General features: G+C 43.5%; 3 protein-coding genes across 7 annotated transcripts in view; 1 reads left to right on the forward strand and 2 right to left on the reverse strand.

Annotated features, from left to right (window-relative positions):
• Window positions 1-8,134, reverse strand: part of TAF1A (TATA-box binding protein associated factor, RNA polymerase I subunit A) — an 11,821-nt gene extending 3,687 nt beyond the window's left edge. Inside the window, exons 1-7 of the mRNA XM_080408704.1 lie at window positions 7,704-8,134; window positions 6,257-6,426; window positions 4,828-4,941; window positions 3,803-4,001; window positions 2,982-3,112; window positions 1,955-2,113; window positions 806-872 (exon numbers count right to left, since the gene is read on the reverse strand). Of these exons, the coding sequence (XP_080264830.1) occupies window positions 806-872; window positions 1,955-2,113; window positions 2,982-3,112; window positions 3,803-4,001; window positions 4,828-4,941; window positions 6,257-6,426; window positions 7,704-7,842 (979 nt within the window). The 5' untranslated portion in view covers window positions 7,843-8,134. The remainder of the gene's footprint in view (window positions 1-805; window positions 873-1,954; window positions 2,114-2,981; window positions 3,113-3,802; window positions 4,002-4,827; window positions 4,942-6,256; window positions 6,427-7,703) is intronic.
• Window positions 8,135-11,660: 3,526 nt separating this feature from the next.
• On the forward strand, window positions 11,661-39,583 carry MIA3 (MIA SH3 domain ER export factor 3). 3 transcript variants are annotated; one of them, XM_080408697.1, is made up of 30 exons: window positions 11,661-12,014; window positions 12,677-12,810; window positions 18,129-18,215; window positions 19,212-22,152; window positions 23,082-23,366; window positions 24,322-24,426; window positions 24,903-25,009; window positions 26,331-26,462; window positions 27,675-27,696; window positions 29,802-29,890; window positions 30,048-30,125; window positions 30,212-30,322; window positions 31,141-31,212; window positions 31,420-31,524; window positions 32,314-32,436; window positions 32,552-32,675; window positions 33,516-33,571; window positions 33,650-33,740; window positions 33,871-34,009; window positions 35,613-35,714; window positions 35,807-35,867; window positions 35,991-36,026; window positions 36,118-36,185; window positions 36,480-36,577; window positions 36,690-36,821; window positions 37,014-37,082; window positions 37,200-37,276; window positions 37,421-37,492; window positions 38,130-38,289; window positions 38,675-39,583. In XM_080408697.1, exons 1-30 carry the CDS (start codon window positions 11,852-11,854, stop codon window positions 38,995-38,997), a joined length of 6,162 nt encoding a protein of 2,053 aa, XP_080264823.1. In that variant the 5' UTR covers window positions 11,661-11,851; the 3' UTR covers window positions 38,998-39,583. The 3 variants fall into 3 exon arrangements, with proteins under 3 accessions (XP_080264823.1, XP_080264824.1, XP_080264825.1); XM_080408698.1 differs by lacking the exon at window positions 37,421-37,492 and having other exon boundaries at window positions 11,662-12,014; XM_080408699.1 differs by lacking the exon at window positions 24,322-24,426 and having other exon boundaries at window positions 11,662-12,014.
• Window positions 39,584-41,775: 2,192 nt separating this feature from the next.
• AIDA (axin interactor, dorsalization associated) overlaps window positions 41,776-70,035 on the reverse strand; it is a 29,214-nt gene continuing 954 nt past the window's right edge. The window contains exons 2-11 of one of the 3 annotated variants that reach the window (XM_080408711.1): window positions 67,036-67,105; window positions 60,096-60,149; window positions 57,834-57,888; window positions 52,526-52,589; window positions 51,973-52,079; window positions 50,270-50,281; window positions 47,429-47,551; window positions 44,537-44,659; window positions 43,928-44,045; window positions 41,776-42,977 (exon numbers count right to left, since the gene is read on the reverse strand). In XM_080408711.1, coding sequence (XP_080264837.1) covers window positions 42,881-42,977; window positions 43,928-44,045; window positions 44,537-44,659; window positions 47,429-47,551; window positions 50,270-50,281; window positions 51,973-52,079; window positions 52,526-52,589; window positions 57,834-57,888; window positions 60,096-60,149; window positions 67,036-67,105 — 823 coding nt within the window. In that variant the 3' untranslated portion in view covers window positions 41,776-42,880. The remainder of the gene's footprint in view (window positions 42,978-43,927; window positions 44,046-44,536; window positions 44,660-47,428; window positions 47,552-50,269; window positions 50,282-51,972; window positions 52,080-52,525; window positions 52,590-57,833; window positions 57,889-60,095; window positions 60,150-67,035; window positions 67,106-70,035) is intronic. The other 2 variants (XM_080408712.1, XM_080408713.1) reach the window with 2 other exon arrangements.

The raw sequence follows: 70,035 nt of genomic DNA on the forward strand, positions 1-70,035 counted from the left end.
AAATGTGGAGAAGTTATGTTTATCAGTATAAGTTTCTTCAAAAAAAATCAGACTGTCCTGATCAGCTACAAAAAGTTAGCAAATGGGTCACACAAGACCAGAAAAAGGCAGGTTTTACCCAGGAGGTTGGTTTTTTCCCCTCCCAAAGAAGAAAAGCAGCAGAAGAGAGAACAATCTTATTCAAGGCCATTTCACCAATCTGCTGACATGCTAGAACATTCCAGGTCACTAGAAGGCAGACAGCTTAGAATACAATTGATCAGCATGGAAAAAACCAGTCTCCAAAGAAAAAGATGTTTCTACCAGCTTGAAGATAAAACTCCCTTGAAGACAAGGAAGATTTTGTCTTTGATCAATAACAACAAACTAAAGCACAGACCCATCTCAATTCCTCCAGAAGAGAAAGAATAATTTTAAAAAAATAAATCAAAAGACCCTAAAAAGGGAATGGAGACCCTGGCATTCACAGAATTGTTTAGGTTGGAAAAAAACCTTTAAGATCATCAAGTCCAACTGTTAACCTAGTGAGTAGGGCATCTCAAAAAAAATTATTTTTGAGATCCTGGCCGTGCCTTACAACAGTTTGCTTTGATCAGCCTTTAAAATGAGAAACGCGTTTGTTTACAGGAGTTTGTAAATGCCTGCTCACACATCCAGTTTAAAGGTTCCTGTGATTAGAAAGTTGGGGTTTGAGGGCTTTTTTTTATTATAAAAAAAACTACTTCAAAAAGCAGAAAGAAGGCTGGAGAATAATATTACTCTAGATTAACATAAAGAAAAAGAGCAAAGATATTTAAAGACTTACTTGATTTTTGAAGCATGATATTAAAATCTATCATTAGCTCGTGAGAAGGAACAATATCATACAAGATCTGAAAAATAAAAAAGGAAACAACAAAACCCAGGTACATTATTTTAAAGTGAAAACTTTTGAAGCCTTCTACCTGATCAAGAAAAGCACAGGCTTTTGGTTATGAAAATTAAGCACCTGGTACCTTAGTCCCTTGATACAAAGAACAACCATCTAGGTCCATTTTGCACATCTGTGACACAATGGATGAAATACTTTGATGGCTGCTGAAAAACACCGCATGTGACAAACATAACATTCTCAAGGAACAGCCCAAAACCCATCTACTGTGTCATTTTTAGAAGGCAACATCATTTCCTTCCTAGGCCAGTTCTAGCTCCCCTGTCTGCTGCTCTGTGCATTGGATCACAGTTTCTAGACCTATGAGACCAGTTCTTTGATTTGTGCTAAAAAGCACTGAGAAGGCAGCATTTTATACATACATGCTACAGTTTAAAAGTCTAAACTTTATGAAGCTGTTTTAAAACACCTGCCCTAACGAAAGCACATTAGTGCCATCAAGTGGCAAAACAAATTGCAAAACTTTGTTTCCAAGAAGCTACCAAGACCAATGAGCACAGGCAAGGAAAGCAAGAACGTAAAAGCAACTATACAAAAGCCTAACTCAGCAAGGCCTTGTCTGCCAACAGCCAGCAAACATTAACTTCTATTTTAGCTTAAACGCACAGATTGAAAACAGAGAAACTAATGGCTAGGCAGGATCAATATGTGAAAGAGCAAGCACCTAATCATTTCTTCAACATATAAAGGTCAAACTGTAACAGAAATCAATGCATGTTTTCTACAGGACTGCTGATACAAACTTCTGGAACCATGTAAGCATGCTCTCTGAACTTGTTTACAGACTACAAGAAGTTATATGATGTATCAGTTAAAGGCAAAACAAAGACTTGAACTCAAAGACAGTAAAGGATACTGTTTGCTCCACCATTAGCACCCCTGCCACTAACACTCCTGTAACCCTCCACTTCCCTCAAAGAATACAATGGGGTAAGTAATGTTACAGGAGTTCAACTGAACCAAACTCTTTGACCACCATGCAACATGAATTACCACAGACTGTATCTACTATGTAATATTTACCTTCAGTGCAGATATGAGTGATTTCTTTGATTCACCATGTCTCTTCAGGAACTGATAGAGGTAAACATGAGCATTGGGATTAGCAGGAAACTTTGAGTTGTAGGCATACTCATTTAATACTTGGCGGGCTTCGTTATGATCTCCATAGAACTCCAGCAACTAAGAGAAGTTAAGGCTGTCATTAGTCTGCCACAGAGTACAAATCAAACTCTTACAACTAGTTTCAGGCTGCCACAAAACTACCCATTAGCACAGTCTGTATACAGGAGCCCAGCATACTAGATAAGATTAAGACCAGTGTATTTTCATTTTACTGACTACTCTTATCAGATAGACACAAAAAAAATAAGTCACACACTACAGGAGAAAATGCCTTTAACACCTACTTAATTGTCAGAGAATTACCAGCACTTGCTCACTGCAAAGAAACACTGAAAGCAGCCTGCCATGTCTTTAAAGAGAGAACTTGGCAGCTGTCAGTGCCAAGATGTGCTTTAAGTCAGAGCTTACCAGCACTGACAAAAAGTAAATCTTACAATCTTTTTGAAATTAACAACTTTATTTCTAAATTACAAATTCTAAGCAGATACTTAAAAAAAAACCAACAAACAAACTCCCAAAAAAAATCCACAGAGTGGGACTGCATGTTTGGTGTCTTTAACAATTACTGTATCCAGAAAAACACTCTTACCAGAAAGAGAACTTGTTTTCAGGAATTTAAACAAAGCAGCTGTGCTCCCATTTCTGTACTAGTACCATGAAAACAAAATATGCAAGCCGTTTGTCTATTTCTATCTGTGCATTGCCAGGAAAAAAAGTCCTTTTTGTACTCTGTGCAGGCTCTGCAGTTCTACCAGGAGTAAACTGTGCTCTAAATCAAATCCAGTGAGATACATGTACAGATGTGTTGCTTTTAAAATACTTTGTTGTCACCCACACACATATACGTATGTCTGCAGACAGACATCTTAATGAAAACTAGACAAGAGAAATGCAAAAGGAAGATATCTATAAAACATGCCCTTACATCCACATAGCATTTCACAAATTGATCCCAGACTCCAGGTATTTCAATAATCTCCTTTAAGTTCACTGCCGCCTTCCGAAAGCAACCGTGCATTTCCTGTTCAACAGACAAGTCTTCAAATCCATCCTGACCTACCAAAACATGAAAGAATGCCAGAAAGTTAGCTCTGGTCATCAAAAAGAATCTCGAAGAAGCTGTGCACCTATGAGATGATCACATTTTGCAAAGCAAGGACTCCAGTCAGAGAGCTTCTAAGAGGTCTTAGTTTCCTCAGTATTGAAACACATTTTCACTGGTCTTCATTCAAATTTATTATCACCCAGTTTCAACTTACAGCGCATGATGGGTAGTATTCCAAGACAAGATGCTACCAGCACGAGATTCATAAACCAAATTAAATACTAGTTTTCACAGAAACAAGTAGTGATCCAATGTAAATGATAATGCACATCCAGTAGATATATGCAGAATTAGATGCCACACACAAGTAGTACGTTTAAAGAAACTGAAGTTCAAACACAAGTTTTGGGGGTTTTTGCTCAAAATTCTAGCAGCAGTCAAGCACTTATTAAGCCACTGCTATAAGTTAATACGTTCATTTGATCACTATTTCAGGTCATGCTGGCTGGATATAAGAAATGTGAATCAGAGAGAAAGTTTCAGAACACCATTTTTGCATCACTATCATTGCCGATATAGAATCACATACCACGCTTACCATCAAATTTTGAAGCCTAGTAAAGCGAAGGTGTCATTGCAAACCATGATGTCTACACAAGCAAGTAAGCTGAAGTTTACAGCTCAGCATAAAACACACTCACCATGTTCCAACACGATGCTCTTCTGCTTCGACCAGCTATAGTAGTCCAACAGTCCCCTGTAAGCCTGAATCAGCTTTATTTCTTTATCCTGAATGACTCTTTGTTCTCCAAATCTCCAGCTTTCTGCCAGGCACAGGTTTTGGTAAGCTTCATCTGTTAGTCCATTACAAAGGAGATGAAAGGCATGCTCCAAGCAAACCTGCAATTCAAGTAGTCCATACCACAGCATTTCACATCACAAATGGCGAGATTTTCAGCAATACAGCAAAGGTCTACACAGATGTGCAGGGAAAGAAGGGACTCATTACGGACAGGCATATAAAATATTGCAAACATGGTTAGTAAAGTATTTTACTTAGAAGAGCATTTTACACATATCCTTTTATCGAAACAGTATCTTTACAAAGAATTTTGGAGGAAAACAGGAATGAGAGAATGAGTGTCACAGGGGGCAGGAAGATGAGCCAAGGACCTAAGTAATTTTTTCTGTGTGAAGATGGACAAGAAACATCAGTAATTAAAAGCATATCTGATACACAAAGACGTATCCCTGGGAAGGGAAAGGGCTGAAGCTCTTGAAATCTGTGGGGCAGAAAATCGCTCATCAGGTGGGCAGACACTCAGTGGTACTTATCAAGGCTGTCTCAAAAACCTGCTTCCATTAACAGGTGCTGTACCTACTCAAAAAGATCCAGAAATGTCCTGAGGAAATCCAGCTGGATTACATTTGCTGCTTTTTCATTTGGCTACCCAACTGCAGAACACCTGAAAAAGGGATATCCTACCACCCTATCATGGTGATCAGGCACTGGATAAAAGTCTAAACCTTCAGTTAGCTCTAGTAACCTCTTGTATAGAGCTTCCGTTGAAGGCCTTAAACAAATGTAACAGAATGAAAGATAGAAGCACCACCACAAGTGAGAAACAGTCAAGGAAACCAAAACACTGTAAGTCTGAATGAGCCACCACAGGGAAAACAACTACATATGGGTGATACAAGAGTCCACAGTATAGTGAAGACTCACCTTCAAATACCTTTTTACTCCTAAAGTTTTCATCTGTTCTATGAAAGAGTTGAACTCTTTCATGTTGCTATGTGAATGATGGCACAAAATTTCGGTTCCTATTCTCCAAATGATCTATTAATACGGAGAGATTAAAAAATAATCTTAGTACAGAAGTGGCAACAGTCACTGTATATAGTCTTCTCAAACTTACAGTTAGTGTAACATGAAAAAATGTACATTTGAATTGCAAATAAAATAACAATACTAAATATTACCTACTACTATGGCAACCTAAGTACTCATCTAGAACGACTTTTACAATCATTCAGTGGGTGCTTCATAATTGCTCCTTACAAACGCAGTGCTCTAGCAAAGCTTATGAAAACTGCATTTGTTAGAAAGTTCCCCTCCAGTTACCAAAAATTTGTTTTCCTTCTATATGAACCCACTGAGACACAAGGTATGCACAATTCTTTGAACTTAGTAATAAAGATTATTTCCAATTAGATATAGCTTTCCACCTAGGTACATTTGTTTTCAAGGTCTGCCTACACAATGTAACAAAAAGTATTCCAGCAGGCTAGCCATATTCAAGTACTCCATTTATTTTAACAGCTCTGATCCCCTTTCCTCCTGCTCCTCAGTACCTGCTACAAGTATTGCAAGTATTGGGGGAGCTGGTAAAGACCTAAACAAGCCACTCACTTTCAAACAGATTCTGACTGATGGCAGGCCAGTGGCAGGCACGTATTTACTGCTTTTCCATTTTAGAAGACTACTTTAAGATGACTTTTCATAGACATGGTTCTGATGGAATTAACTTACACCAAGCAAAGTTTCCATCTATTGTGTCATGGGCCTACATACGAAAAACACACACCCCCCAAAAACCCCGAAAACAACACACCCACAAAACCAGCCTGCAAGCCCATAGAACTTTTTGGCAGCACTGAGCACTCTGCCAGGAAAAACATGGAACAGCACGCAGCTTCTAAGCACCCCTGAAAGTGAGATCTCTGTGAAATTCAAGCTCCAGCAATGCTAGTTAAACCCACAGCAGAGCCATGCCTGTGCAGAGGCTGACTCCTGGTAAGTAACTGACAGCATGCTGCCTTGGGCACTATAAATCATGGCATCTGGTGTACTTTCTGTATCCAAGAGTTTCTACATCAACATCTGAACAGCGGCTTATTTGTATTTGGAAGCATTTGGGTTTTGGGGGTATTTTGTTTGCTTTTTGAGTTTTAAGAAACTAGTTTAGTTTATGAATGTTGCTTAACTTTTCAGGTCTTACCTCTGTTGTTTTTTTTTTTAATTAAAAAGAAAAAATCAAGCCTGTGATTAGTTAATTAAAACAAATGTTGGCCCTGAAGTATTATAGATGCTTCTTACAAGTATTTTTTCAACTGCAAAAGAAAAAGAACTCTGATAAGGGACATTGGCTTACCTCTGATGGACCCACATATTCCCTAGAGTAGTCTTTCTCCAGTGACTCAACATATGAGGTCATAAATTCTGCAGCCCTTTTCCACTGCTTTTGTAGTATGGCATCCTGAATGTAATTTAAACACGCTTCCTTGCTCTTCTTGAAGTTTAATTTGTGTTCATGGGAAGATGCTAAACAAAACAAACAAAAATCAACTAAGCCCACAAACATCACAGTGTCTACTCAGATTAACAGTGTGCCTATTATTTCAGGATCTGTCTTATATGATCTTTCTCAGACACCACAAAAAGTGATCTTAAGCTATGTGGTTTTGAAGGTAAATACACCTGTTAGTCTGCAGGGAAGCAAGACTATGGTAAAAGCTGGAAAAAATATTAAATGGTGTTTTCTACAAGCAGCACACAGCTGTAGACACCTGAAGCAGTGGAAAGCCAATTATTACATACTACTAACCTACCAGAATTACAAGACCACAGCGTTTTGATAACTTCACGGTACGTTTTGTTATATTTTGAGGACCACTCTCTTGCCTTACTAATTATCATCTACATTTGTGACCTTGCTGTGTTGAAGATTTGCATACACACATACAAAGAGGCCACTCCAGTACCAAAGGCTTAGAAATTCCCACTATAAACAAAGATAAATGTAGAGAATTACTTTCCTTTGAGTGCAAAACTGCAAAGAGGCCACTTATTCTTTTTACATGGATACTGGTTCAACTCCTGTTGTAGCACAAAACTGAAACCTTATTTCCACAGCTGTTTAAAGCTCATGACTGTACAGCACGATCTAACATATCCCTACAATATGCTCAAGCCGTAAGGGCCTTCCATAAAGCCCTCATCAAACTACCTCTAACCTGGAAGCTGTAGGTAAAGGAACAGCTCCAACACTGGCTCGAAGCAGTTTTATTACAGCACATTCTACAAAATCACCTCTAACTGACCTACCTATAGGTCTGGTCTTCATGCCTATGTCTAACCTCAGAGGATCCAAGTACTCAGAAAATAAAATGCACAGCGAACACCGCAAGGTAACGCAACAGGGACTGCGGCTACTGTAGGTAAGTCCTACAGAGCAAGTTGCTGAGAAGTTGATGTGGACAGAACTGGTGTGAAGTATTTCACTACAGAGCTATTTCATATACTTACATGGGTACATACGTATGTAACAACTCCGGATATTTTAGAGTCACCTGCACCCACAAGGCTTTTACCAGTCCCCTCCCGGCCCTTACTGGCGGTCGGGCCGCCCCCCCGCCGCACCGACCCCGAGAGCACCGGGAGCCCCAGCGCCTCCCCGGCGGGACACCGACGGCGAACGGCGGGGGACGGATGGGGTGGGGGGAGCGGCAGGCCGGGCGCGGGGCGGCGTTCCTCCGTCAGGCTCGGAGGGGAGCGGGGCGGCGGCGCACGGGCCCACCCCGGGCCCAGTCCCCCCTTACCGGGTCGGTAGAACTGCGGCGGCAGGAAGGGCAGGTGCAGGCCCGGCAGCAGGGCCCTCCTCGCCTGCGCGGCGGGGCTCCTCGCCGCCACCTCCTCTTCCTCCTCCTCCTCCTCCTCTTCCTCCAGCGAGCTGTCCATGGCGCCCGGGGCAGGCCGCCACACCCGCGGCGCGGCACCGCCTCACCGCCTTCCCCCCCGGCTACCGCGGCCAGCCGCCATCGCCGCCCCCTGGGAGGCCTTCCGGCCCTGAGCTAACGGCGCCGAGCCCCGCACCGACAGCGGGCCGCTCCGTGAGAGAGGAGACCGGGCGGGCCCAGCCGCAGCCCAGCGCCTCGGCCGGCGGCCCCTCAGGCTGCCCGGCAGCGCGCCCGCCCGCAGGGAGGTGTCGCCGCGCCGTGCCCGGGGGGCGGGAGTGCTGCGGCGCACGCGCGCGGCGCCATGGCGGAAGAGGCGCGTTTCTCCGCGCGCCTGCGCGCTGGGGGGGACGCGGCCACGTGAGCGGCAGGGCGCGCGCGGCGGCCGTGGCGGTCTGGGCCGGGCCCGGTGGCGCCCCCGCCCCGCCCGGCTGCGGCCCTGAGGGGGCGTCGCTCGGCACCGCTGGGGCTGGGGCTGGGTAGGGAGCGGCGCAGGCGGCGGGGCCCGGGCACCCGGGCTGAGTGGCCGGCAGGGTGCCGTGGGGGCTGGCGCCCGTCCGCAATCGGTCCGGAACGAGCGGAGAACGCGGGCCTGTCTGCAGCGGCGGGGAGGGGCGGCGGGGCCGGGAGCGCATGAGGCCCTGCCGAGGAACCATGCTGCCGCCTCCCGGGCCCGCGCAGCCGCCGCAGGCCGGCTTTGCCTGTGGAAGCGGGAAAACGAGGAACGCCGGCCGGGGGTGAAGCAGGAGGGGTCAGGGGGAGCGTGGGACACCAGCTGGGCGGGTTCTGTGGCGGGGCAGAGAGATGTTTAATTTTACACGCAGTATAATCCCAGCGTTACTAAGAACCGTGACTAATGCAATGGTTGCTCTAAAAGTGAGAGTTAACCAGATCCTGTTGTCACAATTTCCATTACCAATACATTCACGTATTGGTACTTTTCTTTTAGTTTGTAATTTAGAACATCACGTTCGACAGAAGAAGGGGGTTCTGAATATAGTTCTTGTGCCTTGTAGATCAGTAATGCTGCCTGTGCTCTTGCAGAGCACCTGGATTCTAGAAACCTGCCTGCCTCAACCACAGAGTCTGGTTGGTACAAGTTTGTGCTGGAACTTGTTTCTTTAAATCACTTTTGGCAACTGGCTTTGCCATGGGGTATTGGTATGTGTAAAGTCCAGCTTTCCAAGTAAGAATTTCCAGGGTTTTTTTCAAAAGAGCTCTGCCATTTCAGGGTGAGTAAATCATAAACTGGCTCAGATTAAAGGTTCATGTAATCCAGTATCCTGGTTCAATTGTGATCCATAACGAGCGTCAAGGGAATACTACAAGGCAGAACAGTTGTTTGTAGCATCTAAACATTTGATCTTGGTATCATACCTTAATATGACATTTAATAAATGTGTAGGGTTAGTAGAAGCCTACCTTTTTTTTTTTTTTAATTCCAGTATATGACCAGCATTTCAGTTCATAAATATTCTATATTAATAATTAACGGACTTGATGATAAACTGTTATATAGCACCACTTCTTTAGCAGTGCCATCATTTTTGTCAGCCCTTTATAATTTGTACCTCATATGAGTGTCTCATTGATCGTGGGTGTTCCCCAAGTGTGGTGTCACTTCCTTCAACATTTCTGATCTTTTGTTAGGTTGGTACCCTAATTTTACTGTCCAGTTTACCCAAATTTATTTCTTGAAGTTCTCCCATTTGCTTAGAAGCACGTTTATGTTTGGCTTGTTATTTTTATCTTCTTGTGTCATACATGAGTGCGAGTCTTTGCTGATTCTTACATAAACTTAGCCAACTGATCTTGGTAATGGGTATCGGTTACTTTAGTAGATACTCGAGTGCAGGAGAGATGGGGGAACTGCTTTGGAACTGTAGATACATACAAAACGTTAGCTTCCTCATGTACAGCAGGGCTACTGTCACAGTTGAATATATCTGTTTCCAAGACGGGTTGAAGACTGGAGGAAATTTTGTCTGAAATACATAAATTGATCTAAGTGAAATATTTATCTTTGTACGTCACACGTTGGAGAAAGGTGGTTATGTTAATAAGCAGGTACATCATCACTATAAAATACTTGAAATTGTTGAGAATGCTGGATGGTTGCAGTGGTAAACTCATGTCTGCGTATCAACTGTGAGCTACTCGTTATTGCCCAATAAAGGCAATGACTTGTGCAAGAAGTATGTGATCTTGTTTTTCTTCACATCTTCCTTTCTTGCCCTTGTCTTTATGACCACAGACACTGTTAGCTTTTATCTTGGTCTTTTAATAAAGATAAGCTTGATAACCTCATATTGATGGGAAATTACGGAACAGCTCTGTCTTCGCAAGCAATTGGACCTAAAGATCAGGCTCGGCATTAAGCCACAAGAAATGTTAATGTCAAGGGAAAAAGGACTTTCATTTTACTCATCATAAAACATGACTTGCATATATTTACTTCTATATTGCAAATTGTGATAAAATTCACTTCTAAATGTTATGAGTTAGGCTTTCTTAGAGCCTTTTATCAGCCACTATCAGCAATGGCAAATAGGTATCACCTTATTTTACAGGATGTGAAATACAAAAACATCAACCAAATTCCAGGGGGGGTGTCAGAAATACTGTGTACTACAGCTGCGATACTGTGCTAGCCCTGGGGAGCGTGTGTGAGCACTGGGTGAAAGAATCGTTGTGTGCCTGTAGCATGTGGATGTTTGCTTAACCTCAGGATTGACTGGGCTGCAAGAGATGGCAAGATGTCCAAGGTACGTCGGGCAAAGGGGTACCAAAACTATTCATGGCAGCACTAAGGAAGGTACTTGTTTCTACCTTGATGCTTTTGCATAATATGACTAGGATATTAAACTGCTTGAGATAGGGTCTGAAAATGAAATGCTTACATATTTTTTAGAGATTCTGTAGCAGTAACAAAGCTTGGGTCTTAGGCCCTGTACAATGGGGCTGTGGATGTGAGAGTATATAGAGCAAAAGAACACAGGCAGTGCACTAATGCAATTATCAGTGGTGATGGCTAACTCCTGTAATAGATTGTGCAAAAGGGCTCTTTAAAAAGCCCCTCAGCTGTCCAGTTGTCCTTTGATGTGCACAAAAAAGCAGAATCTTTCACCTGGACTATCAGTTCTGCCAAGCGCCTATTCATTTTGGGAGCAGCTTCAGAATTTGCCCTTTGGAAAGATAAAAAAATAATATATTTTTTGCCATTTGATAAAGCAGCAAGAAGACTCTCTTATGTTACCTATCTCTCCTTGGCTGCATCTTTTATTGTCTTTGTCATAATCACTGTCAGGGGCTCTGCTGAACAAGTAATGTGGGTCTGAGAAAGAGAAGCGAGAAGTTTTTTCTCCTTTATGTGACCATTGTGACTTCTGCTGTTATTCTGCTATGTTAGATCTCTAAAGCAACGTAGAGGTGATGGAAGTGAAGAAGAGGTAATGGTGGAAGTGCGGGCACACTTGTAGGTAGCGCATCTTTTGGTTTCCAAACATTCCCAGTTAAAACGCAGCAGCGGGTGGAAGCTGAAGCTGGGAAGAGCCAGAGCAGCCCGGTGGGCTCCAGCCCTTCGCCCGGGTTAACCCCAGGCTCTCGGGAGGTCACCCGCTGTGATGTGCCCGCTGGGTGACGGTCGCTCCCCTCCAGCGCGGACGAGAGGGAGCGGCCGGTGGGTGTTTGGACCTGTCGGGGCCCGGGGGCAACAGCACCTTCTCTGCACGGGGCCCGAGCGCCGCTCCCGTCACTTAAACCCGCCACTAACACGCACAAATGCGGGGCAGACGCTTCGCCCGCAGCCCTGCGGGGCGGGGGGGAGCCCCACACCGGGCCCGGGTCCCGTCTCGGCGCAGGCGGGCAAGGGACGCGGCCGGGGGGGAGGGTCCGGCCGCTGCCCTCCTCCCGCCGCGGCGGGGCCGGGCCGGGCCCGTCCCTCCCCCGCCACATCGCCCTCCCGCCGGCGCTGCTGACGTGTCTGCTCCCTCCCCGCCGCCGGGCCCGTCAACATGGCCGCAGCCCCGCTGCCGGACCACCGGCTGCTCCTCGCCCTGCTGCTGCTCCTGCCCCTGCTCCTGTCCCCGTCGCCCCCCGCCCTCTGCGCCGCCGCCGAGCCCGACCTGGGCCGCCGCTTCGCCGAGCGCAAGCGCTGCGCCGACCCCGAGTGCAGCAGTGAGTGGGGACGGCGGGGAGGGGAGGGGGGAGGGAGCCCCCGGCCCCGCTCCCGGCGCTGGGCACAGCCGGCGGGCCGCCTCCCGCGCCCGGGAACTTCCTACGGGAAAAGATGCACACGTCGCATGCTTCCCGGAGGCGTTTCCCTGAGCGCCCCCCCACCTTGGCACGGAAATCGGGGAGGATCGGGAAAATGGGACGCGGCCCGGCGGGCGCCGTTCCCCTGCCCCCACCGAGTTCTGGGATCCCCACGGTTTTGGGGTTCCCCCCTGCAAAACCTCCGGGAATGAACCCGCTCCCCGGGTGTTGTTTATACGCTGAGTAACTGGGGGGGCCTGGTTTGCTCGAGCGCAGATGCCGGCTTTCAGCCCATCTTAATGTGAATAATTAGCATCATAGAGCACTTCTGATGCGCGTTTCTCAAGTGCTTTGTCAAACGCATGCCTTGATCAGTGAGCTTGCTTTAGTTTTTAAATGATCTCTTATTTTAGTTACGCTTTGAGTTAAGTTCTTATCTTATGACCCAGTCCAGAAAACAGGAGAGCAGTGCATGTGGGGAGGGGAGGTCTTATTTTCTGCCAGTTAGCAAAGACCCTTTTCCTGAAACTGTTTTATTATTGTTAAAGTAATACTCTTCTTTTTTTTTTTTTTTCTTTGGACAGTGTTAATGTGCCGAGGGAAGGCGATGCAGGATTTTAAAGGTCCGGATTGTCGCTTTGTAAATTTTAAGAAGGGAGAAGCAGTGTATGTATATTACAAACTAATAGGAAAATCAACTGAGCTGTGGGCTGGAAGCGTAAGTACCGTGAAGCATTTGTTCTGCTTGGTGCTTTCAGTGGATCTTTTTTCTTTCCTTTTGCCTTGCAGGAGGATGCGCAGGGTTTTGAACACAGCCTTCATTATGTTATTTAGCTATTTTGTCTTGAGGCCTGTGTGAAATGGGATGTGGCTTGATCAGATCTAAGGCATTAAGTACTGTGAAAAATGGGCAGCTCTAATGCGTGCTAAAAAGTGTTCGAAAACTGCCTTTGTGTTGAAAACCTCCCGGTGCAGCGCTGTAAGTGGTGGCCCCTGAGCCTGCCTGGGAGCTGAGCCTCCCTTCCCAGCTAGGAAGGCTTTAAGCCTGCACTTTGTGTTTTACCTGCGATGTGGTCTCATCCTGCGCTCTAATTCTGCTAAAGACCATTCCACGTAGGTGTTTTAACAGTGTTTCTCTTCCTGATATTCAGTTGCACTCTTCTGCTTTTTATCTAATCTGCATGCAGAGTTGGAGGTGGAAAAAAAAGTAGTAAAACTAAAAAGAATTAAGGTAAATTTGATTTTTAAAAGGTCTGTCTCTCTTTCAGCTTTAGTAACACATTGTGGCAGCTTGCAGAGTAGTGGCCTTGTCAGAGTCCTTGTCTTCTCCGGGCATTCTGAGAGGGTGCTGTTGATGGGAAAGGGGGGTCCCCATACTTGCAGTTATTTCGTAGAAAACTCCTCTTTCATGGTAAGCGCTTCATTTGCCTGACAGAAGCAGAACTGAGATACCCTGGAGGAAGAGCAGGTTTTTTGTGGGCTTCCCTTGAAAGCACTGGCAGTCTGGAGGTTGCTTAGACCTGGTCCCTGTTGCCCCCTCCCCATGCTTCCCTTACACACCTTTTTGTGTCTGAATCGTTTACTTCAACATCCTTGCTTACCCTGGCTGCCTACAAGGGATAGATGATTGCCTGCAACAGTGGTCTAGGCTGCTCAAAGCCACACCTGGGTGCTGGCTGTGGAACTAGTGGTTTTAGTGAAAAGCAGGGTGTATCGCTTTCTCTAACCTGTTCAGGCTGGGTGTGGACAGCCAAGCTCTCAGCAGGAGCTGAATCCAATTAGAACAATACAGAACAGAGCAGAAAACTGTAGCACGTGGTTAAAGAAGAGTTTATAATTGTATCATGCTGGTAATTCCCTTGTGACATGTACTGTACCATAAATAATCTGGTTAATTAGCCGGTACGGGTTTCCAGGGCTGCTGCTTCTTGAGACGCAGAGTAGCAGTGTGGGGCCAATTCTGCATTTTCTAACAAGGCGTAATGCAGGCTGTGAGATCAGACAGCAGGTTTGAGGTAATTGCTGAGTTAATATTCAGTTAATATTCTGATAGGAAGCTCGTGCAACAGTTAGGCATGTCTCCCAAGTTAAAAGGATGTTTGCTTTAATAAGTAAAAGCTGAAGTTGGCAGGTCTGAAAAATTGCAGTGCCTCATTTTATTTGTTGTAATTTTTTAATCGTGTTAACGCTGTTCTCTATATTCTTTTTAGGGTAGTGATGACAGACTAATTCCTTTCAGTTGGTGGCTGTAATCTTAGGTTTTTTCCCTGCTTTGATTGACTGCTGCTGCATTAATTGTAAGACTGCAACAAGCAGTGTCCAACGCTGCAGTGGGGCCAGGGGTGCCTGAGTAGGCATTGCATGCTGAGTAGGGCACTGGCGTGTCTGACCCTGTCCCTGATCTGCAGATAGTGCCGGGGTCTCTCCTGTGCAACGTGACTTCCCATGCTAGATTCGGCTGGGCAACTTGATTTATGCAGGCCAGCCGTGCCTGCTGTCTGTAGTTGTGGAGCTAGGGGGAGGTTGTTGCTTGCTAATTAAAAACAGGCTACCTAGTGAGGTCTGCGATTAAACGGATCCCAATGGAAGGCATGTTGCCTTCTGCTGCAGCCCTTTTGGGATCTCATTGCGTGACTTTGTGTGCTTGTGTGTATCGTTTGGTCCCATGCATCTACCCTACTGTGCTTTTCCATTCCCCAAAGTTTTGGGGGAAAAATATTTGTTAGAGCATAATGGAAACTACGAAATCAAGGGATAACTGGTATTCTGGTCTTCAGATGAGGGCAGAGGTTAGGGGAATGTATGTATGAGAAGATTTAACGATTGCAACCAGGGGCTTATTTCAAACAAGTTGTAAATACAGGCTCTAATCCTGAAATCAGTTTTTGAGGAGCCCTGAGAAACACAATAGTATTTCTGACCTGAGGGGAGATGATCTATTAAGAAAGGAGCCTTTCACCAAGGCTGAAAAATCTACAGCGGTTAGGTCTGGGCTTTATTTGCCCTCGCTTTTCTAATTCACTCCGCCCTTTTCAAGCCATTGTTGATTTTTTTTTTTCTCCTGTGCCAGCAACCATGCTGTATTTTAACAAAATAGATCCTTTATTTTATGATCCCAGTCTTCTATACTTCACTGCTTGCAGAACTCCCTTTGAACTCAGTGAGTATTTTGCGTATGAAAAAATGTTGGAACCCAGCTATATACATATTCTATACATTATATGGCATGCAGTTTTTAGCAGAGCTGTCTAAACCTCATTAATAAACAAAGTTAGATACTTGGGCAATGTTTTATGACATTATTTCGTAGTGCTTTTATGTTATGAATTTCACAAATATGTCAGTTCCAGTAAAATACTTAGTTTTTTCCCCAAAGGCGAAAGGTGGAGCACAGCGGGTACTCCCATTGTCCAGCGCACCGTGTGCTCTAAAACTGGTCTCCTCTTCAGCATCTACCTCACGTTGTTTACGCCATCAAGCTGTGTTATGTAGACTTTGCTCCTATGCATTTCATTGGCACGCCGCTCTCATCTTTAGCAGGATCCAGAACTCTGAAATTACTTCAGATAATTCTAAGTAAAAACTGCTGTTTTTTAACAAAACGTTTCAGCAAAGACACTTTTGACTTATTGCTGCAGAAGACTGTTATTTTATCTTACGGCAAAAGACTGAACTTTATTCCTTTGATTCAAGGTTGAGAAAACTCTTTCTGGCCTCACATTATAAGAAAGATTTGGCTGCAGATCGTGACTTTTTTTGGGTTGTGGGTTCTTGCTTTTGTTTTCAAATCTTGCATGTAGGGTAATAAAAAAGAAAACAGGATGTGTGAATTTAAGGTAAGAGAGGAAGACAGAATATGTCTGGAGAACCCAGAGGATCAGGGAATTCTCTCCTGTTGTTTCTGTGTCTTAACAATGCCAGTGCTCAGCGAGGGCAGACCAAACCAGCTCTTCTTTGCCTGATGTTTTGCAGTTTTAGGTACCTGTGGTGCCTTTGCTTTGGGGATGTGGGCTTTAAGATTAAAAACATTTGAATATATTTATTCCCAGCTGTCTCTTCTGTCCCTGAAGTAGGCAGTGTGAGGATCTGGCTTCTTGGTCAGTGAATCTGCTGCAGCTGGCTGTTGGATGTGGGCACTGGTGGGGACAGATGCTGTACACAGAACTATGTTTTGTCCATTGATGGCATTTTAACTGGAAAGGGAGTGGAAATGAAGGATGCACTTTTTTCTCCATTATTTATTTGGCATTCATAACATCTTTCCTCTGTCGTGTCTGTAAAGAATGAAGAATATTTCCTTTATTTGCACAATAAGGCATTTTTTCCCTGACAAGAAAGGACTTGTAGGGATAGGAGCAGATGAAATTTTGGGCGTGCAGATCCCATATGGCTCATAAACCACGTAAGTGGCAAACTGGGTCACTGCAGAGGACTTGTATGGCCAGCAGCTTGGATTATGCTAAATGAGTTTCAAATCGTGATGCCTAATTATAAGGGTAGTCACGGAGATTAGTCTGCAAAGAGACTACTTTGAAGATTTAGCTTTTGTTTTCAGAAAGATAATTTAAAACTAGAATAGAAGTTTGTAGAGAGAAACAGGCCAATTTAGAATAAAACTGTAGTATACCACACAAGGACAAGCTTTTGATTTGTCAAGTTTAATTTCCCATTCCCAGTAATTCCCAATAATAAACCTGTATACATTATCTCTTTTCCATAAGAGAGTACCTCTGTGTGTTTACAAAAAGCAGAGAGGTAATAATTGTACTGTTTTTTTAAATATATGTGTAATTGACTTCAGAGATACCAACTATAGAAGGTAAGATTTGAATGAGAAATAGGTAAAAAAGGAAGCCCTATAATGTATCAGTGCTTACTTCTCTTGCATAACAAAAAAACCCAACCCCAAAATGATTAGTACGTAGTATTTACTGGATACAATTCTCCCTCCCCCCCCCCCCCCCTTTTTTTTTTTTAATGCCACTGTAAATCCAGAAAACTTCATCCCAGGTTAACCTATTTCAGTGATGTTAGTGTAACAATACGTATATCTATATATCCCTAATTGTTATAATGCTTTCCTTTTTAATTTCATCTTTTAACTGAGTGCTCTTCCCAAACAAACTCTTCAAGAAAATGAGTAATTGTCATCTTTGTCCTTTAACAAAACATTGAGGAAGTGACCAAAATTATTTTTTTTTGCCTCTGGATATTTTGGTCATCTAGGTACTCTGTACCTTTCTAGGTGTGTTGTCCAGGCTCTAATTGCCTGGATTATCTAATCTGCATAGTGATAGCGTGCTATTAATATTGGCTTCTTGACAGCCCTTGTCAGAACTCACAAGTGAGAGCATTACTGTATAGATCTTATCTGGTGAGTGATAAGAGAGATTCTTGTCTTCCACTGTTTGCCTTGGCTTAGCACATTGACTTGCTTGAAAATTGCCATCTGCAACTGATTTTTGCTTGTATTGGTCACTGAAGAGTAATAATGCATTTGGAGAGAGGGGCTGTTTTTCACACAGGTTTTAAGATAGGTTATTACCTCAGGTACTATTTTGCATTTTCCTAAAATCTGCTTTAAGAATTTTTTTCTTCCTTAAGCTACAAAGTGAGCACTTTTCAGGCTATAACATTGCGCATGGATGTAAATCTTATTTGTCAAAGATCCTCTTCTGCTTACTACTCAGGAAAATACTTGAGGCATATGTGGTGCCCGTGAGAGCACACAATAGGAATTAAAGCACCTGAGCCAGAATGCCTGGACGTCATTCCCAACTCTCCTAATAATTTGTTATAAGTCAGGCTTTAAAATATGAATAGAAAAACTTTCCAGCTTCACAAGAGTGTTGTGAAATATAAGTATTGGATAAAAAAGGTATCGCTAATCTTTTTATTCACTGTGTTAAACTTCACTTAGAAATACTTGACGGAAAGTTTGATGTGTTTGTTACTAGTGCCTGTAATTAGGAATAGTCGCATGATTTTGAAAGTTGCTTTACTGGTTTTTATTTGCTTGTGTTTGTTTTCTGGCAGGTTGGAAGCGATTTTGGATATTTTCCAAAGGATTTACTTGAAATAAACCATAATTATTCCAATGAGGAGCTAGAATTACCAACAGATGTAAGTCTTGTTATTTTTTTATTTGGGCTTCTTACTGTTTCTTACCTCAGCATTCAATAAAATCCCTGAGGAGGAGAATGGGAATATCAGTGATCCTTAGGGACCTTTTGTTAGTAAGCGGCTACATACATGCAGGGATGCACATGTGTATCAGGGGGTTGAATGTTTGTGCAGCTATACGTGGGGATGAGCGTTGGTCCTTCTTTAATATTCTGGTTTTCTTCTAAAAAAATCCATTTGGATTGATTTAGCTCTAGAAAAGCTGCTAGCTGGCTCGCACGTAGTCTGGTACGTATTCAGAATTGTTTCTTTTCCCAAACTTTCAAATATTAAAGTACTATCAGAAACAAGCAAAACCTGGTGTGCTTAGCCCTTTGATTCTAGAATTGGCCTTTCAACCCCTACACACATAGGTGGCTTTCATGCACTAATAGCTGGTAACCCCGGAGTTGTGTGAGTGAGGCCAGAGCTGTGCATGTTTCTGGATGCAGTTTCAGACCCTTATGAAATTGTGTTCAGTGACTTGCACTGCCCTTTATTTTTCAGAAATTGTGTGAGAGGCAGCTCCTGCTTGGAGGACTTGGCCATTTCAGGAGAGACCAGCTAAAAGAAATTGTGACAAACAAGCTTAGCGATGCTTGTTTTCTTCTCCTCACTGGCTTTCAGCAATAGACTTGTTAATTCAGGATGTGTGTGATGAGTAAAGTATAATAATGTCAACTCCATTGCTGACTTCCAGTTTGCTCTTCACTTAGGAGGTCTTTGGCAGGGCTAAGCCACAGCCTTTTTATTTGGGTTTTTAAGAGTCCTTGGGCAAAACTTCCACCAATTTCAAAGAAAGTTTTGGTTAAGGACTCAGGGTGTTAATCCTACACAATTAATATGATTTACTTTGCTGCTGTATCTCTCTCTCTCTCTAACCAACCAAATTAATTTGGTCTCATCACTGTAATAAAGAACATATTATTTATGATTACGTGTTGTTTTTCATTTCAGGAAACAGATTTTGTTTGCTTTGATGGCGGAAGGGATGATTTTGATAATTACAATGTGGATGAGCTTTTGAAGTCATTGCAAGAGACGACAGCAAATGAAGGGGACATTGAATCAAATGATCCACAGACAAAACCAGCTGAAGGAATTGAAAGGGATGAGGAGATTGAACAGGTTGATGAAGTGAAGTCCCTTAATGCTTTGGAGACAGACAATCTTGAGCTAAGCACAGAGGAAAAGGAGGCCCCCGCTATGACAGAGGAAGTGGACAGTTCTCTTACAGAAGGAACTGAAAATACTGGGGGAGACTCCAGCGTCAATAGTCACAAAGAAAACTCTCAGGGAGATCAAATTGCACATGAGCACTTGAAAGGAATGCTACATGGGAAACTAAAAGGGCTAGAAAGTGAAAATACCAAAAACACTAGTATTCCTCAGGGTGAAACCAGTCAACTTGATGACGAGGATGAAGAAGTCAATGCCTATACACTTTTAAACAGAGAGCTCTCTGTGAACTTGAAAACAAAATTTGGCTCAACTGCTGATGCTGTTGTATCAGATGATGAAGTGACTCGACTTGTTACATCGCTGGAAGATGATTTTAATGAAGACTTGAGCATTAATGCTCATGATGCAGAGGAGGAACCAGAGTTTACAGATCAGTCTGAAGAAATCCCTCTGCTGTCTTTTATGGCAGAGGAAGAAATTACATCCCCAGTGGATTCAGAAGATGATGAAAACGATGACATTGAGTCACAAAGTCATGAACCTGATGAACATGCAAAGGGTGCTACAGAGCTAAATAACCAAAGAGATAATGAGGAAGAACTTGATTCAGATGCATTAATTCTTAAGGATGCCTTCAGTAAGAGCAAGAAGTCAGGTGACAGTATAAGTGTGGACAGGTCCGAATCTAAACAAACGAAAGAGAAACAAGATGAGGTAATGCTCATTAATAAAAGAGAAGCACCAGCAACAACTCAACCTGAGGATCTCTTCAAAGAACACCTTAGGAAGGAACCTGTAGGTACAGGTGATCTGGGTTCAAAAGAACAAACAAACAAAACTGAACAGTTTGAAGAGCAGCTCATGGCTGATGGAACTGAGACAAGTACTGAAGAGCTGAAAAGTAAAGCTGTGCCTGATCCTCATGTTTTGCCTAGTCCAGGAGATGATCTGGAGTCCAAATCATTTGTTAAAAGCAAGCAAGATGCTTTAAACCCATCCACTGGCAATAGCAACAAAAGTCCAGAAGGAGTGCCGTTTGCTCGAATAGAGAAAGATGAGAAAAAGTTTGAGGATGATACCTTGGAAGAGGTCTTGGAAAATGATTTCAAGCACAGAAAACGATGGGAGAAAGCAAAGAAGGGAAGAGCTGAGAACAAGCCTGTTGATGTTCCAGCCAAACCAGTGGAAGATGTAAAAAATGCATCTCAAAGTGACTTAGGAGATACCGACCTATTGAAAGAAAAACTGGAGCATGGAATGACCACTGTGGAGAAAGAGCCTCTAAGACATGAAGAAGATTTGAAACAAACAGGGGAGACTGATGATGAAAATAAAAAAACTGCCTCTCTTAACAAAGAACCTGAAATAAAATGGAGAAACATGAAAGAAACCCCTGCAGGGGAGGGAGACACAAGCCGTAGAGGAGCTGTCGAGCAACCTAGGCCATGGGAAAATGAGACTGAGTATTCGGAGGTAGATGTGAAAGAAGAGCTTTCAAGAAATCTTGGCAAGATGACAGCATTTGAAGAAAGCATCGAGAAAAGTTCCCCTGAAGAAAAATCAAGAAGCACTACACAGAATACTAAGACAGAGTATCTTACTCAGCAAAGAACTACTCATACTGAGGATAGAGATTCAGACAGAAATCTTGGCACAAATTTAGCTAAAGAAAGAACACCAAGACCAGAATGGCAATCTGAAGAGCCAGATGCTAAAGACGATCCTGACCTGAAACCAGTAGAAGAAGAGCTACTGGAAGATGAGAATGCTGCAAGTGCAAAGCTGTTGCAAGCAAGGGCTGAAAATGTACAAGGTGGCACACTAAATGTTAAAAGTACAAATCCTGATTTAGAAGTACCAAGTGAAGCTGTTTCGGGAACTGCAAACCCTATTTATGAAACAGGAGAGGAAACAAACACAATTTCTAAGGAGGCTAAAAAAACAGTCAGCATGCAAGACGCAAGCCAGACTGGGAGCAAAGAGGCTGACGTACCAGAGAGTGAAGGTGCTGAATTGGATGAGATGGAACATGTCATGAAAGATGATAATGAGTCTTCTGAAGCTGAGGAGCCATTAGCTGCGGAACAGCATAAATTCCAATTTCCTGATATAGAAGACAACAATGACTTTAACCAAAGGAAAGGTCATCTTCCAGGGGGCATTTCACAGAAAGACTCAAAAGAGGTACAAAATTTAGAGCATACAAGAAATGACCACCAGCAGTCTGTACATTTCTCCAGCCCTACTGACAGCTCAGCAGCCACAGATGACACTGTAACAGACTTCAGCGAGTCTGTGAAGCAGCTCACAATAATGAGAGACTTTCTTGATGAAAAGCGTGTAATACGTCTGCAAAAGTACCTTGGACGTCAACATGTGGTTAGGGTAGAAGCCATGTTCCACGACATGAAGGTAGAGATGGAGCTTGCTCGGAAGGCAAGCCATAATAATGAAGATATAGAAAAAGCTTTGGACCAGATACTTGAGTTTTCAGAATCAAGCATTATGGATGTTGTAGGAAAAGTTCTGGATTCCAGAGTGGCAGAAAATAAAGAGGAGGTGGTGAAAGAGATGGATTTGTATGACGAGGAGAGTGCGCTGATGGATGATATTCAAGAACTAATATATTCTTTAAGGAGTAAATATTCATCTGCTAGTGACAGTGTCCCACTTGCATCCATTCCAGAACAGGAGGATGATCTGCTGCGCTTTCAAGGTAGGATGTTAAAACAGTTAATAAATAGCTGAAATGGAAGTAAAACCCTGCCCTGGACAACACTATGCAACCCAGAGAAGCTTTAAGAGTGTAGGGTGAGGGAGCAGAACTGAAAAAGGCCCTATGGTATCTGCTGGGATTTTTCTTATTTTTGGCATTGTGATGGGTGGCCTAGGGACAAATCCTGAGAGAAAATTTTGAACTCAGTATATCTGTTCTTACGGGCCAGGTTCTGTGTAAGATCAGTGGGATCCGATCCGTGCATGGCTAGAAGGAGCCGTTCAGGTCATGTCTATACTTCCTACTCTCAAGAAATAAGGAGTCATATACATTAATGTGCTGAATTTTTTGGAGGGTTTAGGTTAGTCATTTTCTGAACTAGCTAGCACCTAGTTATGAGAGATCCAGTGATTAATGCAAAGTTCAGGCACTAAATCTATGCACCTAATATCTCAGGTGTCCCTGCCATCATATATTTTACCAACATTCATAAAAGAGTGCATAAGTAGAAATACTGAACAACCAGATCTTTTCACAGGGGAAGAACCAGCAGTAGAATCTGCTGCAATCTTGATGTTTTTTCTAATTAATGTGCAAGAAGTTGGCAAGATATGCTCTTAGCAAGGCTCCTTTTACTGTAGTATGTGTTAAGGATGTGATTTCTGATAGTCATGAACAATGAAAATACTTCATCTAATAGTATTTTATTGCAAGGTCAGTGGCTGATAACCTTGCATAAATTCCATATGAACATTTCATTAAGTGTTACTGAAAGTTAATTGAGAATATACTGGAAGCAGCACACAAGCTGGGGTGTTTAAAAAGTGTCGAGAAAGTGTTTGTCAAATGCAGTATTTCACTGGAGGCAGCTGTGGGTAAGATGTGCACGTTAGCTCAGTGCTTAATTCATGTCTCCCTGTCTGCCACAGATGGTGCAAAAGAAGCTGAATATTACAGAGTTTCCATCAGAAACCCCAATGCCATGGATGAGAGCAATCGAGAATTTCAGCAGCCTGAAGACAAGAGGCCTGAACAGCCTGTTGAGGAGAAGGAGGAGAGGGCTGTTAATGTTCCACCTGTGCATGAGGAGGCAAACTTCTCAGACAGTAGAGAAGCTGAAGAAGACTATGATAATGAAAGAGGATCACTGCTGGAAGATACTTCCTTTGGGTCAGTTGATTCAAGACAGAGTGCCAGGGAAGATACAGCTGCAGGTAACCTCTTGGAATTGGGCTATTTTGTTCTTTTGCTCTTAGAGAGGAGCATGATTGAAGGCGAATACGTTTTTTTAAGCAAATACAAATTTTTTTCACTAATACTTCCATTGTAAATTGCTGTAATCCTAATGGCTTTCACTAACCCATGAGAGTCCCTCCAGTGGCAGTGTTGTGTTGCTATCACTCGTCTCAGCAGAGCAGTTTTCCTACTATAGTTTTGCACTATAGAAATAAAGAAAACTCCTGTCATAGAGTTCTGTGATCAGGCTAGTGGACTGTGTCTCAGCGTAGTAGTGGATGAAGAGCTGGATGCATACCATCAGCTCAGGTTTCCTCCTCCTTGCAGGGGGGCTGACAGTCTAACCATGAGGCTATAGGATCCTGCACTTGCTCTTTTTAACCTGTAACTCTGGGCTCTATTACTTTCTGGGAAGGATGGAGTGTAGCTTCCCTCAAGCAGTTCAGTAATTTCTGGCTAAGGTGTTTGTTGGAGTAGGAAGAATGTTTGACTCTTTTGCTGAGGCCTTCCTCTGGAGCAAGTGTGCTTATCTGTGCTGATTCATCCTTATGCCAGGGAAGGGTCCTATTAACATCACCTTTCCCAGCTGTTTTGGCATGAAACTACCTTTGACTCCATTCTTGGTGCTAAGCTCATCTTTGCTGTTCTGCTTTCACCTCTGATTATGCTTAATAAATCCATCTTCACTGAGCACTTAGAAAAAAAACAGGCACACTTTGCATAGGTTTTGTACGCTACCAAGGTACTGCACGATCCCCATAGCCAAGCACTTTTGAACAGTTTGTAAGTTCTGAAGGAAACTAGGTTGAATGCAAAGATACCTAATGAGTTTTACATGGCTGGTGGATTACTTACATGGTTAAGCAGCCAGATGTTCCCTTGTATTTTAGACAATCTTCCGTTCCTTAATGGTGGTTAAATGCTGTTTGCCAGGTGTTCCTGTGAGGAGTGCTGGAAGCCCTGAGAAGAATCAGGGCAGATGCTGGTCGAACCTCTGCTCACAGGAGCTGTTCCACAGTATACCAGCAGGCTGGGCAGGTGGTTATTTGCATCTGTTAATTTGGATTTGTGACAGCGGTAGCAGCGAGAGGAGGCGGCAGGCTTCAGGTCAGGGTAGAGGATGGTTTAAAGCTTATGCCATACTAACAGCCTTGGAAGGTTACTAGAAGACATAGGTTTATTGATGAGGGACTGAAGAGCGTGTGCTTTTTTACTGTTGCCCTGTGGCTGTAGCTGTGTGTGCTCTGTCTGAGGCAGGCTTGGCAGCCACTTGGCGGATCTGGGCCGCTCTCTCCGGTACTCTTTCTAAAGCAGCCTGTGGGATATCACCGTCCCTTCCAAGGCCTTCTGCCTCCTCCTCCAGTGCCCTGGAGAACCGGGGACCGTACCCCGAGATCTCCCCTAGGCCGCGGCGGAAGGCGCGGGGGCAGCCCAGCCCAGCCGTGCGCCGTCAGCAGGCCCCGCTGCCCAGGGCGGCCGCTCCGTGAGGTGACGCCTCTCTCCTCTCCCTCCAGGCCCCGAGGCGGCGGCGGGGGGCGCCGGGCGAACGGCGGGACGCGGGGCGGAGGCCGGCGCCCCCTCACGGGGAGCCCTGGGCCCGGCGCGGGAGCTGCTGCGGCGGGTGAGTGGCGGCCGTAGCGGGCTGCGCATGCGGGCGGCGGCGCGCGGCGATGACGCGGGGGGGCGGGGGCGTCGCTGTCACTCCGGGCTGACGTGTGCCTGCCGGCTGGCTCGCGCCGCCATGGACCCCGCGGGCGGCGGCGCGCGCCTCCCGGAGCCCCCGGCGCGGCGGCTGCTGCAGGTGCGCGAGGGGGGGGGGGGGCGGGGCGCTGTTATTGCGCGCGCCGGGCGGGGCCGCCCCCCGCGCTGCCGGCCCTTGGGCGGGCGGCTGTGGCAGGCGGCGGAGGGGCTGCGCCGGTCTGAACCCGGGGGGACTCGGCGGGCCAAGTGACAACCCACGACTCCCGGGCCGAGGCGGATGTTGCTCCTCGGTCCCCTGAGGGGAGGCCACCCCCCTCCCCCCCTTCCCCTCCCCGGTCCCCTGAGGGGAGGCCACCCCCCTCCCCCCCCTTCCCCTCCCCGGTCCCCTGAGGGGAGGCCACCCCCCTCCCCCCCCTTCCCCTCCCCGGTCCCCTGAGGGGGGCCACCTTCCAGCCCTTGAGGGGAGCCACCCCGCCATACGCCTGCCCCGGCTGCACCCCCCCAGCCATTTGGGGGTGTCCCGCGGGACCGGAGGCACCTGCTGGTGTCAGCAGGGGCCGGGATCACTGCCTGGGCTGCCGCCGCTGGAGCGGGGGTCCTGCCGAAACAGCAGCTCGCCCCTGCGCTGGGCTCCTCGGGGGACAGTGTGCCCCTTCTTTTTAATCTCGGCTTCCCTCGGCTGTGGCGGGGGGAAGGCAGAGGTTTCTGTGTGCCAGCCCTGTGAACTGTACCAGGTGTTGGCACCTTTTCCAGGCATTCGGTGCTCTCTGGCCTTGGTATGACGGGACACATGACATACGACATCCCTGTGGCCAGGGTGACAGCTGGGAAGAGAGCGGGAGTTGTTTTTACTGGCTTGTTACAAACGTCCAGATGTAAAGATGTGGGTTTTTCAGTGTTTTTTCCATCCTCATAGATCTATTTAGAAATGGATCAAATAACTCCTAGCGCTGTGTAATGCCAAATGTGTATATCAGCTTATTTTGGTGTAGCAGTTCTTTGCCAGCAGATTGGTCCTGTCGGGTGTCTTCCAGATACTCAGACTTTTGAGCTGAAATGCCAGTGCTGTGCTGCCTTGTGGTTTTCTTCACTTATGGTTTTCACATTACAGAAGAACTGCAAGAAAGCTCTAGATGGTTCTCTGGTTTTATCAGAGGAATGAAAGCATTTGGCAGACTGCTTATTTTGCTGCAGTATTTAATGAAAATATCCTCATAGTTATCAATGCTGTCGGTTTTCAGTTGGTTGCTACCCTGCCTGAGGAAATTCGTCCTGGGCCTGATTTCCATGGACTTCCATGGGAGCCTATTATTATCACTGCCTTAGTGGGAATTGCCACACTTGCTATAATTTTCTGGAGAACCTGCCTTTCAGTAAGTATACTTCATGCTTGCAAGCCTGCTGATGTTTCACTTACTGAGTGGTCTTTTGTATGGTTAAACTGTTTCAGCGTTACTGGGGTCAAAGTGGTGGGTAGTCCCCTGTGTTTTTACTTTTTCTGTTTAGAGCATTAATGCTGGGCTTAATAGCTGTAGTAGGCTGCAGTTTGCTTCAAGCCAAGAAGCGTTTCCTTTTAAGCTGTTAATTGAAGATTTCTTGGTAAGAGGCAGTTTCAAGAGCAAAATAGGGGAGTATGTTGTAACTAAAGAAGACTGAGGAAAGGCTCAGCAAATCTCTGAAATGAAAAGCCTTCCATGTGCTTGAGCCTGTTGCCAAGTATCTCCAAAACAAGCAGTTAATCCTCCCCCATTCATATTGTCCAGCTGCTTGCAGGCTCTGCATTTAGAAACCTAAAAACCTGATCTTAATTCCCACTGGAGAGCCCCTTCCCCACTCTTCTCACTCCACATTTGTCCTCTTTCCTACACGGATAATTTTCTGTGCAAGAAAAGTACCATTACCAGCTCTGAAGTATGGTAGTGCCATCTCCTTGGGAAGGGATAGATGAAAATCAGATGGGACAGTTTATTTTACAGCTGTCCAGTTCAGCGATGATATGGTCTGGAAGTTTGTAGAATACTTTTATCTTTGCTTGACAAAAATAAATTAAAAATAAATTTTATCTGTAATAATATTGTTAGTTTTTTACTTGTTTAGTTTTGATATCAAATACATTAGGTCAGTTTCAAGTGCAAAACTGTGTTAATATAACAGCATGAAAAGAAAACTTCTGAAACTCTGTTAATTTTGAAATTAACACCGTCATGTAAACATACCTTGCTTCAAAGGGATGAGAAGTGGGATGCAAGTGGTTTTGTGTTTGCAAGTTCATGGCTGTTGTTTGATGCGAAATGGCTTCACTTTCTGTTGCAAATCTGATGTGGGCAGTTACTGCTGTCCTTTTAGTGACCAAGTAAACAGACGTTTACTAAGACTCCAAGGCATTAACCTAGAAGCTTTTATTAGAAAACTGCTTAAGCTTGTTTGTAGTGTTATTCAACACCCTTGTTGGCAGCAATACATGAGTTTTCTGTATGCTGCTTTAATCTGTGTATGTAGTAACTTTTCTGAAAAGGGAAAACGAATAAAATTTTTCACCTACCATGGCTAATTTATTTTTATTCTTCCCCCCTCCTCTTCTGTAGGTAAAGAGTAGAATATATCAAGGTAAGTTTCTCTGTGCTTTTCAATGTACTTGGTGCTTAGGCATGTTAAGGTTCTGAAGATTGTTTTAGAAGACCAAGAGTTCATCTTGACTGCCTTTCAAGGAGAGCGCTGAGACTAAGGTTAAAAGGTTATGGTGTAAGCTAGGTCAGTAGAGGATACTTGAATCTGAGGATTTCAGTTTTGCTTTTGATAATGCTTTGATTAGGAGAAACAATGCAGCTCACACCTGCAAATTAAAGGGCAAGGAAAAGCTCCACCTTGTTCAATATAAATGTGATCCATCGATTCATTGGCACAACGGTAGTGGGGGTAGAGTTTGCTTTGTTTTTCTGACTAGCAGTGGATCTGCTTTTGCTTGTTGCTTCTCACAAAGAACAGTAGCTAGTTCCTCTTACCTTTTTGGATTGAGGGAACCCTGAAACTGACTGCTGTGCAGTTGCAAAGACAGTTAAATGTGGACTTCAAATAATGCAGATATTACTATGGCTAGCACATTGATTTTTACCACAGCATTTCTCAAGCTTCAGGTATATAAAATTAATGTGTACTGAATAGAAAAGAAAGAGAATTCAAAGTAGGGTGATGGCTGAAATTCATAATTGAATAAAACCTGAAAATATGAAAGAATTGCCTTCACATGAACTATTTGCCTCTTTCTTCCTCATAAACCATACTACTTCTGAATCATTCCTCTAGTTTCATTGTAGATATATTGCAGTATAATGCAGAATTAATGAACTGAAAAAAATCCATTCTACTTCTGGAAGGTGATTTCTGTACTGGAAAAGAATTATTGTTGTTGGAGGGGGAAAAACATTGGTACTGGTGCTGTAGAAATTATTTAGGTGCCTACCCTAACAAAATATGGAACTTGGGTCTAATGCTTTTTTTTTGGCCCCCAAAATATTCTTTGGTATGATACTGTATAGAAACTACTAAAGCTGAGAAAAAATAGATATTCTTCAAGCATGACAAAGTTGTTCTTAAAATCTTTATTGAAAATAGAGAAATAGTAACAGTGACAAAAATGCTTTAAAAGATAGATTTGAAGTCCCAAAGGTAAAATCTATTATCTACTCTTCATGATACTAGTAAAATCAGGAGACCAAGCTAATGCAGGGATTCCTGCCTCCCTTAAACTGCTGAGAACTGTCTTCTCCCTCAGCAGTTGCTTGTTGGCTCTCCTCTCCCCAGAGCAGGAAGGGATGGGGATCCCACTGGCCCAGAATCCCTCACGTGGGAGGGGAAGGTGGAGTAGCAGTTCCCATTGCACCCTGCGGGATGCAGTTGGAACAACCAGTGCTTCCTGTTTGTGCTGCAGGATTTGCTGTGAGGCATTTGGGGCTTGGGGTGTGCAGCTACAGCGTGGTTTAGGACTTGAAAAAGAACGACAATTAGATGTTCTTTAAATTAATCCGCAATAAAATAATTTAAGTATGTTAATGATTTTTATTGGGTCCTAAGGGCTGGTTGACAGCTTGTCGGGGCTCAGAAACAAATGCATGCCTAAAGAACTGTTGCTCTGTCATAGCTCTTTTGAGGTCTGTTTGAAAGTGGTGCAGTTCCCTGAGGCTTACTGATGCCACCTGCTAGCTGACTGTCTTTCCTCTTCCCAGTAGGTCTTTGACAGTTTTCATCCTATTATCGTTGCTGACCAAACATTCAGGTTTGATATAGCAGAAAGAGATGGTTGTTGGGGAAGGTATTGCATCTCCCGGAGTGTCACAGCAGCGGTCTAAGACTGCTCTGACATCTTCGTTGCCAATTCTTCCCTTGAACATGCCTCATCTGTGGCTACCCAGCGTCCTGTGCCTAGCCAGGCTCTGATGTGCGTTCTGTGACCAGATTTTTGTGAAGTGGATGCAAAAGCTATATGCTTTTTGTCAGTGTTCAATGCTTTACTGTCTTGTTTTCAGTCCTGACTTTAAATGAAAGCTGGAGATGCTCAGATTCCTGCAGGAAGGGCTGACTGCCAGGGAATTGACACTGTTCTGATTTATGGTTTAGTCCTTGCTTGAAAATGTTCCCTCAAGTGGTAGCAATGATAGCTCTGATCCCCACCCCAGGATATGGACAGTTACTGTAAGCTTTCTTTTTCTTCCTAGTGACTGAAAAGCAACTTGCTGAAAAAATTAAAAACCTTCTGCAAGAAAAAACAGAAATCTTAGAAAAGATGTCAGAATATGATCAAAAGGTATTGTTGTAGGTTCTCATCCTTTGCTTCCTAATTTTCTGTTACTGGTTTAATGACACAGTCAGTGCAACAGCTACTGTGTTTTTATTTTCTGTTCTTACTGAATATTATGTTGACGGTTTCCTTGGTTCTTTTTTTTGGTTGTTCCTGTGCCTAGATAAAGGAAGCAAAGGAATCTGTGAAAGTGGCCCGAGAACAACAAGATGTTCTCTCTGATGAAACTACAGGGCTTAAGGTAAGAGACGGTTAACTGTCTCTGTACTAAAAGCAAAACCGTCAGTAAAATAACTTGCCTTATTGGGTCGTTTTCTTTCTTTTTAGGACACTGTCAAAGGGTTGGAAGAAGCAAATCGTCAGCTAGATGACAAAGTAAAAAATCTGCACACAATGCTTGAAGCGGAGAGGAAAAAGAATGAGAAGAAACAGAACAAGGTAAGAGCGATCACACTCATGTCTTACATTGTCCTTAATTTAATGCACCCTAAATGCTGGTCACAACCTGATGGGTAAACAGGTAGAGGTAGAGCGAAGATGAACCACCTCAAAAAGAACTGAAAGGAAATTTTAGGTTCATCCCAAGCTCCAGGGAAAGAATCTGTTGATTTTTTTTTTTTGTGTTTTTTTTTTTTTTTCTCTGGTAAGATCTTGATGGACCTGTGTGGTTATGTGCTGTCACACACAGATGTACTCAATCATGGGCTAGTCTAATATTTCCTACCCAGAGCAGGAAGTTCCTTAACAATATGAGCTGAAGGTTTCAGGTTGGTAAGAGATGTTTTCTTGTACTTAGGGGGAGCATCTCGTTCTGTAGTACGTGTGGAGATCTTTAAGCTGCCCTTCATTCTTGTTGTCCAGTGGTATTCACGTGGTTTTTTTCTTTTTAAAGCCTGATTTTCTGTGGTAGTGGTAAGCTCCAACAAGTTCTTTGATCTTGTTTTGATCAAAGGTTGTCGCTAATGACAGCAACACGTGTTACTTTTGTTTTAGACTGCGCAGGTGTACGGGGAACTTGCCCAGCCATGAGCAAGCAGAGTCACAGGGGGAAGTTGATTCTAATGTACTGCGTGTTTCTGTTCCTTACCTTGCTGATAAGGCAGTGCTATGTTGCTGCTAGTCCAATGGCTGCTTTAAATGGAAATGTGTTGGTGTTTTGACTTTTATGCTTCCATATTACACAGATAAAATAATTACTCTGGCTAAGGCATGTACCGGGCTAATGCAGAGTCACTGCTCATCTCTTTCTTACATAGATCTCTGAAACTCAGAAGTCCCTGGCGAAACTTCAAGAGGCTATCAGTGTGCATTCTGTAGAGCTTTCAGAGGTAAAAAAATATCTACACCCTCTCAACAGTCACAGGTTCTTTGTACCAGGAAAATTCATGTCTAGGATGTAATAGAAAATGCTAGCTTGGCAGATTCCAGGTTGTTTGTGCATATATACCTTTTTTTTTTTTTTTCATTTTACAGCTAATACATAGCTCTTCCTCCATTACAATTTGTCTTTTTGTTCCTTTTTGTTTCATTTTTAGGTGCAGATTGCTCTTAATGAAGCTAAACTAAGTGAAGAAAAGGTGAAATCTGAGCTTCATCATGTGCAGGAAGAGAATGCCAGACTGAAAAAGAGTAAGGAGCAAGTAAGTTATGGCCAAGGCCAAGCAATTCTGTTTGTTTTGAACAAAGTATTGGGGCTTTATTCCTAGCTTTCTTGGGTATAACTTCAGCATGTTTCCGTTTTCTTAACGTGTCAGAATTCAACATTTCATGTTATCAAGAGAAAATTTAAATGCCTTTTGCCTGTCTGTACAGGCTTTTTGTGCAGGTGAGCCACATGTCTTCAGTGTGAAGGCTTTGCCTGTTTCAGTTTTTGTCAGCAACTTCACAAGAAGTCTGTGCTGATGTGGTGTAGCCACTGCATGATTGGGAGATTGCTGCTTGGGATCAGGACTCAAGGAAGTAATTCTAAAGAATTATCAAAAAGCAACTCTGAAGCTAAGCTAAGTGGGGAGGACCTTTAGCCCTGAAATGTCATGCAAGTTCTTTTAAAAATAATTGCAAGTATCTGTTTGATTTTTTTCTCTGTATATGAAGTAGATGGCCTTCTCAGGAATGTGGTTTGATACCTCTGGACTGTGATTAATTCCTCCTATTTTGAAGTGTGTGAGTGGTTTGGTTCTGTTGTTGGGATATTAGCTGAGAAAATGTCAAATTTGTAAAATCACCGAATAATATAAACTGCAGAAAGATACCCAGCATCCAGTTCTACCAATGGACTAGTAATGTGTGATAACCATGAGATTTACCCTGTGTCTGTGACCTGTGGTGATCAGTTATCACCAGAGCTGGCAGTAAAATAGACTTTAATTACTTATACGCTGTACTAAAAATAAAAACAAGTAATCATCTTGCCTTGGTGCTTCATACAGCTGCTAAAGGAAGCTGAAGGTTGGAGTGAGAGGCATGCTGAGCTCAGTGAGCAGATCAAACTGTATCAGAAATCTCAGAAGGACTTAGAAGAAGCACTTGCCTACAAGGAAAATGAGATTGAAGTAGGTTCTTTATAACAGGTTTGCTTTAAATACTACGCATCATAAAATACTTTGAAACAATTTACAAAATGCAGAGCGATTCTTCTTCATTGAAATTTTGATTTTTTTTTACTAGGTTTTAACTAACTGCATTATGCAGCTGAAGCAGCTCGACATGGATTCAGCATCTGAGGCTGAGAAGGATGGTGAAGGGTGCAAATGGGCTTCAGGAGACGATCTGGCCAACGGCGAGTTGCCAGGTACAGCAGTCCTGCCCACTGGCTGCAGCTTGTGCCGTGGTGTGTCTGTGGCACGACATACAGGTAACGAGGGGAATCCATGCCTGTAGGTGCCTGTGGGGTAAGAGACTGCCAGCTTTCATCCTCAAACACAAAGTACCTCCTAGCTGAAAGGAGAAACTGTTAAAAAGGCAAATAATTGCTTTTAGATGACCTTTTAGGTATATCAGAAGTGTAATCACACAGTTTTAAAGATTGCATATAAAGGTTAGTAATTAAGAACATTCCAAAAGCTGGAATCTCACCTTTGTTATTATGCTACATTTATTTTTAATATGAATTTTTAACGAGTATTTTGCTTACCTCTACATAGGTAACTAATTTAGGTAATCGCATCTTTTAAATACAAAAGATCGAAACAGACATTTTCAAAACTACTCGGGCAGTTTGTCAGTAGTGATGTTGCACGTGTATTTGCTGCATCTCTGTTTTTGAAGTCTTCCCCACCCACCACAACCATACTGTATATGTGGGCTGGAAATTCCCGCTTAGTGATTTTCAGATGCTGTGTCCAGTAACAGATTCAGTGTTCGCATTATTAGTGTGGTGGGTAGAAGAAGTGAACAAGAAGGAATCTTCTGAATGCCTTTTGGAATGAATCTAATAGTTCTGTTGTGCTGGTCATGGATTTGCTGTTGTGCCCCACCTCCCCCTCTTTTTTTGGTGTTTTGTTTGTTTGTTTTTTTACCACTTAAGGAGACCTATCCCAGATTAAAGTGTAGCGTGTTATTTTTAACAGCTGTAGAGTCCAGGGAATTGGGATTAAGAAATGGAGAAAACAAATATATCTTTCTCTTCTAGATAATGAGAGTGAGAAGATGAAGTCTCAGATTAAGCAGATGATGGATGTCTCCAGGGTATGCTGCACAAGATATCTAATAAATGTAGCCACATTACTGCTGTGCCTAAGATCATAAACTTTCTCCTCTTTCCAGGTAAAAACTATGTTATCCATAGTTGAAGAAGACAGAAATCTTCTGCAATCCAAACTGAGTGATGAAGTAACAGCAAGACATGAGCTGGAAGGTAGGCTTAGCGAAAGAATTGCTTAGGATGTACTGTTTGTGGCTTCAAAAGCAACAGAGCGTTTAAGTGGTGTAACGGTTCTCATTGCAACTTCCTTCAACTTCCTAATCTACCTTTGCTTCTCCAACAGAGCAAATAAAAAAATTAGAACATGACTCGTGTTTGCTCCAGTCAGCCAAAGCTCGACTGGAAAATGACTGCAAAACATTACAGCAGAAAGTGGAGATTCTTGGTGAACTGTACCAGCAGAAGGAGATGGCACTCCAGAAGTAAGCCTTTTGTGACTCTTCTACAACACGGCATGTTAGATCTCGGGCACTACCCAAACACTTTGCTCAGAAGGATCAAACAACTTGAAGTTGTATTTATAATGAAAGGTGGTGGCTACTCTTTCAGTGTGGTTGAAGCTAGTACCCCTTTTTTGACTTTTTCTGCCATTCCAGAGATTCTAATAAGACACTCGCATTACACGATAATGCCTTCTACTATTGAAAACCTGACCAAACAACTTTTGGAGAGCAGAGATGAGTGGCTTGGCCTGTGAATTCTGTGGTTGCTCTCTCACATTGTCCAGAAAATGTCCAGGAGAATTTGTTTCAGTTGCTGTGACCTCAGTTCAGTCAGTCAAAATTCTGATAATGTAGAAACTTTGAAAAAAGCTTAAAAGGCTAAAATACTTTCTCAAAGGGCTAAATTAAGGCCCTTTGAGTTTGTGGTAACAGCCGAGATGAGTGAATTGCTAGCAGTGAAGAATATCTGTGTTCATTCCTCATTTATTTATTCATTTATTTACTTAAAAATGTCTGTAATACCATCTCAATTTTGTGGGGAAAATGTGAGATAGGATTCAAGGATGTTTTCAGCTAAATTCTGTAGGAAGGCTGAAGGAGAAGCAATTGAAATTCAAGTGTGTAGGTTGGGGGAAGCACAGGGTTGGAACAAGCTAAGGAATTGAGGCTGTACGGCACCTCAGTGATGAAACTGCCTGACCTTGTAACGTCAGGATCCAGGTGTAGTAAACACATAATGGAGAGGTGGAGGATAGCCCACCTTTCGAGGAAAACTTCCTCTTGATATCTCTGAAGAATTTCTGTTCCTTCCAAAACTTTTAGGAAATTACAGTGCCTGTTACTACTTCTTGATTAGAATGAGTCTTGCAGTTTTTTTCTGGAAAACTGTTTCCATGTGTAGCCAAGGAAATGGGTTACGTTGGACTGGCTGTTAGCCAGTTTAATGGTTCCAGTTTTGTGGGATAGCTCTTGGACCTCTTTCTTCAATATTTCCAGGACAATGTCAAAAATGAAAAACTTAATGAACCATGAGGTTATAAAAAAAAAAATGTGGAAATTGATCCCGTAATAAATTGATGTGGAGAATACTTAAAAAAAAGCTTCTTTGCACACTGTTGAGGACTATCGAATGTGTTTGTCACCTGGGCCCTCAATTCCCCTTTTTCACTACACATTCATTTCTTCACTTGCCTTGCTTAGATGACAGTTCTGTGTATTTCTTTGTTCCTGCCTCTGTAAATCTGCATTGTTGTCTGTAGGATTCATAAGTAAACTACAGGATCTGAAGAGACAGTCTGCAAGTGTTAGATTCTAACATTAGGTGCTGACAGAACTTGCCAGTCAACTCTTGTGTCCTTAAGTTTTCAGGTTTTATATACAAAGGGCTTGTCTGTTGGTTTCAAAAGACAGCATTTCTCTCTCTTTTATGTGATTATTTCTTTTTCTGTATTCTTATACATTATTATAGATTCTGATATCACTGTTGTTAGCAGGGGAATACCTTGACTTTGAGTTGTAGTAGATGTAGGATGGGGGAATATAGTTGGTATTTTGTTGTTTTGTTTTTTTTTTCCCTATGCAGAAAGCTAACCCAGGAAGAGTATGAGCGTCAGGAGAAGGAGCAGAAATTGTCTGCTGCAGATGAAAAAGCAGTGCTGGCCATCGAGGAAGTGAAAGTTTACAAGTAACTTCAGTTTCTGAAGACTGTCCTTTATTTCAGCTATTGAAGAAAATTAGTTTTAAACCTCTCTCATTCCCCTTTTTCCTTTTGTACAGGCAGAGGATCCAAGATATGGAAGAAGAATTGCAAAAAACAGAGAGATCTTACAAAAACCAGGTAAACTTCTTGCTTGCTTGTTATTGTGTCATCTTTTACTGTATCACTGCAGTGCTCCTTGGTGAGTTACTGCAAATACTGGTAGTTAGACAAAATAAACTAAAATGCTTCTTTTCTTCTCAGATTGCTGCTCATGAGAAGAAGGCACATGACAATTGGGTAAGAATGTTCTTCCTTTCCTGACGTAGAGGGTTTGTATTTGACTTCAGGTCAGTGCAGTTAATGCAGTTGGCAAAATTTTCCCTAATAGCTTATTGCCCGCTCTGCCGAGAGAGCTCTGGCTGAAGAAAAAAGAGAAGCAGCCAACCTGAGACAAAAGTAAGTACAAGACAGACCATTTTTATTGTTCTTTGAACATGCTGCACGTTGCTTGGGAGGGAAGAAACTTGAACAATGCAAGAGGCTCAAGTTAGCCTGCTTGCTCGGGATGTGCACTGCATATTTGAGTTACTGATTTTAAACTGCTATTAAACTGTTTTGATGGTTAAAATAAGATTTCTTTCTGAAAGCTGTAACATTTCACAATGCCGTTTGCCTTGTTACGTTACAAAAAATACAACTTGTGTATTATTTGAATAATTTTTACAAAAGTCTTTATTTTTTTAAAATCAGATTAATAGAAGTAAACCAAAAAATTGTCATGCTTCAAAGACCATTGATTGTAAAGCCAACTCCAGGCAGACCTGATCGCCCAGTCCCACCACGACGAGGTAAATGCTGCTGTTTCTCCCAAAACTTTGGTCTTTGAGTCAGTTATAGCCTAAAACAATAAGGCTCTGATAAGTTGTAGAAAAGTCAAGTGGTTTTAATTATTTGGCATAGGGCCCTTAAGCAGAGATGGTTCTTTTGGCCCGTCACCTGTGAGTGGAGGAAATCCATCACCCACACAGATGATAGAAGTTCCTGCTCGGCCCCTTTCTGCTCCTCGGAGGGAAGGCTCGAGGGGTGAATTCGGTAAGCAGTAAAGCTTCCCTTCTGTGCTAGCTGCCTCTTACGCTGCGAACCCCAGGACGCTAAGGGCTGATCCTGGTTCTAGGGATAGTTTATTAATACAGAGATGAGTGGTTGTTTTGGGTGGGTTTATTTTAACAGAAATAGCTCAGGCACGGGGTGATGAGGATCTCTGGGGTTCTCGTTTCCCTTAAGGTTCTGTGGTAGATGGGCCCCCTGTTCCACGAAGGCCACCGGAGTTACCTGGAAGGATGTCTGTACCTGGTAGGTTATGTGGCCTGCAACCAACTGCAATTTATTCAGTGATTCTTTCACTTCAGAAATGGAACGTAAAACCCATCTTCCTTACACCAAGACATGTATTTCTGGCTCTCTTTACAGATCTTGGGCCTGCTGTAGCATCCCTTATCAGCAGCAGGCCAAGAACCTCCTCCCCTTCCACAGGAATGGATGGAGTGGTAAGCTGAAAAAACCCCAACCTTCAGGAAGCGTTTCTAATACATGATTCACTGTTCTTCCTGCTGCTTCTTTAACTGTATCATGTTCTGTCTTGTCTGTATCCTGTCACTATCCTTATTTGCTGTCCAAAAAAACCCCCAAAGCACCCCTCTCCCAAAGAGTCTGAAGCCCTCTGTGTAACTACTGATTCACCTTCATCTATTGAACCAGCTACAGTGAGTATTTGGAGGCTGAATATGGTGCTGCTCTGCTTTGATGGAGAGGAATAACGGGCTTGGTGTTCTGAACTGCTAAATAACAGAATGCTCTGCGACACTAACCAAGGGCTTGTACCTCTGTCTCACAAGGTTTCTCTAATGATGAGCAGTTGCTGTCTGGTTTTTATGGAATTGAGGAAATGAGATCTTTCTTGTTAAGGACTGCAGGCAAACACTTTGGAGTGACTACAACAGTAATCCCAAGAAGCTGACTTACCTGTGGTATTTAAGCACAATTTCATATGTAATTCAAGGTGCCAGGCCCTTTACCAAAGGAGCGTCCGCTGAGGACACTTCAGAAGGGATTGAACTTTTCTTTAGTACAACTCTAGCTAAAGAAAACTTGTTGTCTCAGAAGATCCACTAAGACTCACTCCTGGGTAGTGCAAGCAGTGCTCTGGGTGAAGGGATGATGATGTTGCAGTAACTTTCCCTATTTTCTACTTGGTTGATGTGTTTCGGGGTGTGGTTTTTTTCTTTCTTTTCTGCTCTCTTCCACCTCTTGGCGGTTGGTTGAGTGGTTGTGATGTTCAGCAGTGTCAGTACCTCTTGATGCAGTGAGTAACGCGCTTAAGTATAATCTGATCTTGCACAGGCCAATGCTAGTCCGAAAGGTCCACCGTCTTTCTCTGCCGGGACACCCATCATGACCTCCCCGGTGATGGGACCTCCGCCTCCGCCGCCTGTTCGCTACGGACCACCGCCAGCCCCTCTCCGTGGGCACTTTGGGCCTCGACCTCTCCCCGTGCCCCTAGGTACAGTTGCATTGCCGTGCGCTGAAACTTTTCCCGCTGTGCTTCCTGGAAGCTGAGCGTGGAACTGAGCTCAGCTGGCGGTTGGCACGCGGCTTCCCCGCTTCATGGGCTCGGGCTGCCTTGCTCGCTAAGCTGGGGCAGGTGAGGTTCTTTCAAGCCCCCTTCATGCCCAGGTATGAAGGAGGCATTTCCCCTTGTTTAATCTAACCTGGAAGCCAGCAGCCCAAACGCGCTAGAATGTAACTTGTGGTGGGTGAAGTCTGCACTTGCCTGACCCGCCCCGGAGCTGCTCCACAAAATGAAGTATTGAGGAACTGGGTGAGGAGCTGCCCTGGTCAGGTGAAAGCAAGAGTTCATTTAACTCCGTGGTTTCCTTTCCTTCCAGTTCGTGGTGCTCCTTTGCCACCTCCAGCTGCGAGAGATTTCTTACCTGGCCCACCCTTAGGAATGAGAGATCTGCCTCCTGGCCCGCTACCGCCGCCTCCAGATCCCAGAGGCTATGGACGTGGGCACCCGCCTTTTCGACCCCTCGGTCCTCCTGGCCCAAGAGATTATCCTCCAGGCCCGCGGCTACCCCCGCCTGGCCCGAGAGACTATACGCCGCCTTCTAACAGAGACTTGCCTCCATCGGGACCCAGGGACTACCCCCCGGGCCCGCCGCCGCCAGGCGCAAAGGATTACGCACAGCCTCCAGCCCAGAAACCCTAACTGCAGCGTTCGGTCAGCAGCTCAACGGAATGGACTCTAGCGCACTTCCTGCGGTCAGGATTTTAGGAAATGACTCTCTGGTGGAAGCCATTTGTCTCATTTCAGTATATTTCAGCTTTTGTGGATTAATTTTTATCCAATTGCTACAGACATCTTATGTGCATTTATGATCACCTTAAACTCATCCATCCTCTTGGGCTGCAAGAACTTTTTTGTGATGGACTTGAACCTACTCTAAACGTGCAATAGAAAGGGAGTACCTGTGTGGCTAGTTTTAATTAAATGTAGCCTCTGTAACCAGTTGGTGAATGAACTAATTTCGTGAAAAATGTAAATCAAATCATTTCCTGTGGAAATAATTTTTTAAGTAAAATGCTATTCTACCTGCCTTCTCCATCACATCATTAAGCTGCAGTGACTGTAGGCCAGGGGTTTACATGAGGACTGAAAGTTGGTTGTTTTTTTTGTTTTTTGTTTTTTGTTTTTTTTAAAAAAAAGGTGTCTGGTCAGAGATCAGAAGCACAAATGACACTGTATTCAAAGGGAAGTTATAATAAAAAGCAAAATTCCTTTTGCTAAACGCTGATGGCTTTGTTTCAGTGCCATTTTTTGGTCAGGAAGGACATCGGTTCAGTAATGCAACCGGAGTGCTACAGCCGTGGCCGAGGTCAGGAACTGAAACAAAGGCTGGGTAACTGCTGCTGCTGCCGCCAGGTTAGCGACTCCATCACCCTTACGCTGAAGGAGCCTGGCTTCACGGAACAAGGGCAAGGGGCGATGGAGTCCTCAGCTGAAGGGCAGGACGGAGCTGGCAGCCTTTCCGAAGCTGTGCGGTTAGTTGGGAAGTGTTGGGGAATGCTAAGTCATTCTAGAAATGTAAGAAGTTTCATAATTGCTTTCTGCTTTCAAGACTGGCTTGCAGCATTAAGCAAAGTTTAAGAGCCGTGTTTTTAATCTTATTCAGTATTTAAGACCGATTCAGCTTCCTTAGCAGTAAGGCTGGATTTGCACAGACTCTTTCACTTACATTAACAAAAAAATAACAATTCTGTAGAGCAGCATGGGTGTATGTAAACCATGTTAACCTGTATTGCTTTAACTCACTTTGCACACACAGAAGACTGAATAGCTTTAAACACACCCTACACTTGTAGATGTTAAAGGAGTTAAATATTAGTACATACTCATCCTTGTACTATTTGGCATAGCGGGGCACTTATCTAGAGGCTAAGGTTTTTCAGAAGTGCTCTGTACAAAAGGAAGGCTTAGGGAGGAGAAACAAGAGGGAAAACCACCAGGAATAAAAAAAAAAACCCTATGGAAAGGCCATTACAGCTTTACTGCCAGAGGACAAGCAGCCATTAAACTTGCCCTCGCGCTGTTACGTTCTTCCAGTCCAGGTATTAAGCTTTAGATTTAAGATGAAAGACAAGAGCATCGCTGAAGTGTAAAACATTACAAGAGCTTGTGGGGGGAGCAGCAGTCCTTTCAGTGAAAGACAGTTCACAGGAAAAAAAACCACAAAGAATAGAAGAAACTTTAAAAATGGCATTTCATGCTCTACAGCCATTAATTCACAATCAGTTAAATACAAAGCTCTACTTGTGTATTTAACAAAAATACTTTGAAGTTGACATTTCATATAACTGGAGTTAATAGAGACACGTACAAGCTGGGACAGAGTCGAGGCAGGCAGCTGAAACAACGCGCTTGTAATTCCACTGGAAGCGGGCGACGGGTGTAGTGGCTCACGCCCCCCACGCTGATGAACGCCTGTGTGGGAAGTTGGGTTCTGTGCGTGCAGGATCCCTCCTTCCAGCCCGGGCTCTGTGACATGCAGCACCTCCTCCCCCGCGTGCCCCAGGTAGGCCGGGTGGGACGGCCCTGCTGAAAAGCACCAGAAGGAGCCACAAGGGCCACCCAGGACCGACCTCAGTGCTCTCACTGTGCCACCAGTGGACACTGGATGATGACAGAGCCCCAGAATCGGCCCTTGCTGAGCCAGACAGGCTGCGTGGCTCACAGGGGTGCTCGGTGCTGCAGGTTCTTAGAAGGTCAGAAAGAGACCTGAGGCAGCCAGGCAGCACCAGCAGGGAACGCAGCCATCGACCATGCGCGGCTTTATTTGCAGCCGCAGACTAATCCTTTGCTCTATACTTTTGCAGAGTCCAAAGAATGATTTTTATTTCTTTTTTAATGCTGCAGTCAGAGCTATTTCCATAGCTGGTAGTGTTCTCTTTTCAGGGCTTGATCTTCGACACATCAGGTGTAATGCCACTGGGGTACGGCAAAGCCCCATAAAGAGGAAAACCCAACTGTGTTCCCCCCGCTGTCCCCAGCCAGTAGTGGAAGCTGAGGAAGCATTGCTCTCTCGTAACACGGAAATAAAGTCATCCCTAGTTATACCAGAACAGAGGGAAGAAGGCAAGAAGATTAGGACATTCAAAACCAGCTTTTTATCCTAATCAGTATAGTAGAGCCAAGAACACCAAACACCTGCCTGTAGATGGACAAGTATCATGAGGACAAGTAACACTGGTAAAGTGTTACAGCTGTTAAAGCATGATGTAACGTCTTGGGGTTACATGACAGAAAAGAGGAACTGGTGATACATCTGCGGCCCGACTGTTTAAAATAAACCTAATAATTGGCACTATTCTGGGAGCTGGGTCTTCCGTTAGCATAGCAGAGTATTCAGGCACTAGTTAGATACGCAAGAAGTGTATCAAACCTTAAAGTATCATATCGAATATCCACACAAATATATGAAAGATGTGACTGGGTTCTACTTCTGTCCCTTTATTAGGTCAAAAGGTGAATGCAAGTGTGTCAAAATAAGCCAAAGTCCTGCAGCTTATAACACACCAAATCAAAAATATAGAAAATAAATGATAATCCTGTCTACTTACATAAAAAGGTAATTTTTAGAGGAAGTTTCCAGACTTGCACAAAATATGCAGAAGACCGCATACTATCAGTTTCTGTAAGAACAGCAGTTTCATGTGAAAAGGGAGTCAACCTGCCGGCCAGACCTACTTTACCAAAAGCTCTGGAAAACAGACGCTTGAGCACCGAGGGGCCTGTCCTGCTCTTGCTGAAGTGGTGAAACATCCACCGTCCCCCCTCTCTGTCCCCCACCCGCCTCTGCAAATCACTCTGGGACAAGACACAGGAGGAGGAGCTCTAGGAGGGAGCCGTGGTGGCCGAAAGGACCGTAACACGTAACCAACACTCCGCACAGGATCGGGCAGAGCTGTCACAATCATCGCTCCGTGTTCTCATCTGCAGTCGTCCTCCTGGCCCAGCCAAAGCAGAACAGCTGGCCGAGGAGCTCCTCTGCCGCCATCCCACTGGACCCAGCACCCTCCTCTCTCTCACTTTTAACCACCTGTGGTACCTCAGGCTCCATCCCACCCCTCCCCATCCTTCTCCCAGTCTTCTGCCCCCCAGCCCCCTCCAGAGGACTCCGAAATGCAGATGAGAGGAACTACAATCGCACAGCAAGTGTCACCAGCTAGTCGGCCTGCCACGTCTTTATTGCTACGGGTTTGGCAAAAGGGGCAGTCTCCAGCCTGGGGTGGAGGTTGAGGCAAAAGGCTAATAACGGTTAAGATAAAAAGTGATGAACAGCAAAATTAGGAAAAGCAGTCAACGTATTTCAGGGCTCTCGGAAACAACTTTTTCTGGAAGGTACTGAAAAAAAAAATCTTGCGCTCGAGTGGCAGGCTCGCCTCTGACCCTGACGCAGTGCTGTGCAGCGTGTGATGGTCCCGTCTGACCTACTGGCATGAATTCAGTCGTTCTCCCGCCCCTCGAAGGCTAAGGCTACTACACACAGCTACCGTGACTTGCGGTTCAGTTCACAGAAGTCTCACAACGAGGGTCATTCCTTGTGCAATGTTTGATGGAGGTGAAGGTAAAGTGGTTTCTTGGTCAACAGTTGCAATTTCTTCCTTTTAAAGTCAGTGGGTTTTTTGTACCTGTAACCACAAGAAAGTAAGTTAATCCACGTGCTAATGGCTGTGTAGGAAGATGAAAGCATAGTAGAAAGCTTGTCCGGTACAGATCTTATTACCGTAATCTTTTAAATACATCCGACCAGACTTACTGGAAGCAAGAATAATGAGCAGATTTACAGGAAGAAATTCAAACCAGTACTTTCTCTGGATTATGATTTTAACAAAACAAAGATTTCCATTTTTAAAGGAATGTAAGGTTTTTGCAAGGAGAATCCCCAACATAATACTCTGGATTAAAGGAGATGCAGTATCAGTTACACAACACTTAGAAGCACTCCAGCTAGCAGATAAGCACTCTTGCTAGAGATGCCCAGAATGGCAAGGTTCACCCTCTTCCTGACAAAAAAAACACCTCAAAAGCCTCGCTCAGATGTTAAGCCACACAGTAAGGCTGGGATGCACATCAAAACCACTGCAGCATAACTGGCTAATCTAGTTCTCCGTATACTTAGAGCAGGGAAAAACCCATGGCCACCCAACAATGCTTCGAAATGCTCATAAAAATTCAATTGCAAATCAGTATCCCGTGTCTCAAATCACATTTCCTTTAGAGAAGTTCTGTACCAGAATATTGTGCAAGTCGATTTATTTTTTTTTAATACAGCTGATCTGACACTTAAGCTAAGGTCAAAATTAAAACCTCCCGTACAGATTTGTTAACTTTATATAAAATTTAGTTACAAACACGAGCATTTTATTCAGAAATAAGTCTAGTTTTTGAGAAGGGTCTCTAGCCATTTTATTTGCCTAAAAGCACTTTATCTTCCCTTCCTTATTAAAAGGAGGATATTCCTTGTGGAGGTCGATCTAACGAGTCCATGAAACCTTCCTCGACGCAACAAGCCACACATTGTAACCGAGGTCTAGTTCATTTCCTCCATCACTGGCATCTCTAATTGCGAGTCACTTACAGTTCTATAACAATTGCCCCAGGTTTAATTTCATCCATCTCCATGAAAGCAAAGCACTTGGTGCTAGTAAACCTTTTCTTAGGCTTGTAGTGTTTGAATTCAAAGAAAATAGCTGCACCTAGAGTGGAAAATGGTTTAATAGAAAAGTTAGCAATTACGGCCAGTAGTTAACTGAAAACTTATCTGCCATTAAGATGCTCTGCATACACTGGAGGGAATCACCTCCAACACATCTGTTATTAACTCAAAAGCCACACCACACTCTTGCAATGCTCATCAGTCCGAAGAGCTCGTACTCTTCACTCAGTTATTCACAGCCAGGTAACAGTCTGTCCAGTGACTAAGAAAGCGACAAAGCAGCTCACTACCTGTGTAGCAGAGCAGACTGCTGCATTTTTATCTCTTTTCATTCCCCTTTTGTCTGCAAGCCATCACAATGACTCATTTGAAAGGGACAGGACGCAAAGGTCCGTTTTTGTCCCTGTCTGGATCTTGAGCCCTGCAGCAGCAGCTCAGGCACGGCCTGTTTATTACACCAGGACAGGAGCAGCCTAGTGTCTACGCCTCCAAAGCCCCTGGGTGCTGTTTCAGGTCGCTGGCAGTACATACCTTTTGTTAGTTTTTCAATGTGTTTCTGAATCTCAATGTCCACATTAAAATGGACATACGTGTCCTCCTTCCTCAAAGCCACGGGAGTATCTTGCACAGGAGTCAGGTCTATCCCATTCAAATCTGCAGGAAAGAAACAGCATGAGACTGGCACAAGCTTCTCAGACTTTAAGGTCCTGCTGTAAAAGATTGATGAATCACTCCTAATATTGCCACAAGTTAACGCACACCTGGATTTTCCCCCTGCATTTAGAAAAAGGGGAAATCACACTCCTTCACACACAGTCAGTGCATCTTCTTGCTGACTGCAACATGAAAGCAGGTGAAGTTCTGACAACATTTAGAATTAAAAATTGGAATTATCCCTCTTTTTAAGAGCACGTTTCTTTCTCCTGCCAGCACAGGATTCTATTCCTTTGCAAACGGGACTCCAGCAGGGCTTCAGCCCTTTAGCTGAACCGGCAGGACGGGGTACGCCCCAAAGGCTGCCCCCTCCACGCGGGGTCTGCGGGCGCAGCTGGCACGGCTCCTGCAAGCTGTGTGCGCCCTGCGTCCCTGCCTGGGCTCAACGCGCATGGCTCCTCTGGGGTCTTCCACAGGCAGAAGCACGGTGGGGCCACGGGTCAGACTCCAGCTCTCAGGTTGTGCTGCTCAGGCACGGCCACCGCAGACGACGTTGTTTCTCACTAAGCCTCTGCTGTTTATAAAAGTACATTTGTCCTCTTTCTCCTCTCATCAGTTTTCCCTTTCCCTCAGGTGGAGCCAAGTTGCTAACGACACGGCCGAGGTTACACGTACAGAGCGTGTGCCTCGCGCTCGGGGGGCGGGCTGAGGCTGGGGCCCTGCACTTCGTCCAGGGAGTGGGCTGGGACCACCGACGTTGCACCAGGAACAAAGCTCTCCCCGAGCCTGCAGAAGAGCAGTCTGGTATAGAACCAAGGAAAACAGCTACTAAGCACCTTCAGGTTCCTAACAGGGACAAAATCGCTTCCCAGAGTTACTTTTCCTCACCAAAAATCTTGAGAAATCAAGTACAGAAAGTCACCGTTACCAGACTAGGCGATGGCCGTCCCCCCTGCCCCTCTTCTTGATCCTGTTTTCTGCATCATTACTTGGCAGCCACCGTTTATAGGAGCTTGCAAATAGAGCGCCACATGTTAACAGAAAGACTTGTTGGGAAAGTTCTAATGTTGCCTAGCAATATACAGCCTCCCCGAGCTCCAGAAAGGAAATGAGAGCTAGCCCTGAAGGCAAGCAACAGTTTAACCATTCATTAGAAATTAAGAAAGACAAACACTTCAATGGCAAAGAACAACGAATGTTTGCTTTATGAGTTCCGATAAGTTCCAGGATCTAGTGTTAGAACCCTGTTAGGGCTGGTATTTTCCTGCTGGCCAAGAGAAACTCAGCATGAAAGAATTAAATTTGTTTAAATCCACATGCATCCAGCTAGCCCCACCACTGAAGTCACCCACCCCTCAGCTTTCTGGCATACTAGAAGCAAAGAAAGATCCACAAATGACTAGAGAAACGGAGCCTGAAGAATAGTTACACAATCTAAAAATAATGCTGCAAACCTAAGGCAACACCATAAACAAAGCAATGCCGCATGTTTCCATGACTGAAAACGCAAAGAGGCAGTTCTATCAGCTGGGGAAGGCCAGAGTCACATGCCAGCTTCCATCCCAACCAGGTGAACTCCTCAGAGGTCCAGAGAGAAGTGGAAAAAAACATCACAGGAAGCAGGATTAGGTAAAGCTTTCTGTCTAGGTATTTTGGCAGGTCAGCACTTGAGAACATCACTGGGATTTAAGTGACATTCACTACTGCGACCCTTACTTCTGCCAGAGAACTTGCCTGGTGGAGGAAGCACCCGATCACACGTCTAACAAGTATTTTATCCCTACGTTTGGTATCCAATAGTACATCTGAAAAGGATACACACAAGGTCACCACCACAACTGAAAATAGCTAGAGGCTGTTGGCTCAGCTACAGATTTTTGTATGATAAACAAAAAAAATCATACACTTCCGAAGATTGTAAAGACGAGCAGATGTCAAGCGGGGCAGGTTAAGGATAAGCAACTCTGACCATGGGGCTTCCCCCTATGAAATGCAAAATGAAGAAGAGGCAGATGGTCCCACTTAGAAAGACTCTGAATACCAAAAATCTCAGCCTCAAGCAACAGGTATCAACCACGTTGTCACCAGAAACAGTGAGAAATCCTTATGTTGCCTGTCCCGGACTGACAGGGAAAGTGGTTCTTACAGGTTCATGGAGGCTCTCAGAGGGGGAGGCTGTCAGCCCACCAGGCTTTGGCTGAAATATTTCAGTGCCAAGGCTAAAACAAATTTTATTTCACTTGCAAGCTCTGCTTCCCAGCTTCATAATTGTTCCTCTAAACCTTAAGCACTGTTAAGATGATCTTTGTTTTACTAAAAAATTAGTGTAATGACAGGGCAAGAACGGAGTCGGCAGACTGGTTCACCGCCTGCAGAAAGCCCAGAGACCAATATGTGTTGGGGAGTACAAGAAATCCAAACAGGTCTGTACTTAAAGGTCAGCTGAAGAAGCTGGAATAGAGAACCACAGTCTTCCAAGTCACCGGTACTTAGCTCCCAGCATGGGGCAGGCACCCTGGAGCACACAGACGAGTGTCCCCTGCAGCGATTCACCTCCCAGTATCTCTCAAACACAGATTTTTTTCCACCCTTGATTAAAGCAGAAGCCTTAAGTCCACAACAGAAAATGCCAAGTACCAACAAGTATTTTTCCCAGCAGGTTGAAAAAAAAAAAAAAAAAAAAAAAAAAAAAAAAAAAAAAAAATCAGTACAGCTTTCAGAAAACACTCTCCAAACTAGAAATGAGGAGCCAGGAACAGACATCATTACCCTTTACACTGACTGTGATGTAAGGATCAATGCACTGCCCAGCATCTTTCAGACCAATTTTCTCTATGTTGATGGTGAGTAATGTCATCCCGGGTTCAGATGGCAATCTGGGTAATAAAGTACCTGGAAAGAGTAAAGCATATTATTAACCCTTTGTGTCATCTTACAGCAGAGGCCTTGCTCATCCCATCATCCCTCACAGAAGATGCTGTTCTTAGGGGGTTCAAAGCCCAACAGAGTACACAGAACTAAAGGCAAGTCTGTGTGCACAGACACACAACGTCGGTTGACAGATTTCAAAGCCCCCACCAAAAAACCCCAGGGCTGCCTCAAGTCAAATGAATTCATGAAAAAATAATGCCACAAGAACTGAGAGGAGCTTTGTTTCTTTCTTGCTCTTATGCAGAATAATGTACTCATGGAAATCACTTTATATCATTTTTAAGGATTAAATTTGGGAGGCTGGATTCAATCTGCAGTTGCAGGAAGTTCAGACACTTAATCAGTCGTCCCACCCCATTGAACATGACTTGGCTTCATGTTGAATATTTAGACTGGGAGAATAAGGAGGTAAATGGCACTGCTGCAAATCCCACTGAACATAAGGGAACCAGAAGAGAGATTCTTCATTAGCTAAGTTCTACTGCCCTCTACTTAAAGGGGATAACAAAAAAAATAGCGTTTGCATCCCCCAAATTCCCTTCTGCCTTAAGGAAGGAGTTTCCAGCTCTGCATCAAGAACATTTAGCATCAAAACCTCACAGTCAGCATAAACGAATCCTCACAGTGCTGAGGAAAACTGTGCAGCTGGCAAGAAATCCACACTTCAAACTTACTAAAAGCCATGAGATTCTGTCATCAACAGAGTAGTTTTCCTCATGCTGATTTTAGCAAAGACTGTCAGGCTTCAAGCCTCTCTCCAGTATTAGATGAATATGCACCAAGACAGAAAATGCTTAGACTCGTGAGCAAGTTTGATTTAAAGTTTTGGTTTTCTAATTAAAAAAAAAAAAAAGAAAAAAGGTATCCCATGTTATCCCAAGGCTTGAAATCTACACAAAGTAATAGTTTCCTTTGACAAGTCAAATATGGGTTTTCCTTGATACTTGTTTTTCCTCTTGATCTGCTTGAGGAGCTGGAGAACCAAGGAGTTTTTGTCCTGGCTTTGCAAGAGAGGACCATGTATTCTGCTCTTAGAACTAGAGCCACAGCTTCAGCATGATTTTGTGAGCGTTCCCACACCCAGTCCTTCTTTCAGGATCATCAGCAAGACTCGAAATCACATCTGTGATGCAGTACGTTCCTGTATTTCCCATCTTGGCTACTATCAGACTCACGACCTCCAAGGTACTGTGTCTGCAGACACCTCATAACCTATCAAACGGAATTCGACCCACCATTCTGAAGTAATGGGACAGGCTCCTGACTGTAGTGTAAGAAATGTTAAAAGCAAACTTAGAGCACCCATTTCTGCAAAGCAGCATACGCACCCTAGTTAATCTTGCTGTCTCTCTTGAACAGATGCTGAAAGACAAGAGCTCTTATTTCAATCTAAATGAAGGCAGGAGCAAGCCTGTCTTCCCTTTGGCACAGAACTTTGCTCTGTCATCTTTCAGTTGTCTCCTTTAGGACACAGCACGCCCACAAGAGCCAAGAACAACTCTAACCTTCAGTTTTCCTATCCATCCTCAAAAGAACTAAGTGATGGGATACTTGACAGAAAAATCACCTGAAAGATGCATCAGACTGGTATTTATTATAAAAACAGTGGCTTAAGAAAAATTACTATGTTATTGAAAAATGCTTTGCAGAACACATGAAATTGCAGAGTTGCAATCAACAGGAGAGTCAAGCTCATTTCCAGCAGGTATGAGAACAGCAGGACAGCCGGTCTCCAAGGAACACTGTTTCCTTTCTGCCTCAGCAGGAGGAACAGCCAAGCCAGGAAAGGACTAAAGCAGCTGACCGTAACACATCTCATGTGAGCCACAACCACCCGCGCAGGTCTTTGGCCAAAGCCTCCGCAGTCATTTCGCACTGGAGCCATCGGCTGACAGCCAGCCCTCAGGGGTATAACGTCACTGCCAGGCCGCCACCACGGCTTGGAGCCACGAGCCTTCTGCAGGCTCACACTGAGGCTTTGCACGAGAAAAGTGCCAGCCGCTTCAGACACAACCACGGGGCATCACAGCCAGAGGGGGAAGGGAGCACCTACAAACCAACGAAGCGTCCTCCCACAAGCGTGGTTCGGGTACACAAAGGTGAGCCAACCCAACAGCTCACTGCCACCAGGACACAGCCATTCAGTCTCCATTCCCAAACCCCGATTCAGAGAAAGGGGGAAGAGTGGCAAGTCTCCTGCTGCATCCACAAATGGAAATGGTTCACAGAAGAATCCACCGCCAGCACAGCACTAGAATATAGAAGTATATAACCAGGAGAAAGGCAGGAAACCTTTGCTGTTAGAGGCATCAAGCCACTGGGCGGTTCAGCTCCACACAGCACAGAAGTTTAACTATCTAAGTACTCTTCGTGTAAGATTTCCCATTAAAAAGTGTGTTCTGCTAAAAATCTAGCTACACCTACCCTCGGCTACACTGCAAGTCAGAATGTCGTTATTAGCACAGTAGGACTTTTAAAGAGCTAGATAAGGTGTGTCACCAAATACGACCTTTCCTTTTTCTGGCACTGAAGGCAAATGACGATCACATGGATGCCTAGTACTATGATTGTTACCAAAGGTTGTATTGTGAGGGTTGAAATTAAGAGCTGAATGAAGAACATCACAGCTACGTGAAAATGATCAAAGAAATAACTGTATATACTAAAAGGTTATCATACCTTCATTGGCTCCTGGGTTAGATGAATGGTGCAATGTGATAACGATGAAGCCGTGCATGTAGAAGACAAGACCATGATCAGTTAGATAACATAGTTATGCACTACAGATTAAAGGCATATAGAAGCAAAAGTGCAACACAGTCCTATCAATTCAACATGCAAAGTCCACTTTACTTACAAGGCTCACCCCAGAAGGCTGCAAACTGCTTTTGATTAAACCTTATCACACAGAGAAAGAACAACAGACCAACCTCTAATCAGGCAAGAAACACCACGGTATTTTACATTCAATGGGGAAACAAGTTCTGTGTTCAAATAGCACAAAATCACCTTAATGCAAAAAAAATCAGGGAAGTCAGATACACTGTTTACTAAGTAGATGGCAACGTAAAGTATCTGTAAGTTCAGGAGTTGCTCTCACCTCTTCTTAAAAAGTGAGGAATAGTTCTGTAAGAAAGTATATGCCCCAAACCTCTCCTCTTTCTGATTTGGCTACACTGCTTCTTTAAAAATGATTTAACTGTAAAGTTCATCTGTCTATTATCAACTTGGATTCCTCTTAGGCACGTACACAGCTTCTATGTCCACTATATGCATACGGCTCTAACAGGTTGCACAGGGGTAACCGTTGACACTGTGGGAATGGTCAAGGCCTCACTGATTCACCACCATACCAAGAGCTACTCAAGGTCTCTCTGCTGTGCTTTGGACAGCCAGAATGCATCTTCATAAATGGATTTACCACGGTGAACAAGAAGGATCAAGATAGTAAATGTCAGCAATAAACTATCACAATATATTATGGCATGTTTGTGAGTTTAGCATAAACGACTGCAGACTGTGCGTATCTACAGCAGTACCCCCTGCAGGGGTCATCCTCAGTAGCATGCATTTGTCAAATCTAAGGTAAGAGACATGTTTTCTCCAGGCATAAGTAATGCAACACCCCAGCGCTCTCAACCATAACTCCAGTACTAGTTTCCCTACTTGTTACCGCCTTCTTGAAATATGAACTTTGCCAACCCGCTCTGAAATCAGAAACTTTTTTCTTCTGCAAAGAAACTACACCAGGAACCTAAAGAACCTCTGTTGTAACATCCTACTCCTTTACCTGATAAATTGTCAAAAGCTGAAGTTACAGGAAGACCTTCTCCAGAATCTGTAGATATACCCAGTTCTACAAGTGCTTTCACATGGACAAGAACTTAAGCTACCAAAACCAAAGCCACCCCCCTTTATCCTCTCAGAGCTTGGCTTTAGTCTAAGCCATTGTCTCATCAGATGATGCAACACAAAAATAACCAGCAACAACTTATCACATCCCTAGCAGCACGTGATGCTCCTTGCAGGAGAAACATTGCCACAATTTAGATTTAAATGTGTTTGAAACACTTCACAGAGTACAGTTAAGAAAGCGCATGGAATGAAAATACTGAGTTTGAACAAGGAATAAAGGCTAATTATCTGAAGTAGATGGTACCACCCTCACAGGTTATCCACGGAACTGTTTTGCAGTAAGATATTGTTTGCTGAGAAAAAGTATCCACGGGCCACCTTTGTGGTTCTCCAATACAGCATGAGAGTTTACACTAGCCTGTTGCTCCTCACCCAAGCTTTTCAAATCACAGGTAGAGAAAGGGGCTTCTCAGAGACGGAACTTACACGTGCTGCATGGGCTGACATGGCAAGCCTAGAGCCCCTACCTGGAACTCTAGCAGGAAAAGAGTCTGGAGACCCTGCTCCAGCTCCTCCTTCCTCATCATCCTCCTCAAACTCCAAGTGTTCCTCTTCTCCAGGTGCTAAAATCTTCCTGTAAAACAAGAGGAAGAAGAATGAGACTCAAGATCACACATCATCTGGCTTTCAACTCACAAGTCAGTGTCTGAGTACAGAGCAGAGGCAACACGTTTTAATGTCATTTCATACTTCTTAATACCTACTACCTGTACCTACAGACTCTGACAGATTGCAGGACCTCAGCCCAATAGAAAGCACAGAGTCTAAAACCAAGAGATGGCAATTTCAGAGAGATGTAGGGATGTATCAAGTCCTGATTTTACCAAAAGCATGGGCTTGATTTTTAGTGGTACCTAGAAAAACAGAATTCAGAAGTTCTTTTATCAACCAGTTTACCCAAAGCAGTACAGCAAGTATGTGGCTCTTGAAATTCTAGTGTTTCAGATGTACACCAGGTCCCAGGCTATGTTCCCTTTCAAATACGTATCTGTACATGGAAGTGACCCAGTTCCCTCTTACCTGAGTGGGACAGGCTGAACATCAAAGGGGAACTCCTTATTGTAAGTGAGGATATTCTTTAAGACTGCAGAGAAGGGGAAAAAAAGTGAGAACCCATACCCATAAACAAACATTAATTCTACTACTTTGCACAGCTATGTCCATTCTCACAGTGCCTTCACACACACAAAAAATGATAATATTTAAAAAAAATAATCAGATCATACAAAAATCCCAACCCTTCTCTCATATTTTAAACACCAGTACCATCCTGATCAGAGCCGTATCGCTGTAACGTTCAGACAGGCTAACTGCAACGCCAGTACATAATGACCAACAAGATTACAAGTACACAATCACCTACACAGACAAGGAAGATAAACATGGCAATCACCAAAAGCACCATGAGAAAAAGCTACAGGCCCTGGGGTAAATGGTAGCAATCTTGGCTGGCTGTTGAAAGGAGGGTAGTGGCGTTGCTGGCATCTGCTCCAAACAGATTTAAGTCTCCGGAACAGACACACATAAGCACTTGTTGGCTGTACATTCAGACTGCCATCGTGAGAGTCCAAGCGTTCTGGTAACACGTAGTTTAAGTGAGATTTCCTACTTCATGCGTGTGGTTTTAGGAGGTTTTGGTGGTGGTGGTGAGTATTTTGATTTATTTTTTCTTGTTTTCTGCCCTCAGATGTCTGGGCAGATTGGCAAAATTCAGAAGAGGTGCAGTGCAACACCTGAGCCTCAAGCCCCAGAGACACTGACTGTAGTCTCCAGCACTGAGTGGAGAAAGTCTTTGCCATCTGTATTGGAAACTCAGGTTTTAGTAATCACAACTTTAGCTGTTATTTCCAAAAGCACTTCAGAGCAAGAGCAAAACTTCCAAAAGCATGGGAAAGAAATAAGCATTTTGTGACGGCTAAAGGCTCTAAACATCTACAAGAGAATGTCCACAGGGAGAGACATCGTTCTACCAGACAGAGAGTATCCCAGACTGGGCAGGGGGAGAGGAGGCAGAAAACCTCAGTCCTCTCACTGAGCCTCACTTTGCAATAAGCCCTCTCAGAGCACAGGAAATCTCCCCTGAGGCTACCGAATGAGAACAAAACTGTTTTAAAACAACGTTAAGATCACACAAACACGCAGAAGAGCTTCCCTGCCTGTCTTCATATTCACATCACTCAGCACGGGCTCCATCACTAACTTACCGGACACCATCTGAATGCTACAATGAATAAAGAATCGCTTAGGAAAACTATAAAGAACCCCAAAAAGTTTTTCCGGTCTTTGCTCATTCTGGTTTTTTTTTTCTGGTTTTCTGTACCACCATCCGAGAGGTTATGTACTGCCTGATTCCAGCCAGACACAGTACAAATATACATAGAAAGTTTGAAGTTGCCTTCAGAGATGTGACAGACTAAACTGATGCCAAGTCTCTCTCTCTCTCCAAAGACTTCTGCTCCGAGGGATCAGTAACGCAGATCTCAACGTGATTGTGAAGAATCACAGCCACCTCCCAACAGAAAAGCAGCTAATTAATAGCAGTCAGTCAGCCTCCTGTGCAGCTGAAGTTCAGGAAAAGGAGGGGATTTTCATCACACTCAGAATTCCCCAGGTCTTGGAAAGCTACATCATACCAGAGACAGAAAGTGAAACTGCTCCAGGCAGAAAAATCTCAGTAAAGCGAGATCTCTCACTGATCACAGGCGTGTTACACAGACGCAATAGAAATTACAGTGGTTCTCCTCCAGCTTCCAAAGGCTGGTTAGCACTCGATTCCTCTCTTCCCAGGAACCAACTTCTCTCACTATGTGAGCGAACATCCCCTGAAAAACCGCCTTCCAGTCATACATTTCCATCATCACTAGAGGGCACAAAATGCTGATACAAGCACAGGAAAAATGCAGTTTTACAGCACCTAAAATCCTGATGCTGCCTGGAGGCAGAGCTGAGCGTACACCCCCTGCCAGAGAGCCGCAGCCAGGCACAGGTGTTGGTACCAGACCTGCAGTCAGGCATCCTGGTGGCACTGGTAATAAAGGGGATGCTGAATGCTTAGCTCAGGAGCACTTCTGGAAACACCATCCAGAATCTTTTGCCTGTTACTGCTGAAAGCTGTGGATCAAGTTTTTAACAGGCCTTCAACTCTGTCATCACCAACAGCAAATAATTTTGCTAAGTTGTAATACAGCTATTTACTAAAGTTCTCCTTTAAACATCGTCAGGATAAGAGGCGGATCTACAGCACTCAGCCTGGTGAAATACTTGCTCAAAGTCACAAAGAAAAAGCAAAGCAATAAAACAGCAATGCAACAATCACCCTCAGAGGAAAGGAGGATCTTCTTTGCATCCATCACAAGTGTAAGTTTCTGTTGATTTAAATAAAATTAACCAGATCACAGAAAAAAACCCATTAGGTTACAACGAACAGGAATCTCCCTTGCAATACTGTGTAAGACACCCAAGCTTTAAGAGATTGGCTTGGGCTTTTTGTGTTTTTGTTTTGTTTTTAAAAACACACATTGCCTCTGGGAGAAAGATCACTTCCCCTCTGTAATGCTGGGAGGACACAACTCACAGCAAGCTCTTCATGTGTATCACCAACAGGCAGAACCCCAGCATCGGGGCCTCCATTTATGTGGCTTTTCCAATAGAAATCTTTTAAAAATACTGTTCCGCAGGCTCTTGTGCAGAAGCTGCCTTTTCTTTTGTGACACTGGATAATATCCCATTGATTTTATCAGCAGCTGGCTCCCTCTTGAAAGATTTCAAAAGAAATTATCAACATGAGCTGTAAGACCAGTACATGCTACCTTGGTAGAGACCACCACTGTCCATTTAGATTTTTAGTGACAGCCTATGATACCTGTACTGATTTTCCTTTTTAATTAGACAACACAAAATAATTCAGATACCAAGCTCTCCAGCACAACGCAGTATCTACTTCTCTTACAGTACATACATACTGAGTTTGAAACTAGTCACTTAGTGGCTAGGATTATCACAGATGAACACAGGAACATGGGATGTCCCAGCCTATCCGTTTGTAATGTGTATTAGAACACTGGTATAAGCTTTCACAAGAAAAGGATTTGTGAGATTCAGTGTGTTAGCAACGATTTCACACAGCGTCGTCTCAAAAGAACTATTTCTATGTACGGACCCTCCTGTAGCATTACTCTGGCACAAAAGATTCAGTGACATATCCTATAAACAAACAAAACTAGACAACTGCTTCACTTTCCAAATGCAAACTTGAATAGGAAAAGTTAGAACTTGACAACACAAGATTAAAAAAAAAAAAAAGTTTAATCTAAGGCCCCTGGTTGTTATAACAACACCCAAACCAAATTTCTCAGCCATTTTGATAGCTTCAGGCACAAAAGTAATTAAAACAAGCCAAATCGTGTGAATAGCTGTTTTCATTCCACCCTAACAGAATGGCTTGACCTAACAAAGGAATCGCTTATTTGCATTGCCAGCCCAGACTTTTTTAGCTTTTTCTGGTGGAATGCAAGAGAAAGTGACAACACACAAATTAAAACACTTCACGGTATATTTTATGAAATGGCTGATGTTGGCCTGATTAAGATTTACTCTATTCAAGATGTACTTTAAAACCCACAAAACAAAGGCACAATTCCGAGAGAAAGAGGCCAGAACGATAACAATCCAAGTTAGACAGCAGCGTTAAGAACATCAACGTAGAAGCACCCGTTCTCCTCTAAGGAAAATAACTCAGTGTCTTTGAGAACTGATGGCCACACACTCTCCTCAGTTTTAATATAGTTGCTTGTCGTATGAGGTGTGGGCTGAGTGCACTTCACAGTGTTGAACTTTTTCTTTTTTTGACAGCTAAAAAGAAATTCTTTGATAGAGGGCAAGATAAGCAACAGGACTGTTGCACCGTAACTGAAATTTTGGCCTTTAAGAACAGGAGGCATTTCAAGGGAAGCTTTATGCCTGTTGGCGGAACAATGATTCTGACCAAGCCCTTCAATAGTCACCTCCTTTGATTTATAGAATAGTTTGATCAATTATAACATGGTTCCTCGCTCTCTTCCATCATTCAGTCACTCACAGGTCATTTGCACAATGGAGTCTAAAATCCACAGTCGTTAAATTATTACAACATTTTAAACACTTGTAAACAGAGAACAGGAGTATCTATACAAAATAATCCCAGATCAGAGGATGCACAGGCCAGACACGCAGTATGTAGGTTGAGAAAGACCTAATACTTCCAACACATAGTTAAATCATTTCCTTAATTATGGTCTTCACAGACCTAGCAGTCTTATAAAGTACCTTCACTTTCCATTTTCAGGGAACAGTTTAAAAGCATTTGCACTCTGTGTTTTGGTAGAGACATGAGGAAGCTCTGTTCAATGCCCTGCTTCTTGACAAGCTTCCCTGTAGGATCCTGTGCCAGTTACTTAGAGAATGGGAGCGCAGAGAAGCTCAGCTTATTCATGAAGCGGAAACACTTGCCCATCCATGACATTTGTCCCCAACATCGCCCTTCATGATAGAGTTGTGACAGGAGCAAAATAAAACCAGTTTTTGGCAGCACAAAGGAAGCTCCTGCACATCTCCTGTTCCCCAAGAACTGCAGAAACATTAGCATTCAGGACAATATTGCTCAGATGTGGAAGCTCTGATCATAAGGATGCTTTGAGAACAAAGCAGCCAGTGTTATGGGAAGGAAAATGTAGCAGATAAATAGATACTTCCTACATGAAAAAGTTATTTCTGGATTGACATACCAAGAACTGATCCAAGATCAGTTGGGAAAAAACAACATCACACAAAACCCTTCAAAGACTGACTCACATCCTCACTTTTGACTCTTAATTTGGTTAGTCTGGTAGCGTTACAGTGGTGGGTGACAGGTGATTGGCTACCATGAGCACAAGTTCAATTTTTTCAGCAGAAAAAATAAATTCCAAGCTGCAAAGATGACGACCACAAAAGTGTTGAAATTCAGTTCAAATAAGAAATGTGCAGGTAAATTTTCCAGCTGATTATATGCTGTAGTACTGATCGCTTAAATTAATATTTTGTGCAAAAATTAGCAGCACCCAAGGAGTGACTTATTTGAAAATAAAGACGAATAGATTATCTGAAACATTAGGACTACTATACTTCGAAGTTACCCACATTACACTCCTTAACACACTTCAGGTTTTGTCTATGTGGTAACAGATACTTGGAAGAACCACTAAAATCAGCATTACTGTCAAACCACATCGTGGTCAGCCAGTATTCATGCTGCTGTCATGATTTCCACTGCAACGACAAACATCACTCAACATACAAAGATACTACTTACTTGGTTCCAACTTCTTCAGATCCTCAAGCTTAAATTCATCCTGTGATTGGGTGGACTAGGGCATTACAAAAATTACATTACAAATTACATTATAATTACAAAATAGATTACAATTACAAAAAGATTACATTAGACCTTAGTATGCACCTTCCCCTCAGACAGAGTTACCGTATTTTAGAATAAGCACGCAGGATGCTTCCTTTGCTCAAGTGTACCAGGTTACTTCAAAGCTATGTCCTAAACCCCCCCAGACAAAATCTCCCCAAGAGAGGCTAGGTTCACAGGTGAGGCAGAAAGGACATTACTTCTCATTTATTGACAACAAATTTACCTCATGTTCCAAGCTCTAATGCAAGAGAAGTATGAAAGAGTAATTAGTTGCTTTAAAAATACTTACTATACACAGGAACATTAAAGACCGAGGGATTTGGTTTAGTTCTTCCCCGATCAAGTTGTTCTGAAGCAAGATCAGCACAGCAAAGTGATGCTCCAACAGGAGCATTCACAGTTCAAGACATATCCAGCACTGTAACACTGGCAGAAATTACAGTACACAGGATGAGCTCGACAAAACGCTCAGCTAAGGGTTCACTGCAAATGGAAGAGGGAGTCCCACCCCTCCTTTCTCCAGCTGTGATGATGCAGTTTCCTCATCGGTCTGTAGCACATCTGCTTCTCAGTAAGCCTATTTGACTTGCTAACTCAACAGAAAAGTTTTTGATTTTTTATTCTGAGATAGTTCACCAACAAACTGAACTAGCCTGTTTTGAGATGACAGGTGGGAGAGCTGGCATGAGAAAAGTGGTGCAAGTAAGAGGATTGCCGCCGGACATCCTCTTTCAGGCAGCAGATCAGGTCTTACCTATTGTGTCATTGCACCCTTGGCATCTCTTAAGATTACCCATTGTTTTCAACACCTCTTTAAGGCCCAATGGGTGGTTTTTTTGCTTGGTTTTGCCCAAGTGTCAATAGGGATCTTCTGCAAGACTACAGAAGTGCAGTAAAGCAGCTACCCCCATACCCTTAGAAGAATGGGAAAAGATGACCACACTCAGTAACTGCTTTAATCTCTGCTAAGAAACCAGGACAAAACTGCGGCAAGTAGAACACTCCTCAAAGTGGATGAGAAGTTCTAGTATGCTCACACAAGGTTATAAAAATCCCCAAGTTACTGCTGAGGAACCAACAGCAAGGCAGGCTGCTCTTGCATGATGTCATCTCTTCGGTTTAGCAGGTTATGACATTGCTGCATCTTCTGCTGTTGCTCTGAGACATGACTTGGCCCACGAAGCTGTCCCACAGCGGAACACGCCTGCCTCTGCCACACAGTGACTCAGAACAAGTGCAACGCTGCTCAAACTCTCCAGGTTAGATCAAAGCAGAGAGACAGGCAGAGCTAACCAAATAATTCTCCAGATGCTGTACGGCCTCAGGACTGGTCAGCCCCCACCTCATTAGTCCAGCTGCACCATGCTGCCTAAATTGTCACTGTATCCCAGCCTCTCAGACAACTGAAGGCAGCACAATGCAGCTGCTGCACCTTGTACACCAACATGAAGTACTCTGGAGCGCTGCTGCGTGTCACTTGATGCAAAATTTGCCTGTCACCACCCTTTGTTGGCAAAAAGGAAATTCAGTAACCCAAACTTTGCTTCAGCTGATTCATCCCTCCCCCATCCACACTCTTTTGGAAATTTCTCTTATTTCTCCTTTGTTTTGGGGATAAGACTGTGCCAAAAGAAAAAGAAACTCACTCCCATGACATCTACTTTCAGTCCAGAAAAAAGCAGTAGCTTCTAAATCATTATTTTCACACATTTGCCTACAGCACTTCCAGCTTTTACAAGTGCTAAAAAATAATCTTTATTCTATACGTGCATTCTTCCTCATGCTCTATTACAATTTGTGAAGCGGCTGAATTAGTGCAGGGATCACTCCAGAGATCTTTTTACCCCTGCACACAGGTTAGGAAGACAAACCGATCAGTTCTGAAGGAGGAAAATGAGGCAAAGAACCAACGGCACAAAACCTGTGGTTAAATTCCTGTACAAACCCCCATCTATGCTCATGTAAGCACTTAAAGGTTTTTAAGGCAGCCACCTGGGGCATCGTGTTGAAAACCTGGAAAGTCCAAGTGTTCAAGGGTTTGTTCACTCTGTTTTCCAAAGTCGTGGCTATGTCTGAAGACACTAAACTAACTTTAAAAACCTCTACAGTTACCTATCACTAAAGTATGAAATCACATAGGAAAAAGAGCTATACCTGTAAAGCTGCGCTTCTCAGTTCCAAGCATGTTGCAATTTTAGCTATGGTTTTCTGAAAAGAAAAAAAATAATACTTAATTTAGTACTGAAACTGTATTCTTCCATATTCACATATTTTAAAATAAAAATACAAACAATTCCTTTTTTTCCCCAAATATTTCAGATCTATTAGTCAGTACCAAATCACTCAGCATCAAAAGCCTTCTTTATACATCAGCAAGATTTTCTGAAAGTGCAATAGATGGAACAGACATCTGCCACTTAACTCCCCTCCCACAGGTCATCAACACAGATGGGGGTCATTCACTCAGCAGAAACTAATAACGCCTACCAAATCATAAATTGTTTATGAACTCAACTGCTCTGAAGTGATAGGGGAGAGTGGAAAAAAAAAAATATCCGAACCAACCAGTTTATTGCCTTCTGAGAACTTGAGCGGTTTGTTCCAATTTGCCCTTTTAGGAGTCATGCCTATGGTTCCTCTATCGGGCTTACAATCTTGGCCGACCAAGTCAGCCCTCAGAAGTTACAGAAGCCCAGTATCTCAGCACTGAAAAAACACAGTCTGCTTTTGTGGGTTTTGGTGGGAGAGGAAGTATAAAGGCAGATTATTCTTCTTTCTATTTTTGTAATTTTAAGACATCTAAATTCAGTGAAGCATGAAATATATTTGATTCAAATTTGTCAGCTATCTAAAATATCCCTGAGCAGAACTGCGAAGCAATTTCTCACTTTCATTTTAAAATGCAGAAAGGAGGGAAGGGCTTCGAAATAGCCCATTGCTAGCAGTCTTCCTTTGAAGACAGCGCTACTTAGGCTTTTATGTCTCACAAAATAAGAAGCTCCAGCAACAGTTTCATTTGTTTCTGTTACTACTAGCTGAAAGGAGAAGTGAAGACTTCCCTAACTGACATCAAGTAGACACAACTGCACGCTATATTTTACCTTGCCTGACCATCACAGGTTTGTTCATTAACTAAAAGGTTTCAGTGAAGAAAAGCGAAGGTTATCTGCAGAGATAAGGGCCAAATATAATTTAAGATGCTCTGTGGAACATTTATAGGGCAAGAAAAACAGCAACAATGAAGCTACAAAGAAAAGCAGTTTATTTTCAAATTAAATTTTCCCCCAGAAGGAAGATTAAAGTTGAAATATGCACCTGCAACTCACTCTCTCCTTTTAAATCAGGCAGTATAAAACCAGTTCCCCCCCAAGCTGGATGCAAGGGGAGGAAAAGATCTCCTAGAGCACAACTCTAGCATCAAAGAACTTCAAGAGTATGGGCATCTGGCAAGCTATATGGTATCAGTCAAAAGCCAAAACTTCCCTTTAAAGGAGAGTTACATTTTAGGGCTCCAAGAAGTTTGTAGCAGCAGATACAAACTAGGCACACCTTCACAGCTACCTTCCCCATCACCTGCCCTAACTCTCCTGCAAAAGGATGTCACAACTCCTCCTCGATCAGCTCCCGGGCCACCACGAGTTTCAACAGGCTGGACTAAAAGCTAAGCGGCTCCAGTTGCAGTTCATCTTATGCCACACTGAAAAGTTGAGAGAATTCAGGAGCTGAATCATAAAGCAGATCAGACATCAATACCTCAAGGGCAGAGCCAACAGCTGGAGTGTGTAAAAACCTCAGATACCTGATTTTCATCTGTCATTATAGGCTCATCAAAGCTTTCAAAGCCATTTCTCCCCAACTCGTATCTCCTCTCATCTTAAACACTCCGTTACAACATAGCATTAGCTCAGACTTTACATTCTCATAGTTTATATTTTCATATATGTATTAAAGATGTGAATATATGGAAAAAATATATGAAAAAATATGTATTTCTTCATATTATATATAAAAACATACTGTACATTGTATGGAGATCTTACAAAAAATTTAGTTCTTTTGGGCACCCTTCAGGAAAATGGTGAGGGATGTGTATTAGCACAAGACACGCTGTCTTCTCCACCTAGGATGCAGCATGTGCAGAAATGGGCTGTTTGGGAATTTAAAGATAAAGCAACATGACCATATGCTTGCATGCAACATAGCAGAATAAAAATATTACAGCTCCATTTCTGTGGAGGTTCATTTTGTAGTCTAGGTTGAGTCAACAAGCTTCTATGTCCCCAAAATACATTCTGCTACATAACAAAGATCCATAGCTGGATCTCCAGCACAGCTTAGAAAAATACAGATTTTTGAAAAAAAGAGTACATACAGTCCTGGGCTCATTTTGACACTTTCAGACCCACACTCCACACACAGGTGTTGTGGATTTATACATACTTTCAGGCTGGATGGGAGGACACTAGGCAGCAATACAGAAGCAGATTCTCAGTCCCTAGGGTGAGGATGCACTACACCCATCTAATCAGCTGTAGTGTAACAAAAGGAATTCCTTTTTATATTTGATAACCTCTGGAAAGATACATTTGCAAAGGCAAAATCCCAAAGAGGAAGGTGTGAAGTAATGGGTAAAAGAAAAGAATCCAGAGGTTCCCTAGGGAAGGAAGGGGAAATCTCCGGGGCTTGACCACAGCTCTAACATTTGCAAAAACCCAGCTGTTTCAACGGCTTGGGTGTTGACTGCTGAGCAAAGAGCATGCCTGTTCCATGCTAGACCAGAACCCTCAGGCTGCACCACAGGAAGAGGGCTACAAGTTCACAGGGTGCCAACACACAGTCTCCGTGCCCCACCACAGAACCAGAACATGTACACAGATTTCCACGTGGCTCCTCCCCTCCCGCTCTCACATGCGGCGCACTCTGCCACGCTGTACACAAGGTCTCAAGAAGCGCTGCTCAACCCCCATTTCCTTTGACAATTCACCGATAAGCTCAGCAACGCCCCTGTCCCCTACAGATCTGTAACCATGCGTTCTTAAAACTGCCCGACCTAGGTACCTCCTAACAGAAAAAAATAGCAATACAAAATGCGTGTTCTCTGGCTCCTGGGGGCTGAAGGGCAGTAACAGCTCTAGAAACAGATTGATTGAAGAGAGTTTGGGAGTCCTAAAATAGTAAAGAATAGGTTTTATATGGAATCTATTGAAATATGGCAAGCTCCCAGCAGGCATTATTCATAACTATTTTTTTAAGGGACCACACCCAACCCAAAAGTTAAAAATGCAGCTAAACACTGCTATCATTTTCAGCTACAGCTACCCCATGCAAAGGCTCCTTTTTGCAGCATGGAAAACATTCTACATCTCATCAGAAAGACTGAAGCCATAATTAGCTTTGCTAGTTTAAAACAGCTAAAATTCAGTTTTATGTAAACTTGTGATTAGAAAGGGAAAGTGTCAGTTGATTTCGTAGTCAAGGTTTCTTCAGTGTAGTTGTGTGAGTAATGACTGTGCTAACTGTAATGCAGTCGAAGATGTTTGCATAAATACAGAGCCAGAGCACAGTTTGGCTTTAAAGAGAGGTCTAGGCTGTTAAGAGACCAGTAGTTTTAATGAATCATGCTAAGACTGTTCAACAGTGCTCTTATTTCAGCAAGTTACCACTGCATAAAAAAGCGTGATTTTCTAATACTGAAGAAAACCCAGCCTAGCACAAAAACAGTTACATGAGAATCAACAACTGCGGTTAGAAAAGTGCTTTAAAGGTCAAACTTATTGCACAGAGAACAGGGTGAGAGTAAGTATAGCTGGAGGCAAGCTGACAATCATAGCCAAACCTAACTGGAACAATTCATGTAGCAAAACACAGTGGCTGATCATGAATGAAGATGGGATTTTTTAATTATTTTTTTAAGAGAGTGAAGGTAAAATAAAGAACAGTAAGATGCAGAATTTAAGACTGGGGTAAAACCACCAGTAACTGTATCTGTCAATATTCCATACACACAGCTTCTAGGTGATGAAATTGTTGCACAGCCTCCTTAAAACTGTTGCAGGGTGACTAGATTTAAACACAATGATTTATTGTTTACAGTATTTATCTGTATTAGAAGATTAGCCAACAAAATTCACAATCACTAATGAAGATACCAGCACTGCCAATTATCCAAGTTAAGACAGAGCCTTCTGCAAGGACTAAAACTCCAGAATTATGTCCAGCAGTACATATAAGACAACAGCCCCCAGGAAGCTAAAAATACAGGAACAAACAGCAAATTCTGGAAACTACTCTGCTCTATCAAGGGAAGTAGCATACAGCGTTTCAAAACAGACTCTTCAGATCAAGAGCAAGAAGGCAACATATGAATATTTGAAAGTCTGAATTCTTACCATAAACAATACATCTATTATAAGATAAATTGTAACTGGCTTACAGTATGCCTAGGAAAAAATTGGTAGTATCTGTCAAGTGTTGTTAGATTAACAGATTGCATGATTACATTAGCCAGTAACACACCATCAATTATGGTGTGGCCATATCTGCACTGTAACACCACCTGTGATGCATGAAATAAACCCAAACATGGTAAAATTTATACAAACAGATGGGGCTGAGGATTTGAACCTAGCCTTGTCCTTTCCCTGTAGCTGTGAAGCTAGTAGTTTTCCCTTGGTACAGAGGAATTGCTGCAGAAATCCATCTTCCCCACAGAGTATGTCAAGTAAAGAACAATGACAGCCTCACAGTAATTCTCAGCAGTGTGTATCGTCCTCTGGAAAACAACTAACTGTAAATCTACACAAAGACTGCAATGAGGGTAGGTCAAGCAACTGGGAATCATAATTAGCTTCACAGCCTTGCCTTGTCCAATCTGTGAAATTCTGTGCACATCCTTGGCCAGTAATATCGTAAGCAAACCCTGAAGTTTACATACTCTTCTACATTCAGAAAAATAGAGGTGGCTCTAACATGACATCCAGAACCTCAGAAAGACAAAGATGTTAGGGGAAGAGACTTTCCAGAACCAGGAGGAAACAGCATGCTGGTGGATGCATTGGCAGGAACTTAGCTGAACAAAAGTAGCTGGTTTGCTATGCAGATTTTTTTGAAGGGTGGCAAGAGAGAAGATACGCTTCCATTTAACCAAGCTGCTTGAAAACCCAGAACTGTGCTAAACTCTATTCCTACATGCCAACTAAATGATACCAGGGATGACAGTAATTGGTCACAATCACTAGATTATACTGGCTGAAGTCCTGCAGAAATAGGGAAGACCAGAACAGCGAGGAGCTTAACATCAGGGTAAAAAGTTTTGCTGTACAGACTTTTCAGTTCTTCTTTCAAAGCAATGTCAAAACTTTTTGTTGTGACTAGCACTTCCCACGGTAGAGAAGGGAAAGAGAATGTTCTCAACAAAATGTTGGGGAATTCAGCTGTGTATGTGGTTAACGACATAGGTACCACCATTTGATAGCCAGGCTCAAAGTTTCAGTGCATCAGCCCCTTACTGATCTGCACAAAAAAAGCAAGTTATATAAAGGTCAACTTCTTTTGCAAGTTATATCAGCTTTAGAAACAGGTATCACCCTGCAAAGATTCAAAGCAGCCTTTTTATTTTCAGAAGACTGTTGCCTTAAGACATGATTGCAGTTGCACATCTAACATCTGAGGTCAGTTATCTCTTCTTCCTGAGCCCCCCAGGCCTTCCCTCATGGCTGACCTCACTCGCTCCCACAATCTGGTCCAAGGTCCTTTCTACAAGATTCAGGGAACATCTGGAAGCAAACCCCTGTGTGGTTCTGGTTCCCATACTCACAGGAGATGATGTCTCCAGAAGTGAGATTAACAGCTTTGCCTTCATTAAGTAACCGTACTTTCAAAAGTATCCACAGAGGGGAAACACTCAGTAAAGATGGGATTCTCTCTAGCTGAGAACGATGGAGAGTGCTACCAGCAAGGGATAGAGAGAAGCAATCAAGGAGTAAACAGCTGCCCAACATTAGCGAGGCTCCCAAGACTTCAGTTCAGGAAAGGTGGACCAAATCCTTCTCCAAGATTGTGATCTGGTTTAAGATGATCACAAGCCTTACTTTCTTCTTTGCAGAAGGTAAACGGAACATGGAAGACAAGCTCGTTGCTTTTCTTATTGGTACATGTCGAGGAAACAGCTAAAGCCCTGTCAGACTCTATGTAACACGTATATTCCTTTGTAAGGAATTTCTTTAAATACATCAAGTTCACCTCCAAATTCTGGAACCAGGACCTGTTTTCAGGACCAACATTTCCAAACACAGATCCTGTTACTCTAGCATCCTTTTACCATAGGTGAGATTCTGGGCTAGCAAATGTCAATTGTCAGGCAACATCATTGCTCAAACAAGTGATCTTATGACTTGCAAATCCGGAAATACTGCGGTTTTCTTATTTGGTATTCCTAAGAAAATCATGCCTTCATACAAGACATGAAAACTTAGCAGAGCCTCAAATCTCAAAAGATTTTGTTTTGCTGAAAATGCTTGAGCATATGCGAACTCAGCTAGTATTTTCCTCTTAAATCCTGTCACAGAATTGCATTAGTATCATGCTGAGACAAGAAACAGCCTTTTCAACCGAGGGGAGGGAGGGAGGAGTAAAGTGATTTCAATATTTCAAAGGATTATAAATAAATAACGTTCTAAGACACTAGTAGGGAGTATTCTGCCAGGACCCTTCCCAGTCAGGTGCTACATGTTAAACTAACATCCTCCTCACAGACCCTTGGTGTCTGCAGTTCAAGACATTTTGTATTCAGACTTCGCAACATAAATCGTGCTAACATTGCATAAGCAAGTTATCAAAAGGTGACCCAAAACCAGAAACACCGAGGTTACAAAGGACTCGGGACAGCATGCATGACGTTCAATATTACACAGCAGATGTGTCACATCTAATGACACCAATGGTTTTAGCCACGCTGGGCTCCATTTCTGTTTGATTATATTGAGGGAGGAAAAAAGGTCTCATAAGGCTCTGGTCTGCAAGATAAAAAAGCCCACATAACACCCATCGACATCTACAAGTCAAGTGCCTTGACTGAGCAAACAGCAACACTCACCTTCTGATCTTCTGTGAATTCTGAGTTGTTGTGCTGAGACTGTGCCTCTTTTTGTAGATGCCTTGCTAATCTGGATTGGGGGGGAAAGAAAATTATGGAGTGGGAACACAACAGAAACACACACAGACTCTAGTCTCCAGAATATATGTCAGCCAAAAGATTCGCAAACTGCTGCTCCAAATAGTTTTTGGTTCGTTGGTTTGGGTTTTTAAACAAAGATTTCTATAACCATGGTAGGCCATACTTAACAAAATAGAGAAGATGGACAAAGTATGCAACTACATCAGGCAGGAAAGACTACATATATAACATGTCACGAAAGGAGAGCAGGTAAGAAGGTCCTTCTAGCCAACAGCCCCTTTCATAAGCACTAACCTTTTTTCCTCTCCCCATCCCCTTACTTTATAACAACAAACCACCCGCTGTGGTACAAGCCCACACTCATTTCACAGGGAGAGTTTGAGGCAAGTCGGATTGCCAGGAGACACGGGTGCAGGCACCCTAGGTGACGGCCACAGGCTCTCCCAGCACTGGAAGCCAGGCGCAGGGTGGCTTGGCCCAGGCTGCCGGGGTGTATCAGCTCACATTTGCGCCTGTCAGCATCACATGCAGTGCAGAGACACCACCCCTTGTCACCACGGAGACAGGAGTACCAAGGGGTTTGGAAAGTAACAGTAAGCAAACAGCTCCAGAAAGCGAAAGGAAGCTAGAGAAGGAAGCTATGGGAAGAGTTACGGTTTCCGTCTGGGGAGGAAGAACATTAAACAAGCAAAACCTCTGGGCAATTGTTGCTATTCCCTGTAAATATTAAACAAAAAAGCAGAGAAGGATGGTAGACAGGGAATTGAGGGGAAAACCCAGGAACAGCAATAGTATTGGGGGCATTGCAATACAATTCCATCGGGAACTTCTCAAGTTTGCGTTGTTTGAAGGGATTCAGCTTCTCACCACCATTCCAGTGGGCGTTAGCCTGTGTGTTGTGGGTTTTTTTGGGGGGAGCGTGAGTTAAAATACATACACGAAGATCCATATACCAAAGCAGATTACCATCAAAGACTTTGTCAGAGACTGTCAGAAACAAAAAAACAGAACTCAATTATTTCTTTGCTTTTCCAAAAAATAAGCTGTCAAAAAAACACAAGGATTAAGGCCACTGTAGTTTTTAACTAGCACCAGTGAAAAAACAACCAAACAGGACAAGGTAACGGCACAACTCAGTGGCGTTGTCCCCTTTCATAAAGGGTGAAACATGGTGGCTGAGAAAAGACAAGAAGCACAAACACACTTGAACCCTGTCTTCTTACTTCTTACCTACCACCCCCCCTGTATGATACATAGGACTTATAGAAAGGGCATTTAAAAGTCATTGTTTAAGAAAACATATCACCATAGCAGCAATATGCCACCCACAACGGGCAGCATCATAGTACTAACATTTCTGCAAGCATCAGTAATACAACCCTCTTTCCATTTGTCACTAATGCAAAAAAACCCACGCTAATCTAAATAAATGCATCTAACATCCCACTGGAAACTTGTTCCAAGTTGGATCAAACCAAGTTCCACAAATGGGAACATTCAACAGGGAAGGTACTGCAGCCAGCTCAGAGGGCTCCTGTGCAAGTAAGCACCTGAATGAACAAGGGCCAATCTTTGCACCAAGCTTCCTGCACTTCCAGGAGTAACATAAAGCCCTGAGCAGACCTAGGTCACCCAGGACACAGGAGGCAAATAACTTTGTTTTACATCAACAGCCATTAAACCCATTAAATCTCTCCAGCCTCCCTATGCTGATCCATACAGACCTCGCCAACGTCAGCAGCATGTGGCCAACTGCAGCACCACATTTTTTCATCCCATCGCAGGTTGCCATTTGGGAAGGCAACAGCACAAAGCCATGCCATCACGTCTCTCCAGAGCTACAGGTAGGTATCTTGCCCTGTGCTGCTTATTTGCAATTTCTACCCTATAGACTGAAATCGTTATTAGTTTACCTGCTGTATCTTCAAGAAGCAGACACACACACTAAAAAGGTTCTGCTCCTCCCTAGGAAACATCTCCCTGTAATCCTGTGATCTTCTCTCCCCTTTTTTCTCCCTCCTGGAACCAGAGAGTTCATCTACTGAAGACTATTCAGTAGAAACTCACTGATAAGCTTGTAAGAGCAGCTTACCATGCTACTACCCAAGAGAGCTTTCTTACAAAGACACCATGGTGCTCCAAAGCCAGAATAAAGCAAGGGCATGGAGATCACCTTGTTTCTTGTCACGCACAAGTGATGCTGGGATGAAGGGATCAAACGTTATGCTTCAACTCTCAGCCTGGACTGTTTGTGAATGTTTAGTGATCTTTTCTCAATGAAAGCGAAGTCTGAATGGGAAGCCTGAAGACTTCTTATTCTGAAGAAACATCGTTACATGAAATTGATTGCCGAGACTGTCAAGATGGTTTAAAGCATTAGATCCTACTGGACTCCTTGTAGATGCCCACATAAGGGCAGACATTTAAAATATCTTCTTTTATTTTCTGATGATTGGTTGTTTTTTTTTTCTTCTGAGATACAGATCTGGTAGAAAACTTCTTCTCATCCCTGTGCCAAAGTTTGTAGTAACAGTTTGCCTACTCTGAAGGCCATCAGCAAAAGTGCAAATAACCGAACTTGCATCATCCTGCCTGGTGAGTGAATGAAGTGATGAGATTATAGCATCTCATGACCATGCTGTACGCAGCCAGCAGGCTAGTTACTCTGAATGGCAACTGAACTGGTAGCCAGCGTGGTCACAGCCCATCCCCTAACCTGAAGAGTCCTGAACAACACTACACGATCTCTCAGAGAACACGAGAGATCACGTCTTCTGCTTTACTTCCTCTTGGGGAACAAGCCCAAACCATTCGGGCCTCTTCCAGAAAATTCACCTTAAGAAATTTAGCCTGCAATACTGAGATCCCAAGGAAATAACTTCCATCTTCATGGTGAACACAGTAGCCGAGGCGAGCCTT

This window comes from Falco punctatus (assembly GCF_963210335.1).
Source record: "Falco punctatus genome assembly, chromosome: 12".
In the NCBI taxonomy this organism is placed as follows: domain Eukaryota; kingdom Metazoa; phylum Chordata; class Aves; order Falconiformes; family Falconidae; genus Falco; species Falco punctatus.

Coding starts and splice junctions, on each gene's coding strand:
- MIA3 (XM_080408697.1), top strand. CDS start 11,852: ATGGCCGCAGCCCCGCTGCCGGACCACCGGCTGCTCCTCGCCCTGCTG. Junction 27,697..29,801: donor AAAGAGTAGAATATATCAAG/GTAAGTTTCTCT, acceptor TTTTCTTCCTAG/TGACTGAAAAGCAACTTGCT. Junction 33,572..33,649: donor AGATGATGGATGTCTCCAGG/GTATGCTGCACA, acceptor TCCTCTTTCCAG/GTAAAAACTATGTTATCCAT.